We start from the raw sequence: 59431 nt of genomic DNA, 5'->3' as shown, positions 1-59431 counted from the left end.
ACTGAAGGTTGAAGGGGAAGGGGGAGGGGGGAAAAGAGGTGGTGGTGATGGTGGAGGGCACTTGAGGGGAAGAGCACTGGGTGTTGTATGGAAAACAATTTGACAATAAAATATTATGGAAAAATAAATAAATAACATAAAAAATAAAAATAAAAATTATTATTTCTTAAAAAAAAAGTGAAAAGACAACTGACTGAATGGGAGATTTTTTTTTCAAACTATATACCTAATAAGAGGTCAGTATCCAGAATATATATAAATTACAACTCGATGATAAAAAAGACAACTCAAAGAATGGCAAAGGATCCAGATAGACTTTTCTCCAAAGACGATGTACAAATAGCCAATAGGCACATGAAAGGTGTGTAATGGCATTGGCCATCAGAGAAATACAGGGGAAAACCACAATGAGATACCACTTCACTCCCACAAGGATGGGTATGATTAAAAAAAAAAAGACATTGGCAAGTGTTGGAGAGGATGTGGAGAAATTGATATCCTCATGCATTGCTGGGGAGATGTAAAACGTGGTCGAGTCCTTTTTTTTTTTTTTTTTTTACATTTTTAATCTTTATTTTTGAGACAGAGAGAAACAGAGCATGAGTGGGGTAGGGACGGAGAGAGAGGAAGACACAGAATCCAAAGCAAGCTCCAGGCTCTGAGCTGTCAGCACAGTGCCCAACGTGGGGCTCAAACCCACAAACCGCAAGATCATGACCTAAGTTGGTGGCTTAACCGATTGAGCCACCCAAGTGCCCCAAGTTGAGCCCCTTCAAAAACAGTTTGTCAGTCTCCCAAAGTTATACGTACAGTTACAATATGACCCAGAAATTCTGCTCTTAGGTATATGCTCCGGAGAATTTAAAACAAAAGCATGTACATCTGCAGCGGCATTATTCCTAATAGCCAGAACATGGAAACAACCGGAAGTCCATCAACTGAGAAATGCATTAAAAAATACAATGTTTATATAACATTCCATTATGTAAGTAATAAAGTGGTGATACAAGCTAGAATATGGGTAAACATTGAAAACATTGTTAAGTGAAAGAAGCCAATTGCAAAAGGACCCATATTGTATGATTACTTCATATGAAGTGTCCAGAATAACCAAATCCACAGAGACAGAACACAGTTGTCAGGGGCTGGGGGAGAGAGGAATGGGGAGATGACTGCTAATGGATTTGGGGGAATCTCATGAGGGTGTTGGAACATTCTGGAATTAGTTATGATGGTTGTAAAATTTATAAATATACTAAAACTCTTGGATTGTACATTCTAAAATAAATGGTAAATAAAAGTGAGGACACCAAATGCTGGTGAAGTTTCCAAGAAACTCCTACATTGCTGGTGGTTTTAGGAAACGGCACCGCCTTCCGGAAAATATGGGCAGTTTCTCAGAAAACTGAGTATGTAACTACCACATATCACAGCAATTTCACTCCTGGACATTTATCCCAGAGAAATGAAAAAATTATGTTCACACAAAAACCTGTAAATGAATGTTTAGACGAGTTTTGTGATAGCCCAAATCTTGAAATAACCCAGAGGCTGTTAAACAGGTGAGCGGGTAAACCAACTGTGCGGCATGACTCGAGTGAGAGGGAAGGGATTCGGCGGCGCAACAACCCTGACAAACCTCCAGAGAATTAGGCCGAGGGAGAAAAGGCACTCTCCAAAGATTACATATTGTAAGATTCTATGTACGTAACATCCTTGAAATGACAAAATTAAGGAAATGGAGCAGATAATGGTGGTTCCCAGTGGTTCGGGAGGTTGAATGCAGGAGGGAAGTTGGTGTGGCTATAGAAGGGCAAGGGCCTCGTGGCATGATCAATGTTCTGTGTCTCATCCCAACATATTTATCTTGGTCGTGACATTTTACTACAGTGTTGAAAGATACTACCACTGGATGGAATGAGGGAAGAGCTCATTAACTCGATCTCTTCATATTATTTCTTACAACTGCACGTTTATAGTTATCAAAAAATAAAATGTTTAATTAAAAAGTAATAGGTCACAATGAGAGCACCACACACCTGTCAGAATGGTGAAAATGCAGAACACTGACAACTCTAAGTGCCGGTGAGGCTGTGGAGCGGCAGGAACGTCATGCATCGCTGGTGGGAATGCAAAATGGTACAGCCTCTTTGGAAGACAGTTTCATGGTTTCTACAAAACTAAAAATGCTCTTGTCATACAACCCCACAGTTGTGCTCCTTGGTATTTACTCAAAGGAATCGAAAACTTATGTCCATACAATACCTGCTTATGGCTACGTAGAGAAGCTTTGTTCATAATTGCCAAAACTTGGAAGCAACCAAAATATCCTTTACTGGTAAATGGATAAATAGGCTGAGGTACATTCAGACATTGGAATATTATTCAGAGAACTATTAAGCCATAAAAGGCATGGAGAAACCTTAAATGTGTATTGTTACATGCCAGAAGCCAATCTGAAAAATCTACATACTATAGGATTCCAACTATATGACGTTCTAGAAAAGGTAAACTATGGAAACAGTAAAAAGATCAGTGGTTGCAGGGGGTGATGGGAGGGAGGGATGAATAGGCAGAGCACAGGATTTCTAGGGCAGGAAACTACCCTTTATGACGCTATACATTTGACCAAACCTACAGAATGTAGACCACCACGAGTTAAACCTAATGTAAACTAGCCTTTGAGCTATAATGACTTAGCAATGTAGGTTTAGCAATTGTAACAAATAAACCACTTCAGTGTGTGTGGGGGGGGGGGAGTTGATAATGGGAGAAGCTATACATGTGTGATTATATATGGGAAATCCCTGCACTTTCTGCTTAATTTGCCTGAAACTGCTTTAAAAAATAAAGTTCATTTTTTAAGAAGTAAAATTGTTAAACACTAGAATAAAAAAGAGGAATTTTATAAAATCTCAGAGTGGGAAAGACACAAAACATAAAGGCACCCAAAAGAAAAAAATGTATAAATTTGATTCATACATGTTTTCAATTTATACATGGAAACATCAAAATACAAATAGTAAACTGGACAAAATACTTGTAAAAATAGGACACAAAATTCCAATTCCCTTGTTACACACAAAGGTTGTATGTATCACTAAGGAAAAGCAAACCAGTAGAGGAACAAACACGAGAAAGCCATTTTCAGAAATAAACATTTTTTTTTAAATGTCCAATCTCACTCATAATTAACGAAATATACATTAAAGCAACAACTAGGTAACACTTCTCATCTATCAGACTGGTCAAAATATAAAAGGTTGCTAACTTTTGCATATTTAAAAGCATAAAGAAACCTGGCACAACTGAAATTTATGTCTACCTAAAAACCTGCACACAGATGTTTATAGCAATTTTATTCATAATTGCCACAATTTGGGAGTCATCAAGATGTCTTTCCATAGGTGAATATATAAACTGTGGTACATCCATTCAGTGGAGTACTAGCACGGAAAGAAATGAGCTGTCAAACCACAGAAAGACATGGAGGGATTTTAAGTGCATATTGTTAAGTGAAACCAATCTTAAAAGGCTATATTCTTTATGATTCTAACTACATGACATTCCAGAAAACATATATAGAGAGTAAAACTATCAGTCAGCCACAGTTTGGAGGGATGGGGGAGGTAGAGAGAGGGATGAATAGGTGAAACACGGGGCATTTTTAGGGCAAGCTGTTGTGTATGATACTATACTGGTGGGAACAAGGTATTACACATTTGTTAAAACCCACAGAATGTACGACACAAAGAGTGAATCCTAATGTAAATGATGGACCTTAATAATACTGTATCAATATTTGTTCATCAGTTATAATAAATGTACCACACTAATATAAGATGTAAATAATACAGGAAACTATGGTAGACTAGAGGGAGGTATGTAGGAATTCTGTATATTCTCATCAATTTCTCTATAAGGCTACAATTCCTCCAAAAGAATAAAGATCTAATTAAAATTTTTTAATATTCATTTATTTTTGAGACAGAGAGACACAGAGAGACAAAGCACCAGCAGGGGAGGGGCAGTGAGAGAGGGAAACTCAGAATCTGAAGCAGGCTCCAGGCTCTGAGCTGTCAGCACAGAGCCCGATGTGGGGCTCAAACTGACCAATGGTGAGACCATGACCGGAGCCAAAGTCGAACGTTCAACCAACTGAGCCAGCCAGAGGCCCCAAAAAAGATCTAATTTTTAAAAACAGGTCACTATTGGAGGATTCTATGAACTAAATTATTTTGAAAACTGTTAAGCAAAGAAAGATTTTATGTCTTTCCAATATATCCCAGACCCCTCCAGAATCAAATAATAAAGGAGAGGAAATTTCTCATTACAGACATATTCCAGCTAATCAGGAAGGAATGATATGTCCATTTTGCAACACCTGATCAATAATCTATCTAGTTAATGATCAATAAAAACTGCTCTATAAATACAGAAGTAAACACAACCAGATGGAAGAATACTACACTATCATGACTAAAAAAAGAGACACAGTTGAGTCTGATAAAGTCTGACAGACCCAACAATCAATTTACAGAAAAAACAGAAGAAAGGAAAACATACTAAATGGCATTATGGGGATACAGTCAGCAAAATCCATAGGTGTGAAACTATAGGTCAAATGACCAATTTCTTTGATAAATAAATTTCAAGGGGCAAAAATAGAGGTGGAAGAAACTCTTCAGATTAAAAGACTTATGAGTCAAATCAACCAATCTCAACGTGTGAACTTTATTTGGATCTTGATTCATACAAACTCTAAATTAAAACTAATTAGCTTAAAATTTGAACATTGACTGGATATTTGAGGATCCTAAAGAATTATTCAATTTGTATGTGTGATGAAATTACGGTAGTTTTTTAAAAACCTTAAAGAGCTTCATGATGTCATATTTACAAATGAAGTGAAAAAGTATGTGGGATTTAATCCAACAGAAAATAGGAGAGAGGAGAAAGGGTGGGGGTTTGGGCAAAACAACATTAGCATTAGCACATCACTGTTGAAACTGGATGATAGGTACACAGGTTTATGACGTTAACCTGTTGACTTTTCCACGTTTGAAATCTTCCATAGTAACAGTATTTTTAAAAATAAGCAACACACACAAAATAAAACAACAACAATAAACAGTAAAGAGCATTATTGTGAAACCACACCCATGTGGTCTTGTTTATAGACGGCTAATTGGGTGGGAATTCTTTCTGAGCCCTGCTACTCTCTCAGTCTCCACGCCCATGCAATCACGAAACACTATGGATTCTTCCCTCTAAATTAATACTTCTTTCAAACTAGTCCAGGCTAAATTTGGCCTTTGCAGAGTGCACTTCTACTTCTGTCTACCTTCAAAACTGCAGCCAGATTGGTTTAAAACACACACACACACACACACACACACACACACACGCACGCACGCACATTTGATCATACCCATCCTTTGCTTAAAGTCCACAAACGCTTTTCACTGATCATAGGATCAGAGCTGACGTCGTCGACACACACCTCAAAGCCTGGCAGGATCTACTCCAACCCTGTGTACCTGACCAGCTCCATTTTGAGATGTCCTGCCTTTGCTTTCTACACTCCAGCTACTTCTCGAACTTGACACTCATTCCCAACTCGGAGCGTCACACTTGCTGTTCCCTCTGCTTGGAATGCCTCCTTCTCCCTACACAGAGCCTCAACCCTTCATATCTCACCTTAAATGCTACTTTCTCAGGGTAGCTTTCCCATTATTGTGGTCTAGGTGAGGCCAAATTTCTCACAGATTCTTAACAATTTGTTACAACTGAAATTTAAAAGTATTGAAGTCATTTATTTAACGTCTGTCTTTCCTGCTACAGTACAATCTCCAAGAGAGAAGGAAATAGGTCTTACTATATCTTGGAAGCTGAGCATTTTCTCTTGCACATAGTACAAGGTCAATAAATCGCTACTAAGCTATAGACTACTGGCTCAGTGAATGAATAAATAAATGAATTTAAATATAATACCAATCAACTAATGAAAGGGAATTACCTGCACCATAATCATGATATTACACAGTTCACCTCAATTGGGTTAGTCATACTCCTAACAAAAGATTTGCAAAGCTTCAAATGTATAGAAACAAACAAAAGGAGGAAGTGAGAATGACTGTTATAAACCCAAATTACAGTCACTCACTGATATTCCAGAAGTCCTTAAAAACAAAGAAACAAGGATGTATCTTCAAATACCATCCACCTTTAAGAGGAAGCAGATATATGTACAAATAAAAGTTCTGATTCAAGTTCCAACTTTGCTCTTCAGACAGAAAACTCAGATCCTCTGAAAGAGTAATAAAGATCATATATACTAAAATTTTACATTTATATCCAATTATTTAAAACAGGCTACATACAGATTGCACAGTCTCTTGACTCTTTAATAAAATGAGTGAATTTAACTAATCTATTCAAATAAAATAAAAACTTAAACATTTTAAAGATTAGATCTTCATAATTTTTAAAGCTAATTAATGAGGAAAAAAAACTACAAACTCCTGAACCAAAATTTTATTTTAAATTATTAGGCTTTAGTGCATATGAGAAAATTTTTAGAACAAATGACATGTGGAGATGTTGGAACATTGAACTATAATAGAAAATATTTTTATACAACTTGTGAATCACTAATGTGCTTATTTCTCTGTGAAGTGAATGCATAGTTTGTTTCAATCAATTTTTGTTATGGAATATCAAGTAGGTGCAGCATTTTTATATTATTGTTTAATAACTTCCTAACAAGGTTTTGAGTTTCTAGTCGACCTACACATAATGTTTTTTTCAATGTATTGAAGACTGCAGTAGCTTTTTCTCTCATCTCTGGTGGAACATATTTAATATCCAAATATTCAGATAATTTAGACCTAGAATTGTACAGCAGGTTAATTACAGTTTCGATGTCGTCAGTTCCACTACTGCCTCGTCCGAGTGGTATGAGCTGGGATCCATACATTCTTTGTAATTTATGTTCTGCTGCTTCTGCTAAAGCAAGGCTTCTCTTTAGGTACTCCCTAGAGGCTTGAATGTCCTCCCTATATTCCGGCCTGAGGCTCTCAGCAAGAGGTGTCTTTCGCGCCAGTGAATTAATGTATGAAATTTCCTTCAAAATGTCATTATTATTCAAAATCTGCGGATATCTCCCAAGTGTTATTGTTTCAGGGTTTCCCACTGCATATTCGCCCGAGAGCTGAGGGACATCTTCCAGTTCTGTGGCAGTGTCCACAGTTGGAGACGTGACGTCTGGACTTGGGGATGGTTTTGTAACACTTGGCAATACCTTTGGTGCCTCAGTGGATTTTACTTCTGAATCTGGCTCTGGCTCTGGGTCTTTTATAATATAAGGCTCGTCAGCATGTAAAACAACAGAAACATTATTTGGTTTAATTGACCAGAACGCTGTACTTTTAGTAGATTTTTTATTCATTTCCTGTGTGTAGCTTCCGGTGGGGGAAGGTGTGGTTCCTTCACTGATAGAACTGATTACACCATCATTTTCAGCTGAAGTGCCTTCCTGTGTAATTATCTCCTTAAATCTTGATGCATTTGGTCCTGTAGAATGAGCATCACTTGGAGATTCTGATTTTTTCTCATGACCTAGGTCCCTAGTAGGAACACTTAGCATCAGGTTCTGTAAAACTTCTACATAATGATTTAAGTTTTGTTCTTCGTCAGGCGTCACAGTTATACCTGAGGGGAAAAAAGTCAAACAGTCAGGAATACTTAATATTATATATTGACATATTGACAGAATCTACTGACCTAAATTTACTTCATAATGTTATCACTTAAAAGTGGAGATAAAGAACCAGGAAATAAAGCACCTTTGACTCAGTCAACTCTCACTTATATAAACAAATTATTTTTTCAGATTCTTAACAAAACAGATGAACAAGGTTAGTGTAAAAGTTGCATATTAACATAATTCTCTGTATTTTTTTGCTCCTACTCTCCCATATAACTTATATCCTGTAGGCAGCCTATTAAAACCAACTTCTTGATTATAACCTCCAAGACAGTGGTGTGCTGGGTTGGCTCATACTGGCTCACTAGAACCAACTGTTAAATTTTTAGGAATGTGGTAAGTCAAATGTTAAACATAAACATTCTTAAAAGTTATTTTAATTTGCAATGAAATAAATTGTATTAGAAATAAAGGTAATAAATATTCAAAATTCATCCCTTATTTTTATGTCATTTTACTGGTCCTGAGGTTATTTATATATAGCATAACTGTATGGTAGAAATGCTTGTAATGGTGTATTACTCTGTATATTTCTATGGCCCTGTTCGTAATGTCAAATAGCTTGAAATCAACTATGGTTGGAGTATTTACATCACATAAATGGGCAAATGCCGTAAGCCTGGGTTTATGAGTCTCTCCAAAAAACCAGTTGTTGAACATTTACCCAGTATCCCACTGCCCTCAACCCGGCAAAGATCTAACTACACCCTGTGGGTCAGATCCACCTAACTGTTTCTGTAAATAAAGTTTTACTGGAATCCAGTCTTGACCATTTGTTTATGTATTATCCATGGCTGCTTTGGGTTGAAACAACAGAATTGAGTAGTTGCAACAGAGACCATATGGTATACAAAGCTGAAAATACTTACTACCTGGCCCTTTACAGAAAAAGTTTGCCAATTCCTGGTCTAAACCATCAACATTTCACTCTTAACACAAAATGGCAGTTGTTGTTGTTTTTTTTCCTAATTCAAGTTAGTTAATATATGGTGTAGTGTTGGTTTCAGGAGTAGAATCCAGTGATTCATCATTAACGTAATAATGTCCAGTGCTCATCCCAACAAGGGCCCTCCTTAATGCCTATCACCCATTTAGCCCATCCCCCACCCACCTCTCCTCCAGCAACCCTCAGTTTGTTCTCTGTATTTAAAGTCCCTTATGGTTTGCCTCCCTCTCTGTTTTTATCTTATTTTTCCTTTTCTTCCCCTATGTTCATCTGTTGTGTTTCTTAAATTCCACATATGAGTGAAACTGCAGTATCTGTGGTTCTCTGACTGACTTATTTCACTTAGCCTAATACTCTAGGTCCAAAATGGCAGTTCTACTTATACCGGTATTTTGCAACATCTGAGTGGTTGATGAAGCTTCTCATTTCCAACGTGGAAAACAAAAAAGATTATTGAGTAAGATATTCTGAAATTCTGTTCAACTCCCCTTTTCCAAGACAGTTTTTAATTTTAAGTGCTGGTACTTCATACATGTCATTTTGAAATCATTTTGCCACTATCCTGGATATAAACTGACTTAATTGAAGAAAGTAAGTCACTTTTTACCAAACTCTCATGCATAACTTATACCTAAACCCTCCCTCTGCAGGCAAAATGAAATAAACTTTCTGTTCAGAAGGCATTTCTACTCAGCACTTTGGCAAGCAAGCACAAAACAGTCTACACAAATGCTTTATATTTACATGTTTTTCCTCTCTTCCTTAACTCTTCTGTTGCAACTTAGAGAGGCCAGATGGATATTTAGTCAAAATTGAAAGCTTATTTCTCAATTTTAAAAATTTCTTAATGAGAACAGTTTAGGGAGGCAGAGACTGTGAAAAGATACCAGACTTCTAGAGATCTAGACTCTAAAAGTAGATTCCGTGTTTCATCTTATGCTTAGAAAAGCCTTGCATACTTCAAGATCCATATGATGATGATGGGTGAGAAAAAAAAAGAAGGTAGATTTTGATAATAATGATTTATAAAATTATTTGTAATAATTTTTTTAAAGTATGTCCACACCCAGCATGAATTCCAACACAGGGCTTGAACTCACAACCCTGAAATCAAGACCTGAGCTGAGATCAGGAGTCCGTCACTTAACCAAATGAGCCATCCAGGCACCCCAAACCTTGTAATAGTTTTCTTAACATCACTGACACAGTATCACACATTTTTGTCTGTGAATTGTGGATTTTTAAAAATGAACTAGGTTAACATACCTAACTCTTGTGGACTATTGCCTATTTTGTGCCAGTCTCAGCCTACCTATAGTAAGGCTACCAGCTAGAGATGCCTGGTGGCACTCCCCTGGGCCTGGCCGTGGGTGGGGTGGGGGGGCTGTGCCCACAGACAAGCCCCCTTTCCAAACCAATGTAACCACTGGACTGACCCTTGTGGTCCTTATTAGAATTGCAAGACAGCCTTCAGCAACAACCATCAGGAAATTTTGGGAAAAAAGGGTTTATTACTTACGTGATCTTGAAATTACATAGCACACCTGGGGCCACACTGGGGGAGGTGGACAGGGTGGAGCAGAGACAGAGAAAGAGAGAGAGAGACAGAGCACCCTAGAAAGCCCCAGAGGGAGGATGATAGAGGTGGAGAGTGCGAGTGGGCCAGGGGTTCTCCTATTTACTGGGGTCAAATGTGGAGGCCCTAGGGTTCACTCTTTATTGAATTCAAAACATAAGACCATGAATTTGAAGTGCAGGAAGAGAAAAAAAACAAATAGCCGAAAAGGTCAGTTACCAAAATCAATTAAGATCTCCAAAACAAGTGAAACTTAGGGAAGGCGGCCTGGCTCTTCATCTCAGGCACGTGGCTGGCAATGTGTTTATTCAGGACAGCAGGTGCCTCCACAATCAAAGCTGAAGTCCGGCCCTTGCATTACAACAAAGAAAAAACTACACTGTCCCGGACTGACTCTGAGGAGAGGAAATGGGACTGAAGCTGGTCATTAACGAGGACTCTAGACTTCTCCGCATATAATATTTTACTCTCTAAGAACACACAAGCACACACACCCAATCACTTCATATAGTAAACCAGTAAAACTTACATGTTAAAAGGGAAAATAACTTCTGTATATATTCTCATATGTAATGCATTGTCCTGAACCTATAGTTCTCCTGGAGGAAAATATTAAAATGTGTATGTAGCCTACTGCACTGAAAAAAAGTTTTTGATTCTGGTTGTGCTTGTACCACTTTCTAGCATCATGACCTTAGGTAACTGCTTAATTTCTCTGAACATTTACTTCACTATGAGATTAAGGTACTATATCTACCCTTTTATCTCATAGAACCAAATAGATATGTGAAAACGCTTTAAAAGTTCTATATAGATAACTCCTGACATTTCTCAGCTTAAAATATAAATTTAAATCCCTAAAACACAAAACCATTAAAATATGCCTTGGATCCTATCTATAAAAAACACTAGACCTTTCCTACTAAAGAGAGAAACAAGATCAGGATATTAATATCTTCATTACTATTTAACATCATGTTGGAGATTATTAGTAAATAGACAACAGAAAATAATTGGAAGCATGAGAATTGGGAAAAAGGCTAAACTATCTTTATGTGCAGATGATATAATTAGACATCTAGACAACACAAAAGAATCATTTGGAAAGCTCCTACAAGGACTAAGAGAATTTAGTAAAGTAGCAAGTTATAAAATCAATATATGATAATCAATATACAAACATAAACCTGTTAAAAGATTAAGATGAAAAAGAAGATATTATTTTGATAACAAATAATGAAAGAAAATATCTAATCATAAATTTTAAAAACATGCCCAAAATGTATAGGGATAATTCTATTAGGCTGAATACAGGCACCCAGAGATCAGGTCCTAGTCTTTGGAACCTGTAAATGTTACCTTATAAGAAAAAAGGTCTTTGCAGATATGATTAAATTAAGAGTCTTGACGGGATTATCCTAGATTATCTGGGTGAACTCTACATCCAATCACAAATGTTTTTATAAGAGAGAGACAGAGATGTGATACACAGAAGAGGAGGACCCTAATGTGGAGAAAGAGGCAGACCATAGAGTCAAGTGGCCAACACAGAATGCTGGCAGCTACCAGAAGCTAAAAGAGTCAATTAAAATATTATCTCTTAGGGGGCCTGAGTGGCTCAGTCAGTTTTGGCTCAGGTCATGATCTCACAGTTCATGGGTTGGAGCCCCACACTGGGCTCTGTGCTGACAGTTCGGAGCCTGGAGCCTGCTTGGGATTCCGTGTCTCCCTCTCTGCCCCTTTCCCGCTCCCGCTCTGTGTCTCTCTCTCTCTCTCAAAAATAAATAAACATTTAAAAAATACTCTCTCTTAGAGCTTGCAGAGGGAGCAATGTTCTGCCTTACACCTTGATTTTGGCTCAGTGAAACTGATTCTAGACTTATGGCCCCTAAAACTCAGAATAAATTTGTTATTTTGAGAAACCGAGTTCATGGCAATTTGTTATATGCAGCCACAGAAAACTGATATTAGGAATATAATAAAATCTTATGAAAGATATAATGTAAGATTTCACAAATGTTAAGATCTACCAAGTTCTTAGACAAGAAGATTCGACATCCTGAAGATGCTCAGATGTCATGTTCTCTGTTAATGTATATATTCAATATGCTCCTAACAAAGTATCATTAACTGTTTTCTGGGGTCAGAAAAATGATTATAAAGTTCATCTGGAAGGAAAACTGAGTAAGAATAGCCAGAAAACATGGGGACTAGCCCCAGTACATATGAAAATATATTATAAAACCTCTATTAAAAATCTAGTATAGCAATGCACATGAATATACAGATAAATATATATTTATCTATATAAATAACAGATAATACAGAAACAGACCCACTGCATATGGAAAAATAGCGCAAAGTGAGGGAAGGTTTCAAATTATAAACTTATTCTAGCTAATAAATGAAGAAGCCACTTAGAATATGACATTTTGCAATGATTATTAATATCAGTGATTGTTTATACCCCAGAAAGATAAAAAATCAGATATATTTCCTGATGAAAGAGTATACCACTGATGAAGTGGTCTTGCAAAAACAGTCAAAACCTGAATCCAATGGTTTTTCTAGATTTACTAACAATATATTGAAAATACATGGGACAACGCACAAAAGAAGATATAAACTACACCATAGGGGACAGTCAGCTAAGTCTAGCCTGTGGGAAACTACAGGACATATGATCCAATTTCCTAACAATTACATTGTAAGGAGATTAAGGAGGAATATACATGAAAATGGAATTAAAAGACATCAATGAATTACATGTATGAATCTTATTTGAATCCTAATTCAACCAAACCAAATTGAAGGGAGAAAATCAGGAAAGATTGAACATTGACCAGATATCTGATAATATTCAGGAATTATCTTTTTAGGTGTGAAATTCACATTGTTACTGTGTTTAGATACTTATATTTTAGTGCTTCATACTGAAATATTTTCTAATGAAATTATATGATGTATGGAATGTGCTTCTAAAAAATTCAAGTCTGAGAAGTTGGAGAGAGGGACCAGGAAGATGAGGGGGAAAGGAATGTGGTGGACATATCAATGAAACAAGATTAATTATGGGTTAGTAGTTGAAGCTGGTTATAGATAGATGGAGATTTATTATACCATTATTTCTACTTGTGTATATGTTTAAATTTCTCCATAATGGGGGTGCCTGGGTGGCTCAGTCGGTTAAGCATCCAACTACGGCTCAGGTCATTATCTCAAGGTCCGTGGGTTCGAGCCCTGCGTCGGGCTCTGTGCTAACAGCTCAGAGCCTGGAGCCTGCTCAGATTCTGTGTCTCCTCTCTCTCTGCCCCTCCCCCGCTCACTCTCTGCTCTGTCTCTCAAAATAAAATAAAGACATTAAAAAACATAATGAAAATTTTTTATATATGTTTTGGAAATTTTTCAATTCTGGGCCACTATTCATATGCGAATCTAAAATCTGCAGCCAATAAAGGCCTAAATGCTTTTAAATTTTCTTTATATTTTTTATTTATTTTTGAGAGACAGAGAGAGACAACATGAGCAGGGGAGGGTCAGAGAGAGAGGGAGACACAGAAGCAGGCTCCAGGCTCTGAGCTAGCTGTCAGCACAGAGCCCAACGCAGGGCTCGAACCCACGAACGGTGAGATCACGACCTGAGCCGAAGCCAGACACTTAACAGACTGAGCCACCAGGTGCCCTCTAAATGCTTTTAAAAAGATATTGCCATTAGATGGCAGGCTGCTAAATATTCCATTTTTAATCAGTTAGCTTGTCCCTTCTCAAAGCAGTAAGCAGGATGCCCAGGTTACTATTAGGTGAAATAGACTGTCAAAGGACTGGAAAAGGACTGTTTACTGTTACTGGATTCCTAAAAGACACTGAAGTCCTCATTATCCCTTCATACTGTAGCTTAGGCAATATTAAGAAGCCTGCTCCTGGCTGCTGAATCATACAGCACCTCCCTTCTACCTGTTCTTCCCTTCTTCATGTACCCTTTGTCTCCATATTGTTCTTTTGTTAAAACCATCCTCTCCCCACACACTTCCTGCCTCGTAAGTTTGTCCCCCTAAAACGTCTACATACTTCGCATTTGACTTCATGCTTCTACTCATCAGGACTGCTCCTGCAAATCAATTTGATCTCTATACAATTGTTTGCCGGCAAGGTAGTAAAAGATAGTCAAGCCTCCAATCTCCCTACAAATGGTCCTGGCCACTATGAAAACCTCATTCTTCAGAAGTTACTAGAAAGATGAATAAAATTCAAATTCTTCCAAAGACCAGATTACTCTGCTAGAAGTTGAGTTTTTATACATTGGATACGGAGTTTTTATACGTTTACACTGGCGTGCTTTATAATATCCCTCTGTATCTTTACCAGTTAATGTTCCAACCAAACATAGCAATGTCTCCAAATGTGGACAAAAGTAAGAACCTCTTCCACCTTGAGAAATCATAACACTGTTTTCCAGTGCCTCTAGTAAGCGGCATGGCTCCTTGCCAAACAGGCTTACGGCTTATCATGAACCGCAGATGTCACAGCTGTGCTTGAGACTATCTGCACTAATCTTTTTGAAATAGGACAGAGAGAATTAGTCACATGCCAGGAATAGTAGGAAAGTAAACAAAATGGTAAAACAACTGTAGGATCAAAAGTGGCCCAAAATCTGAAGGGCAAAATTGGAAGAGAGTGATTGAAAAGACCATAAGAGTTCTGACTGAATGAGGGATTACAATGTGCCAGGCACTACACGGAGGGCTTTGAATGTGAGGAGTATTTTCACAAAGAAGAAAAGGAAGAAAGGATAAAGGACAAGTAATTTGCCTAAGATTATATTCAATTCGTAGGTGGTAAGAATGGCATTCAAACAGAGGCCGCCTTATTTCAAAGCAGGTACACATAACAGGTACACAATGTTGTCATAAAAAGATGACACAAAGATGCTGGCAGAGTAAAAGTATAATAATAAAATTATCCTGAAGGAATATAACTCTTCTAAAATACATGTAATATGAAAATACAATCAATCCATACATAAGTTAAATATACAGAATACTGCTCTACTGTCAACTGGACGAAAATACATCCCATTCATATATTAAGATGTATTTGGAAACTTTTTAACACTGATCCCCAAATTTTTTATTTTTAAATTATTTTGTTTTACTTTTATTTAAATTCCAGCTAGTTAACAGGGTGCCTGGGTGGCTCAGTTGGCTGAGCATCAGACTCACGCTTTCAGCTCAGGTCACAATCTCATGGTCATGGGATCAAGCCCAGCATCAGGCCCCTGAGTTGGGCATGGAGCCTGCTTGGGATTCTCTCTCTCCTCCTCCCTCTGCCCCTTCCCTCCTCGAGCATATGCTCTCTCCCTCTCTTGTTCTTTCAATTAATTAGTTAGTTAACATACAGTATAATTAGTTTCAGGTGTACAATATGGTGATTCAACACTTCCATACAATCAATACCTGAGGCTCATCGTAACAAGTATACTCTTTAGTCTCCATCACCTATTTCACCCATCCCCCCAACCACCTCCCTTCTGGTAACCATCAATTTGTTCTGTAGAGTTAAGAGTCTGTTTCTTGGTTTCTCATTCTTATTTTTTTCCCCATTTGCTTGTTTTGTTTCCTAAATTCCACATATGAGCAAAATCATATGATATCTGTATTTCTCTGATAGATTTCTCTTCGTACAATACCATTAGCTCCATCCACATCACTGTAAATGGCAGTATTCCCTGGGATGCCTGGGTGGCTCAGGGCTAAGCAGCCGACTTCAGCTCAGGTCATGATCTCACAGTTCATGGATTTGAGCCCCGCGTCAGGCTCTGTGCTGACAGCTGAGCCTGGAGCCTGCTTCGGATTCTGGGTCTCCCTCTCTCTCAGCCCCTCCACCACTCACACTCTCTCTCTCAAAAATAAATAAACATGAAAAAAAATTTTTTAATGTTCCTTTTTGTGGCTAAATAATATTCCATTGTGTATGTATACCACATCTTTTTTATCCATTCATCAATCGATGGATAGTTGGACTATCTCCATAGTTTAGCTAATATAGATAATGCTGCTATAAACATTGAGGCACATTGAATTAGTATTTTTGTATTCTTTGGGTAAATAACTAGTAGTGCAATCGATGGACTGTATTTTTAACATTTTGAAGAACTTCCACACTATTTTCCATAGTGGCTGTCCCAGTTGCATTCCCACCAATAGTGCAAGAAAGTTTTCCTTTTTCCACATCCTCACCAACACTTGTTTTCCTGTGTTAATTTTAGCCATTCTAACAGGCATGAGGAGATAGCTCATTGTAGTTTTGATTTGCATTTTCCCGGATGACAAGTGATGATGAGCATCTTTTCATGTGTCTATTGGCCATCTGTATGTCTTCTTTGGAAAAATGGCTAGAATTGATCCAAATTCGATATGTTTTGTTACTACAAAGTATATGGAGGGACTGACAGTCAATGATGCATAAAAGGATCCAATCACTTCACACAGAAGCAAAAATAATGAGTTTTTGAGTTTATTTGGAGGAAAATAATAAAATCATGATTTAAAATGAGCAATGAACTATAAAACTTCAATCAACAAACAATACATTCAAAACATATATTTCCTTCTCATAGAATGGCCACTTAAAGAAGGAAGAGAAGAGTTTAAAGAACAAAAAGCCCATTAGCATGAAAAGTTGCTAAAGTTCACTGTTTATAAAAGAAATGTGGGTTAAAAACTATCCTTATTTTGCCAGTCGAGGAGATAAACAATTTTAAAAACAATAAAACCTAGGGTTGGCATGTGTATAGTTACTTCTTTAGTAACAAAATTAACTTCCTTACTTGGTTTTTGAAACCCAGATCCTTCAGTAGTCTCTAGCACACTGATCTTTTCTTTATAGAATTTAAGATAATCTTAACTCTATGTATTTGTTTAATGTTTGTGAACTACTACATATTGTAAGCTCTTTGAAAGCTGTGATTATGTCTGCTTTGTTCTCTATATCCCCTGCTGTACCCAGAGCCTAGAGCCATAGCAGACAGTCAAAAAGCAATTGTTAAATGAATGGTTGAATAAATGAACCAAATGCTGGAAAATATGTAACTTAATTGTACCTCCAGTAATATATCTTAAAGAAATAATAACAGGTTAAAACAATTCTATAGAGGAATGCTGTAGCGGAAATCTAAACATCACATTATGTTTAAAATAAATCTGCTGATCAAAAGACTGTCTTTTGTTTTGGTTTTGGGTTCATTGGTTTGTTTGTTTGGTTTTGGTTTTTAGCCAACAGTCCAATTATTATTAGGGAGAAAATCTGGACATTAAAAACAAGTTCTCTTATTTTAGGCGAAGGAGGCACTTTTTTACAACAATCTAAAAGATATAAAAGATACATCTTTAATTTTTTCAAAATTTGAAGTCTTAAATTTTTCAATAATATAAATATTGTAGTTAAATAGCTACAATTTTCAGAAAGCCCCTGCACTTCCTTGAACTGGCCCTTACTATATGGCCTAATATAAATTTAGACCACATAAATTTAACTAAATCTCTTTAAATTCTATTAATCTCCTTTTATTAAATTTTATTGATCTCTAAGGTAATACTGCATTAACATAATTTTAAGTAAATTACAATCTTAGAGATTAAAACTCCCTAAGGGTTACTAGGATTAAAATTTCTTCATAATTTATCTTTTACATGTTTTAAAATATACAATTCAATGGTGTTTAGTATATTCACAATTGTGCAACCATAACCATTAAAACATTTTCATCATACCCCAAATAAACCCATTCCCCAATTCCATCAGCCCTAGGCAACCACAAACCTGCTTTCTGTCTCTACAGATTTGCCTATTCTTGGTATTTAATGTAAATGAAATCATATAATATGCATTCTTTCATGACTGGCCTCCTTCAGTTAGCATGGTATTTTCAAGACTCTTCCATATTGTAGCACACGTCAATATTCCATTCCTTTTTATGGCCAAATAATATTCCATTGTATGGATATACCACAAATTGTTTATGAATTCATCAGTTGCTGCTCATTTGGCTTGTTTCTACTTTTTAGTGATAATGGGTAATGCTGCTATCTATGTTCATGTACAAACTTTTGTGTGGATGTATGTTTTCATTTCTCTTGTACATAGGTCTAGGAGTGGAATTACTAGTCATATAGTGATACTATGTTTAACGTTTGAGGAACTGCCACAGCAGCTGCATTCCCACCAATATATAAGGGTTCCAATTCATCCAGATCATCCCAATACTTGTTATTGTCTGTCCTTTTGATTATAGCCATCCTTGTGGGTGTTAAGTCATATCCCATTGTAGTTTTGACTTATATTTCTCTAATGGCTAATGATATTGGACATCTTTTCACATGCCTGTTGGCCATCTATGTACCTTCTTTGGAGAAATCTGTATTCTGATACTTCCCCCACTTTTTAATTGGGTTGTCTTTTTATTATTGAGTTGTAAGAATTCTTTATATATTCTGGAGCCAAGTCCTTTACCATATATATAATTTGAAAATATCTTCTCCTACTCTGTTAGTATTTTCATTTTCTTAAGGTTATTTTTTGCAGTACAAAAGTTTTTAATTTTGATGTAGTTCAATTTATCTATTTTGTTGTTGCTACTTGTGCTTTTGATATCGTATCTAAAAAACCATCGCCAAATCCAAGGGCACAAAGACTTACACCTGTATTTTCATCTAAGAGTTCTATAGTTTGTTTTTACATTTAGATCTGTGATCTAGCTTGAATTAACTTTTGTATATAGCTTGAGGCAAGGGTCCAACTTCATTCCTTTGGCTATTTGTCCCAGCACCATTTGCTAAAAAGACTATTCTTTTCCCCTCTGAATTGTCTTGGTATCCTTGTTGAAAAGCAATTGACCATTAATGTAAGAGGTCCTTTCTGGAGTCTGAATTCAATCACATTCCCTGTATGTCTATTCATATGTCAGCACTACACTGTCTTGATTACTGCAGTTCTAACTGTACATTTTGAAATCAGGAAGTGTGAATCCTTGAATTTGTTCTTTTTCGGGATTGCTATGGTTAGTCTGGGTCCTTTACAATTCCATATGAATTTTAGTACTTGCTTGTTCATTTCTGCCAAAAAAAAAAAAGCAAGCTAGGATTATGAAAGGGATGGTGTCCAATCTTTAGATCAACTTTTATTTTTTTTTAATGTTTATTTATTTTTGAGAGAGAGAGAGAAAGGGAAGGGCAGAGAGAGAGGGAGACACAGAATCTGAAACAGGCTCCAGGCTCTAAGCTGTTAGCACAAAGCCCAATGTGGGGTTCAAACTCAGGAACAGTGAGATCATGACCTGAGCTGAAGTCAGATGCTTTACTGACGGAGTCACCCAGGCGCCCCTCCATCTGATAGATATTTTATTAGAATTCAAGATTATCCATATTTATATAACTAGAATAATAATATATACTATTATATTTGATTAACATTTAAAATTTTATTGAAATATGCCTTTTATATATTAAGTCATTATTTAATGAAGCCAAAAAGTCAAGAATCTAAAAAATTAACTATTTTTCATCTGAAAAGTAAGCAGTACAAATTATTGCTCATTTCATCTCCTATGACTAAATGATACCAATGAAATTTTCAGAGCAAGATTATTTTTGACCAGGAAAGCAGGATGCCTAGTGTCTCAGTTCTTGGCTTCTAACGTTGTCTTTGGGGATGTTTTAATCCACTCCATTTTTTTTTAAGAACCACAAAGGGCAAGGAGAGAAGTTAAAGTAGCCACCAGCAACAACTACCAAACCCATCAATAAGCAAAAGAATGTAAAGAAAAAACATAATTCTCTATTTTTTTATTATTTTTTAATGTTTATTTATTTTTGAAAGAGAGAAGTGTGCATGTGAGCTGGGAAGGGGCAAAGAAAGAGGGAGAGAGAGAATCCCAAGCAGGCTCCACACTGTCAGCAGGGAGTCCAATGTGAAGCTCGAACTCACAAATCATGAGATCATGACCTGAGCTGAAATCCAGAGTCAAATGCCTAAGCAACTGAGCCGAGGTGCCCCATAATTCTATATATTTTAAGCACATTTAAAAGGTCACTTGACTTTGTCATCAAGTTCTCTTTATCCTGTTGTGGTATAGCTATCAAGATTAGTTGAGAGAGCACCTTAGTGTGTGCATGGATCATCTTAACACATTTCATTACCTTCTAAAACAATACGGTAGTGTATCTTCTAATATGTGAGTCGTGTTGGTGGATAGCCTCTGGGGGGTGGGGGTAGCAAAAGAATCATGAGTCTGTCCATAAATACTTCACAGGAAGAAAGTTAAGATCTTATAAGCATTGATGCATATTAGGTTTGTGTAAGGAAAACATTTTTGCCTGTCTTGGGCACACAAATAAAATTAAATGTAAACAGTATTTTTTAATATTTCAATAAACTTCACCTGAAATATTAGGCCTTTAAAAAGTAGTTCTCACACTTCTGAGTTTCATTATGACTCTTAGATGTTATAAATAGTCTTAAATTATCATTTTGGTTTTTTGTGCTCAAATGGTCACAACTTAGCCAGCTGGAGCCACTGTAAGCTGTCTCTTGTATCCTCTTGAGGGAATCTCTGAATTTTTAAAGTATCCTTGCTTGTTCTCTGGTACTACTGCCTGTCCCCCTCCCATCTTCTACCCCACCCACTTCCTTACCCCTCTAATCTAGACTTTATTTCCCTAAGGATAAAAATCAGTTATCCTTTCAAGGAATCCTGGGTATTTTTTATGGAAAAAAATATTAGAGATAAAAATCTGAGGGTTAGAGGTGCATATCAACACCAACATTAAGAAGTGACATTGTTATTAGGTCATTTTACTCAACAGAACGAAAAAATATATATGAATAGACATTAATTTTTGCTGATCTTTTCCAACTGAGTTTTAACATTAAGGCACAGCTACCTGAATTTTAACCCCCTTATCTAAATTATAATTGCATTCCTTTTTATAATATAATAGGCCATACAACCATTACTTTAGCAGGAAATCTTGATTAAAACTGACATAATTATTGGTTCTGTCAATAACAATTTATTAATATTAAAACTTACCATAAAAATACTAACTTAATAATAAGGTTGAACATTACAATTGCTTTTGTATAATTTGACTACATTGTACTCTAACTAATGATTGGTCAATTATCTTGTTTGGGGTTATATGTAATTTAAAAAATTTTTGTTGTTAAATATACCATAGTCTGATATATTCTCTGTTCTAATTGCTTAATTTTAAGGTTTTAACTGACAATTCTTTCTTAGTAGCAGCATTACAGTACTAGAGTTTAAAAGAATCCTGCTCTTTTTTAGTACACTTTATGAGACGCATGAAAAATATAAATAGTTTGAGCTGTCATATTCAAGAATCTTATTTGGTTAACCTAATGACTCATGTAGTTATATGAATAATCTTTCTATATCAGTTCTTTCTGGAGAAAACCAGTTGTGTAAGTGTAAGAAATTTAGAAAATTCCAGCCACTTAAATTCCTATGCAAGATTTTAAATAATTGCATGCATTAAAATATATGACTTGTAAACTAGTCTAGGCTGCTAATATCTTATCACTTAGCTCTGGCACTGCTACACAGTGGCATTAACTAGGAAAATTCATTCAGCCTGTGATTTGTGTAGCTCATTGTATGTATACTATATATTTAAAATGTCATACTTATAACTCTGTATTGCATTAAAGTTACTGGGCATTAACACAAAGATAAAATAAAAAAATAATTTTAAAAAAACAGTTTATAAATATTTAATTTTATCAATAAATGTTATTTTCATTTTAGCGTAACTAATTGAACACATTCTATAAACCAAGCTATATTTCCTAGTTTCATTATGTCATAAATTTTATTACTTTAAACTAAGACAAAATTAATATAAAATTTCTTAAATTTAAGGTTATGGATATGACAGTATAATTCATAAGATTTTTTTCTTCTACCAAAGAGTTAGGAGTAGTTTGGTTCCCCTGTCTCATCAGAGAAACTATGGTTTCTGTGACCAGATATATTATCAATTTTTAAACATTAAAAAATGTGATATTTTTAGCTCTAGTCAGTCATTTTAAACCACAAATCATGGTTTTAACATATAAATTAAGCGGCTTCTTTTCTTTTTTAAAGAAACTGAATAACAAACCACCTTAAGAAAACCTAGTATCCTATTATCTATGAAAATAGATTGCATAGATATATGCAGTATATAAATTAATTGAATTTTTTAAAATATTTGTAAGTCTTGGGGCGCCTGGGTGGCTCAGTCGGTTAACCTTCCGATTTTGGCTCAGGTGATGATCTCGCGGTTTTTGAGTTTGAGTCCTGCATCAGGCTTTGTGCTGACAGCTAGCTCAGAGCCTGGAGCCTGTCTTCAGATTCCTATCTCCCTTTCTTTCTGACCCTCCCCTGCTCGCATTGTCTCTCTAAAGTAAAAAAATTTAAGAAAACATTAAAAAAATATTAATACATCTTAAAGATGTACTATCAAGCATCAATTAAAATATCTAATTGTATACATAAAACTTAAATTGTTAACTGGTATAAAAAACCAAATAATTTCTTCTACAATGTCTATTTAAGAGAATGGATATATATGACTGTGTTTTTTCTAAACATCCAAAAGGCTACACCTTTATTTATTTCCAGAGAGATTTCCTAATTGGTAAAGCTAACATGGTATTATGCATTAACTGTTTTAACTAACAATATTTTCCCAGAAAAAAACTTACATTCAAAAATAGAAAAAAAAGAAAAAAGATTCTATGCTCCTAAGAAGTGACAGCATGCCAAAAATTACAATAAAATGTAATGATAGTAATAAAATGCTAATATGAAAAATCCTATATAGTAACATACCTAGTTCCTTTGAGACTAAAGTTTTAAGAAAGGAAAAACATGGAAACAACAGAAGACATGATATTCTACATGGAAAACCCAAAAGAGTCCACCAAAAAAGTGCTAAAGCTGATCAGAAAAGCCACAGGATATAAAATCAATGTACAGAAATCGGTCACATTTTCATATACCAATGAAGCAACAGAAAGAGATATCAAGGAATCGATCTCATTTACAAGTGTACCTAAAACCACAAAACACCTAGAAATAAACCTAACCAAAGAGGTAAAAGATCTGTATGCTAAAAATTATAGAAAGCTTATGAAATAAACTGAAGAAGACACAAACAAATGGAGAAACTTTCTAAGCTCACGGATTGGAAGAACAAATATTGTTAATAATGTCAATACTACCCAAAGCAATCTACATATTCAATGCAATCCTTATCAAAATAGTGCCAGCATTCTTCACAGAGCTAGAGCAAACAATCCTAAAATATGAATGAAACCATAAAAGACCCTGAGTAGCCAAAGTAATGTTGAAAAAGAAAACCAAAGCTGGAGACATCACAATCTCTATATTACAAAGCTTTATTACAAAGCTGTCATCATCAAGACAGTATGGTACCGGCACCAAAAAAAACCCCAGACACATTAATCAATGGAATAGAACAGAGAACTCAGAAATGAACCCACAAATATATGGCCAACTAATCTTTGACAAAGCAGGACAGAGTATCCAATGGATAAAGACAGTCTCTTTAGTAAACGGTGCTGGGAGAACTGGACAGCAACCTGCAAAAGAATGAAACTGGACCACTTCCTTACACCATACACAAAAATAAATTCAAACTGGACGAAAGACCTAAATGTGAGACAGGAAACCATCAAAATCCTATAGAAGAAAACAGGTAACAATCTCTTTGACCTCAGCTGCAGCAACTTCTTACTTGAGGCAAGGGAAACAAAAGCAAAAATGAACTATTCAGACTTCATCAAGATAAAAAGCTTCTGCACAGCAAAGAAAACAATCAACAAATCTAAAAGGCAGCCAACAGAATGGGAGAAGATATTTGCAAATGGCATATCAGATAAAGAGTTAGTATCTAAAATCTATAAAGAACTTACCAAACTCAACACCCAAAAAACAAACAATCCAGTGAAGAAATGGGCAGAGGACATGAATAAACACTTCTCCAAAGAAGATATCCAGATGGCTAATGGACACATAAAAAGATGCTCAACATCACTCATCATCAGGGAGATACAAATCAAAACCACAATGAATACTACCTCACACTGGCCAGAGTGGCTAAAATTAACAACACAGGAAACAAGAGATGTTGATGAGGTTGTGGAGAAAAGGGAACCCTATTGCACTGCTCATGGGAATGCACACTGGTGCAACCACTCAGGAAAACAGTATGAAGTTCCTCAAAAAATTAAAAATAGAACTACTCTATGACCCAGCAATTGCACTACTAGTTATTTATCCAAAGGACACAAAAATGCTGATTTGAAGGATACATACATCCCAATGTTTACAGCAGCACTATCAACAATAGTCAAATTATGGAACAAGCCCAAATGTCCATCAACTGATAAATGCAGTAAGAGGTGGGGTGTGTGTGTGTGTGTGTGTGTGTGTGTGTGTGTGTGTACACACACAATGGACTACTACTTGGTGGTGAAAAAGAATATCTTGTCATTTGCAACCATGTGGATGGAACTGGAGGGTATTATGCTAAGTAAAATAAGTCACTCAGAGAAAGACAGATACCACATGATTTCACTCATATCTAGAATCTGAGAAACTTAACAGATGAACATAGGTGAAGGGAAGGAAAATAAGACAAAAACAGAGAGGGAGGCAAACCATAAGGGACTTTTAAATACACAGAATGAACTGAGGGTTGACAGGGGAGTAGGTGGTTGATTAAATGGGTGATGGGCATTAAGGAGGGCACTTTTCAGGATGCACACTGGGTGTCATATGTAAGAGATGAATCACTGGGTTCTACTCCTGAAGCCAAGACTATACTGTATGTTAACTAACTTGAGAACAAAAGAATAAAATAAAATAATAAATAAAATAAAATAAAATATTTTTAAAAAAGGAAAAACTTGTCACTCTGAATAAATGTCCTTAACTTTGGAGAAAATTTCTTTGTATTTTCTATCCATGTCATTAAGTGGGCTCACAAACAGACTTCCCTTATTCTACAGAAGTGCTGCAAATAAGAATTAATACCTGAAATCTGTCATCACGTAAGAACTGTCAGTTAACACACCAACACCTTCAAATAAAAATTAACTTAAATAACGAAGATGAAGTACTTCCAACTCAAATCAAAGTCTAAGAACTGTGCCTCGTTAGTGGGGTACACTCAAAGAATGGTCACAAAGGAAAACATTTTATCTTATTATTCATCCAGCTGTTTTCCTATAATTTGTTATTTCAAATTTTAATTTTTGCTGACAGGTAAAATGAACAAGTAATTATAAAGAAATATAACTTTAGGGTTGGGGGCAGAGGAAATAAAGAGTCTGGTAAAAGGGTACAAACTTTCAGTTATAAAATGAATAAGGCCTGAGGATCTAATGTACAACATGTATGACATGTTATATATTATGGTTGATGATACACACAAAAAGGTAATTCTGTGAGGTGATGCACTGATTAACTCAATAGTGGGAATCCTTTCACAGTGCAGATATATATCAAATCATCACATGGTATGATGGCATCCCTCATATATGATATTAAATATATTCATTTTCTCAGTTATACCTCAATAAAGCTGAGGGGGGGGGATTTAACTCTGGGCTTTGCACTTCTTGGTATTTATATTCTTAGTTAGTGTCTTCCCATAATGAATATGGGCTTGCCCAACATGACTGTCTTGGCCTATAGACACATTAACAAGCCTGACAGCATAATAAGCTTAATAAGAACTTCCACACCGGAAGCCTGTAAAAGTCCCTCTTAGAAGATGCCACGGTAGAAAGAGATTTGGGCAAGACAACTGAAAGATAAGAAGTCATGTAGAGAAAGGCTTGGAAGATACGCGGCCATGTTGGATGTTCTCATCCCACTTGAGCTTCCAGCGGAATACAGCTGAATGAGTGACCTCAACCCCACCTTATGAGGCAGAACTGCCCTGCTGAGCCCAGTCAACCAAATCATGAGAAATAATAAACTGGGAAGGGGGCAGTATTTTATGCTGCAACATATAACCAAAACAGCATTATACATACACACACATTTTTAAGTAATCCCCACACCCAAACATGGGGCTTGAACTTACAACCCTGAGATCAAGAGTCAAAAGTTCTACCAACTGAGCCAGCCAGGCACCCCAAATTACATTTTTTAAAAGGGATACCGATTTAGTTCAGGTAAAGGGTTAAAAATCAGAAAGTTATCCCAGGAGTAATGGGATAAAATTTAATTGGAACCAAAACAAACTGATGACTTTGAAATATATCTCTTCTAGTTCTGTTCAATCAAACAATGTAAATAACAGTATCACCCCATCACATCACATAAGTCCCGATGTGTATCCCAGTTACTTTGGTCTCTGACACTTTGTTCTATGTCTCCTCAGAAGGTCAGCTGATCTCATTGAGAGAAGGAAGATAAAAAGTGGTCTTGGGACAACCAGCTAAAGAGAGGAAACAAGAAGTCTTTAAAAACCACATGAGATCCTACCAAAACAGCACAAAAACAGCTGAAAAGAAGAGAAAGATGGGACTTTTTTTCTGATAAAACATTAAAGGACAGCCTAATACAACTACTGCAATGTCTCCCCTCTGGAGATTCCATAGTAGATAACGTGCTCTTCATTATCTAGAGCATTAATCCAGTGTGTCACAAGATTGCACTATAGGTTTTTAGAGACCCTCCCAGAGCCATAGCCTTGGGCCTTGAAACAGTGTAAAGTGAACTTGCAGCACCAGAACCAAGTGAATTTTATCTTTTGATTGTTCTTGAAATATATGAAGAGTCTGCTTTTCTTTTTGAATTTATTTCTCAAAGCATTTCAACATTTATTATTCCTGTGTGCTGCTTTACTACTTCCCTGGTCTTCTGAAGTCTGTTAGGACAAAGGCATTCCTAGGGACAAAGATAGATGCCAAAAATTTACATACTGAGCCGCCTTTAAATACACTAATCTAGTGAAGCAAGTTAAGAGGTTTTCTTAACTTGAAACAATCCTATATCATTAACTCTACTTTTGACGACTGATCCAAAGAGATAACAATTTGATTATGAGATATAAAAAACAGCCCAAGGGGTGCCTGCATGGTTCAGTTGGTTAAGAGTCTGACTCTTGATTTCGGCTCAGGTCATGAGATCAAGGCTTGTGTGGGGCTTCCTGCTGATAGCATGGAGCCTGTTTGGGATTTTCTCTTCCTCTCTCTCTCTCCCCCTCCCCCGCTTACATTTGTGTGCACACGTGCCCACTCTCTCTTAAAATAAATAAATAAGCTTAAAAAAAAAAAAGAGCCCAAAAGCTAGTATTTCACATTCTTGTGTTTGTGACTTCAGGCTCATGAATATTTGGTGACTTAAAATTATAAAAGGCAAATCATGTAATTTATTTTAATAATATTTAAATATATAACTATTATGTAAATGATACTTTAGAAGTTATAATTTTCTTTTAAAGAAACCAGAATTCTCATTAAGAGAATTATACACCACCAATACATTAAAGAGGTATGATTTTTAAATTTGGAAATATTTAAAACTAAAACTATGGGAAAATCAGATATAAGAAAATTAATTGAGTGTATGTAAATTTAATTGAGTGTATATAGTAAAAAGGTGTTTATCCCACACCATCAGCATGTGTACGCACGTAGAGGAATGCAGACTGCTGTATACCCAAGCCTCACTCATGTCAAACTGAACTTAGATTAAACTGATACTAGATGAACTTGGGTTGAATATATTAGAAAGGTATGAACAGTTAAAAGTTACTGAGGTTTTCAACAAATGTAATTACTTAATACCCATGATGTTTGTAGATGACCTCAAACCCCTCTTAGTATTCTAGAAAAAAAGGTCAAACTGCACTTTTCATTAAAAATCTATGTGCCTTTTCTTTGGCACAACAGCATTTTTTAATGACTCGCCAAAAGATGTTGGAATAGTGGCCATATAAAAGAAAAAATACAAATCTGACTTAAATCAAACACGAGGATAAGCCTGGTTTCTTTTGGTAAACTTACTCCAAAAAATAAACAAAATTAAAATTACTTACAGAAAAAGAATGAGAGAGGCAGAGAAAGTAGCCATGTTAACATTGCCCTACATATCCCTTAATCCAATCCTGTGGAAAAGAAGTAAATTGGATTTTCCAAGATTATCTTCCATGATCAGTATATATTTTCCTTATGTCTCCTGTCATCTGTATCTTCAACACAAGATCACTCCTTTTTCTGAGAAGTCTCTTTTTCTTTCCTACAAACTTTAAGAAAGCTTAGGAAAGAGGGCACACACACAGGAACAGGCCATGAAACGATGCACTGAGTTAGGTAAGGATCCAGCCACCACAGCATGTACTGCCGGACAATATTAAGGTCACTTCAATTAAAGTCTCCACACATGTCAGTCAGTTGTGACTTGCTGACCTGTAGCTACCAAAATGCAATAACTGAGGGTAACAATAACGACCATCACACATCGAGAAAAGATATCACCTTCAGTATATTGTACCTTTACAGCAAAGAAGAAACTTTTATAAAATATCTGTTTAAAACAGCTAACAATCATAAATGCTAGTATTTAAAGAGGTAACTTTAGTATAGGACACTTTCTCCAGGCCGGTTCTCACTACTGTTCATGATTTACGTGGTGGTGTATTTTCACTTCTTAAATCTAATGTTTACCTAAGGCCTTTTAACAAACAATGCTGAAATACAGTTCTTCATAACTGGCATGCTCCTTAGTACTTTTTTCCACACCTACCTGCTAGACTATATTTATTCGGGTAAATCACCCCCAACATCACCAAATGTTACAATGAACTCCAGTTAAACTAGATGGACACACCTCACAGCTGTATCTGGAATATCAGAGATCAGACACCACACCACACTTAAATATCTCAAGGTGTTCACATCAATATAGGAGTCTTAGCACGTCTGAGCTTGATCTTATTAGTTTTCAGCTGTTGGGGAGGATCAGGAACAAGTCTTGAGTTAGAATTCTGCCTAACTAAGGCTGTGAATCCTGGGCACTGGAGGACCCACTGTGGGAGGGCCCATGGGGGTCACTGAATGTCCTAGTGAGCCACAGCGATCCACCTGCTCAACACGTTTGCCCACAGGGCTCAAACTTTCGCAAAGGGCCAGAAGTAAATAGTTTAGGCTTTGCACGCCGTACAGTCTCTGGGGCAACTTAGTTCTGCTGTTACAATGCGGTGAAACAGCCATGGGCAGTTCATAAAGGAATGCACATGGCCGTGTTCCAATAAAACTTTATTTATCAGCAATGCATTTGGAATATCATAGTTTCCCATGAGGCAGGAGAGATTACATTTCACAGTCACCTTTTAAAATATAAAAGCCATCCTTGCCCAGCCGGCCTTACAAAAAGAGGTCGCCTGGGCTCATGGGCCCCGAAGTTGGCAGACCCCCTGCTTTCTGTCTCACGCGGCTACTCTGACCAAAGGGGACGAGGCTAATGTCAAGGGCCGTGTCCGCCAAGGGTGAGGAGGTCACACCCGCGCGCCCAGTGTACCCAGCCCGGCGCGTCTCTGGTCACGCCGGGGCCCCCGCCACAGCGCGGCCCGCGGGGTGCAGGTCGCGGGGGAGGAAGGCGCGGATAGGAGAGGGACACACCTCCAAAACGGAGGCCAGGACCCCGGGCAGTGAGGTGTGGGAGGAGTGCAGGGCCGGGTCTCCGGCGGACCCTGGAACGGGGAGCTTCCCCCAGGAGTGTCCCCTGGGTCGCTGCCGCCGAAGGTCGGTCACTCACTCGGAAAGGTAGGCACGGACGAAGGCCATAGCAACAGCACAACTAGAAGGACTAAGGACTTCATGGGCATCGTCCGCAGCACTCCGCCATGCGACGGGAATGTCCTAGGCCACCAGGCCAGGTACCTCAGGGCCAAAAACAGAGCGCGTCAGCGGCGACAGACCCCTCTTAGGGCCGTGGGCGCCCTGCAACGGTTCTCCCCAGCGCGCAGGCGCAGCGAGGGGTCTGGGGAGAGGAGCGCGAACGCCCGAGACCCGCCCCTTCCTGGAGCCGCGCGCAGGAGGCGGGGCCGCAGCGTTCGGCCGCGCCCCGGTGCGCATGCTCTCCTTAGGCTTCGAAGCTCCGTGGCGGGCCCCAGCTCCGAACGTCTCGACGCCCTAGTGACTTCTGGAGCTGTGAGCGCTGGGATGCGGCAGAGCTCGGCGGCGGGACGGTGAAAACTGGGCGTGTGGCGGGACCTGGAAGGAGCTGTCCGATGGAAAACATAGACAAGTAGCCTGGCAGTCGCAGCCGCGTGGAAGTGCTGTAGTGGGGGAAGCACTGGGCACTGTGGAGCATAGAGGACCCCCCTCCCAAAAGGGCGGGGAGGAGGTTCCCCACGTGGAAGAAAGCTGGACGCTTCCGCTGCCAGAGAACCAGAACTAGTTCGGTCTAATTGCAGAGATTGGGAGGGGTAGATGTTGGAGGTGAGAGAGGAGAGCTAGGTAGTCATTAAAGTCCCTTTAAGAAGGGCTTGGATTTGTTTTGTTCAAAGGACCCCGCCCTCCCTTTATTTTTTTTTAAAAGACATGCTATGGCGAATAGATCGGTGGTTGGCTGGTGTTAGGAATGGGGAGAGCGTGACTCTAAAAGAGTATGGGAGAATGATTTGCAGTTATCGAGAGTTGTGGTGGCCCCAGAATCTATACATATGTGTTAAAATTCACAGGACTGGCCGCCACCAAGAATAAGTTTTTACCATATGGTAATTTAAAAAATCCATAAGCACGCTATATCTCTGCTTCAAGGAGCAGAGGGCCTGGGTTTCATTCTGAAGCAATGGGGAGATACTGCGAGGTTTAGAGCTGGGAAAGGGGTAATTAGATTTGCATTTCAGAAAGCTTCTCTCCTTGTAGTATCAAGAATGGTTTGGCGGGAAACAAGCAGGACTGAGAGACAGGGAGCCAAGTTAGACGGCTGTTCCAGAAATCCAGGCACGGATTGATAGAGACCTGGACTCCTCCTGGCAGAGGACATGGGGCCTGTGGACGGACTTGAGAGACATTTAGAGTTAGAATCAACAAGACTGGGAAATTGTCTGAATGTGGGGACTGAGGGGGGAGATCATGCTCGTGTTTCTGGCTGGAGCACCTTGCATGTGGAGTTGGGAGGGGGGCATTGGAGGAAGAGAAGTTTAGTTTCAACATTGTTCTGTTGAGATGGGCTTGAGCTACTCCTGGCAGGGCCTGTCCAGTGAGCAGATGGATGCAGGGCTCCAGAGAAAGCTGAGATGATGAGGGAGGTGTAGGAGGCGTCAGAATCTAGAAGTGGGGAAGTGTGAGACTGCCGGAGGAGAGCTTTCAGAGTTGAAGGCCATTGGGCCTAAGTCAGATCCCTGGGAAGCAGGGTGGGCTAGAAAGAGGAGGAGGGACCTGCAGAGGAGACTGAAAGTGGGGAGAGGAAAACCAGGAGAGAATGGAAGCTTGGAGAAGGGGAGTCGAAGGGGGTCACATGCTCTGAGCAGTCAAACAGAAGAAGAACTTCCATTTAGCAACAGGATCCTTGGCAGAAGCAGTTTCAGTGGAGTGGTTTATGCAGAAGCCAGACCACATGAGTTGAGGAATGAGAGCCAAGGAGATGGGGACAGCTAGCACAGACAACTTTTTTAAGGTTGGTGCAGGAATTTTGAATGTGCTCTACCTGGACCTTAGCAGCCTTCTAGAATCGAATGACTACAACTATTTGGAAAGCAATATGGAATATGTGACAAAAGCCTTAATAATAAATACTATTTTATAAATTATATAACAAATTCAGAGCGGGTTATGTCCTAAGATAGCCGTAATGGATCATCCTTTATTATATAGTAAAAAGTATATAAGAGAATGTTACGTTTTGTTCCTAAATGCATCCTTTATAGTATAATAAAAAATATATAAGAGAATGGTATGTTTTGTTTCTAAATGAACATTCTAAAACACTGTTAGAATACTGGGCAACTACTAAAGTATATTTAATTTGGGGGAAATGTTCCCATTGTAGTGGGTTGTATTTCAGGTATTAAGTGAGGTCCCACCATCCCTGGGCTTCCTTGCTTTTCATGCCGCCTTAATGCACGTGCCTCAGGGAAAGACAGCTGGAATCTTGAACAGACAAGTCAAAAGAAGGGCTGGGTTTTGTTTTCCAATTTATGATGTGGTTGAAAGTTAAACCACCTTCCTAGGAGCGGGGGCTTAGGTGAAAAGTTTTGTTTTTGTTCATGTGTTTTGTTTGTGTCTTTAGGGGACATGCTTGACTTTGAATATCAAACGCCAAGGGAACTGAGGACAGGAGAGCATTAACTATAGATTAGGGGGTGGATTCAGGGTGATGTATAGTCTGTTTCCCCAACACAGAGTGCAGTTTGCCGACAGAACCCCCTGACAGGTTTTGGTGGTTGCAGAGATTTGTTCTCCCAAATTTGAGGGAGAGGCTTTAAGTGAGAACTTCAAATATGACATCAGTTTGTTAGACCCAGTGTTGGGTTGTTTTTTGCTGTTTTGTATGTTCATATAAGTCCAGTAACACCTCCGTGGCTTTCATCTTCTGGGTCATCCAGATGGACAGGTTGAGGGCACCTGCTGGCTCAGGTAGAAGAGCGTGCGACTCTTGGTCTTGGGGTTGTGGGTTTGAGCCACACGTTGGCTATAGAGATGACTTAAATAAATAAGCTTAAAACAACAACAACAAAAAACCAAGCCAACTCAAATGGACGTGGTGAAGTAGCCAAAGTATATCCTTACTGTGAAATTTTAATTACCAAGAATGACTTTTAACTCTGTGTACTTTGTGATCTATGTACTATCATAGAAAAATATCCAAAATAGGGTATTGAGTATTTTTTTAAAGTACAGAGAAATACATATTTATAAGAAATCATAGCACAGGTAAATATTTACATGAATACTCCAGAAATCCTTCTGGAAGAAAACACAGCAAGCTGATAGCAGTGCTTGCTTCTGGGAAAAGGAATGAGATTGGGTGGGAAGAGGAGATTTTGAAGGGAGAATTTTTCTTCTTACTCTAATTTTTTCCTTATCCTTTGAATTTTTCCAAACAAGAGTATATATAGTATACATTTCTCATGTAATTAAAAATGAAAAGTTTTTACGAAATCTAGAAGCTTGGAAGAGACACAGTGGCAAAAGTAATGGATATCTTATACCTCATACTTTCTCCTACTGATTCACTGAAATATTTTAAAGTGACAAGTTCACTAACAACAAAAAAATAGTATTTGGCCTATATCTCTGCCTCACCTCTAGACTCAGAGGTTTTATATTACAGCCATTTTTTCATTGAATTGTTGCACTTCATTTTTACAAGGCCACCCTCTTGACTGATGTCTTTGAGGTCAGAGAAGCAGATCTAAATTATCTCTGAATTGCACCCTGCCCAGCCCAGCCAACGTCTTGCATTCACAGGTTGCTCAGTAAATGCATGTTTGAATTCAAAGGCAATTAGAAGGCTGGGATTTTTATGAAGGCTTTTACAGAATCCTAAGAGAGACTAAGAATGGTTACTCAGCTGCAGAGACAACTTCCAGCACAAATTTCAGCCTCAAGGAGTTCCGGCTCTCAAGTGTCTGTGACACCCTTATTTAAGCCCAGGCGAAACAAGCCCCACTGGTCTCATTATCTGCCCTTGTCTCCCCTTACCCTTCTAAGGAATTCTGGACAATAAATTCCTAATTGTGGAATTGCTGTCTAATGGACTGCACCAGCTTCCAAACCCCTCAATGGTATAATGACTTACTAATCCTGGGTGTCCTCGTCTTTGAAGACCAACTATGTTAAATATGGTACCTTGTTCTTTTAATCTGTTTCACTTTGTTTTTCAGTGAGGCGAAGAGTTCTGCCTACTCTCTCTCCCTGCCCCCACCTAGAACTTGCCCTATACTTTTGGTGTGTATCTAAAGCCTGCTTTTACCTGCTCTGTATTCTTTCTCCTGTTGCCCCACTGGATTTGAAGTAACAGACTATGGTTAGCTAGAGTTATATTTGTCTCCCTGGAGAACGAAGCATATTTGGGAAGCCCTGCCCCCTTTACCATAGGTCATTTCCCCCCAATCCTCGCTGCTGCCCTCACTGTTCTGGAACCAATGCACAGGGCAGCTTTGACCATAGCCCTTGCCTTATGTAATGTCAATGCCATTTTCAGATCCGAGATCTCAAATGTCACCTCCTAATAGCACTTGGCACAGTGTCTGGAAAAAATAGATTGAAATTCAAAGTTTACTAAATGAATGAATGCACCCATCTCCCTACCCTGCCATCTACTACTCTCCCATTCTAAAAATCCTAACACTTGCTAGCACAGGAGCACCCGCGGCTTTGTCAGAGAAGGACTTCGGCCACCGGGGGGCGGCAGAGCCTCGCCAGAGGCCCGCATGGTACTTGCGGTTACTTCTGAGCATCTCTCCAGCTGGGAGTCTGGGAAGCGGGTTCTGATTTTGTGCCGGAGCATGTTTTGCTGTTGTGTGTTTCATCTCATTCTCATGCCTTGCACTTGGAACACACCAAATAGAATTTAATAATAGTAAAAATGATTCTGTAATAATAGCCTTTAATCTCCGAGGGAGATTTTCTTCAGTGCAGGCTGTTGAGAGGCATATTGCACATCCAGGCTTCCTCTAACTGCTGAGGCTACTCCATCTGCACTGACATCACAGACAGACCTTGCCCGAAACCAATTTGTAAAATGAGACCTAGGAGCACACGTAAGAAGTAGGCTGACCCTTAGGACTGCCCTCTTTCACTAGGCTTCTACACCACTTGAGGTAGGCAAATGCATTTTTTACTCACGATACAGGATTCTGAATTTGCTCCATGGGATGTTTTTATTTTGTTTTAATATATGAATGGCAAATTTTGGAATGGGGATGCGAAGAGCTAGGAAGGAGTTGGAAGCACGTGAACCTAGGAAATGTTTTTACTTCTTCCCAGGGAAACCCTCCCTCTCTCCTTTTGGCTCCACAAAGTCAGTGTGCAAAATCCCATGAAAGTCTTAGAGCAGAGCTGGTGACTTACAGAGATGTCAGAACAATGATTTATTGCCCCATGGATCTATCTAGTTAGAAGGATCCTGGAATTCTAAGAGTTCTCAATACAAATTAAATTTTAATTCACTTAACTTTTGAAAAATGTTACATGCCCCCACGTACTAGATTCTGAAGGACAGGGACTGTATCTTTTTGTGTTTGTGTCCCAGGGACTTTCACAGAATGTACTCTATAAGTATTTGTTGAATAACTTGAAATTTCCTTGCCAATACCACCAAATAAAATAGAAAACGACCTTGGGTAAGAGGGACCTTAATCGCTCAGGATCTCATTCTCCTTTTCCTTCAAATAATAACCCTTTGTATTTGAATTGTTGCTTTAGTCTAAACCATACAGACTCTATATTTCCTTTTATACTCAAGCATAACAGAAGGGTAGATTAAATATGTATTAGCATTTCAGTTTTATAGATGAGAAAATTGAGACTCAGGCTGAAAGATTTGGCCAGGTTACTTCTCCACATCCTCATGCACAAAACTACAAAACACACGTCTTTTCCCTCTAAGTACATCATGCTTTTCACTGTACTTCTCCAGATTATAAGAGATAAATTACAGGGGCAACTGGGTGGCTCAGTCGGTTGAGTGCCTGACTTCGGCTCAGGTCATGATCTCAAGCCCCACATTGGGCTCACTGAGTCACCACAAGCCTTCTTCAGATCCTCTGCCTCCCTCTCTCTCTGCCCCTCCCCTGCACATGCTCTTTCCCTCTCTCAAGCATAAACAAACATTAAAAAAAATTTTTTTTAAGATAATTGTACTAGTTAGTCTCTTCAAACTGCTTTTATGGCCCCACCAATGATTCTCAGTCCTCACAGCATATTAGAGTTAGTACAGAACTTTTTATTTATTTATTTAAAAATTATTATTAAGCTTATTTATTTACTTTGATGGGGAGAGGCAGAGAGAAAGGGAAAGACAGAATCCCTCACAGGCTCCATACTGTCAGTGCAGAGCCCAACGTGGGGCTCAAACTCATGAACTGTGAGATCATGACCTGAGCCGAGATCAAGAGTTGGACCCTCAAAAACTGAGCCATCCAGGTGCCCCAGTACAGAGCTTCTTAAAAATAACCAGTGATCAAGACTCTGTGGTATTGGCAGCAGATGGATAGACACGTAGATCAATGGAGCAGAATAGAAAATCTTACAAAATGCAAAAGTAGGGGTGCCTGGGTGCGTTGGCTGAATGTTCAACTCTTGATTTCAGCTCAGGTCATGATCCCAGGGTCATGTGATTGAGGCCCACAACAGGCTCCATGCTGAGGAGGGACCCTGCTTAAGATTTTGTCTCTCTCTCTCTCTCTCTCTCTCTCTCTCTCTCTCTCTCTCCTTCTGCCCCTCTCCCCTGCTTGCCCATGCTCTCTCTCTCTCAAAATAAATAAATAAATAAATAAATAAATAAATAAATAAATAAATAAATAAATAAAATGCAAAAGCAATTCATGGGAAAAGGCTAACCTTTTTGAGAAATGGAGCTTGAGCAATTGGACATCCATAGGTTAAAAAAATATAACTAAACTTAAACTTCACACCTTCCACAAAAACTAATTCAAAAAAGATCAATGTAAAATTTTAGGGAAAAATTTGAAAAAAAAATCTTTAGGCTCTAGAGCTGGGCAAAAAGTTCTTACATTTGACACCAAAGCATGATCTATACCCCCCAAAATTGAAAAATTGTACTTTATCAAAATTAATAAAGACCTTGTTTAAAGGATGAAAAGACAAGTTACAGCTTAGAAAAAATATCTGTGACCAACAAATCTGATGGAGGACTAGTATCTAGAATATAAAAGGAGTTCTCAAAACTCAGTAGATAAGAAAAAATTCAATTAGAAATGGGCAAGATACACATCATTGAAGAGAGTCTACATGTGGCAAATAACACACATGAAAAGATGTTAAATATCATTAGCCATTAGGGACTTGCAAATTAAAATCACCATGAGATACCACTTCACACATATTAGAATGACTAAAAATAGTGACAATACCAAATGCTGCCAAGAATGCAGGGAAAGGGGCTGGCTGGCTCAGTTGGTAGAGCCCATTATTCTTGATCTTGGGGTCATGAGTTTGAGTCCCATGTTGGGTATAGAGAGTACTTAAACAAACTTTAAAAAAGAATGCAGAGAAACTGGATTATTCATAATTGCTGGTGGGATGTAAAATGGTATAACCATTATGGATGACAGTTTGGCATTTTCTTATAAAACTAGACAAAACAACTATATGACTCAGCAGTTGCAATGTTGGGCAGTTATCCAAGAGGATTGAAAACTTATGTTTATACAAAAACCTGGACATGAGTCATCATAGCAGTTTTATTCATAAAAACCAAAAAAGTTGGAAACAACTTGGCTGTTATGCAACTGGTGAGATTTTTGTGTTGCCTAATATATGATCTCTCCTGGAGGATGTTTCCTGTGACCTTCAGTAGAATGTATATCCTGCTATTATTGGTTGAAATGTCCTATATAGGTCTCTTAGGTCTAGTTGGTTTATAGTGTTGTTCTATTTCCTTATCATTCCATTTCCTTACTGGCCTTCAGATGTCCTGTTCCTCATGGACAGTGAGATATTGCAGTCTCCAACTCTCAATCCAGAACTGTTTTCCACCTCTGTTCTGTCACTGTTTGCTTCATATACTTGGGGGCTCTGTTGTTTGGTATGCATAATTGTTATAACTTCTTGATGAATTGACCCTTCTACCAGTAAATTATGTCCTTGTTTGTCTCATAAGAGTTTTTGAATTAAGGTCTATTTTCTCCTGATTTTAGTATAGTCATACAGTTCTGTTTGGGTTACTATTTGCATGGGAATATCTTTCTACAAACTCTCACTTTCAACTTATGCATGTCTTTAGATCTAAAGTGACTCTCTTGTAGGTAGAGAGTTTCCCAGGCAAACAAAAACTAAAGGAGTTTGTGACCACTACAGCAGCCTGGCAAGAATTACTGAAGCAGTCTCTTTTAGAGGGAAGGAAAGACCAAAAGTGACAAAGACTTGAAAGGAACAGAGAAAATCTCCAAAAACAACAAGAAAACAAATAATAAAGTGGCACTTAATACATATCTATCAGTAATTACTCTGGATGTAAATGAACTAAATACTCCAATCAGAAGACATAGGGTATCAGGATAGATTAAAAAAGAGAGAGAGAGACCCATCTATATTCTGCCTACAAGAGATTCATTTTAGACCTAAAGACACCTGTAGATTGAAAGTGAGGAGATGGGAAAACATATATCAGCAAATGGATGTCAGAAGAAAACCAGAGTAATAATTCTTATATCAGACAACCTAGATCTTAAACTAAAGACTGGAACAGAGATTTTAAAAAAAGACACCATAATGTAATAAAGGGGACTATCCAATGATATCTAACAATTGTAAATATTTATGCCCTCAACTTGGAACACTCAAACAAATAAAACAATAACAAACGTAAAGGAACTAGGAACTACTATTATAACATAATAATAGTAGGAGATTTTAACACCCCACTTACATCAATGGATAGATCACCCAAAATCAGAAAATCAATGAGAAAACAGTGACTTTGAATGACTCCCTGGAGCAGATGGACTTAACAGATATATTAAAAACATTTCATCCTAAAGCAGCAGAATACACATTCTTTTCAAGTATATATGAGACATTCTCCAGAACAGATCATATACCAGGCCACAAACCAGACCTCAACAACTACAAAAAGATTGAGATCATACCATGCATATTTTCTGACCACAATCTTATGAAGCCTAAAGTCACCCACAAGAAAAAATTTGGAAAGAACACAAATATATGGAGGTGAAAGGACATGCTACTAAAGAATGACTGGGTCAGCCAGGAACATAAAGAAGAAACAAACACACACACATACACACAAGTACATGGAAACAAAAGAAAATGAGAACACAGCAGTCCAGAACTTTTGGGATGCATCAAAAACAGTCATAAGAGGGAAGTATATAGAAATACAGGCTTACCTCAAGAAGCAAGAAAAATCTCAAATAAATAATCTAACTTTACACCTAAAGGAGCTGGAAAAAGAACAACAGACAAAGCCTAAAGCTAGCAGAAGAAGAGCACCAATAAAAAAGCAGAAAAAAATCATACAGAAACAAAAAATCAATGAAACCAGGAGTTGCTTCTTTGAAAAAATTAATAAAATTGATAACCCTCTAGCCAGACTTATTAAAAAGAAAAGAGAAAGGATCCCAATAAATAAAATCACAAACAAGAGAGGAGAAATAACAACAAACACCACAGAAATATAAACAATTATAAGAGAATTTTATGAGAAATCATATGATATCAAATTGGACAATCTGGAAGAAATGGATAAGTTCGTACAAACATATACACTCCCAAAAATGAAGCAGGAAGAAATTGAAAACATGAACAGACTGATAACCAGCAAAGAAATTGAATCAGTAATCAAAAGTCTCCCAACAAACAAAAGCCCAGGGCCAGATGGCTTCCCAGGAGAATTCTACCAAACATTTAAAGTTAATACCTATTCTTCTCAAAGTATTTCAAAAATAGAAAGGGATGGAAAACTTCTAAACTCATTCTATGAGGCCAACATTACCCTGATTCCAAATCTGGACAAAGACCGTGCTATAAAGGAGAACTACAGGTAAATATCCCTGATGAACACAAATGAAAAAGTTCTCAACAAAATACTAGCAGATCAAATCCAACAGTACATAAAAGAATCATTTGCCACGATCAAGTAGGATTTATTCCTGGCTGCAAGAGTGGTTCGATATTTGCAAATCAATCAACAGGATACACCATATAAATAAAAGAAATAAGAACCATAGGATCCTCGCAAAAGATACAGAAAAAAGCCTTTGACAAAGTACAACATCCATTCATGATCCAAAAAAAAGCCCTCAACAAAGGGATAGAGGGGACATACCTCAGTATAATAAAGGTCATATGTTAAAAAGCCACAGCTAATATCATCCTCAATGGGGAAAAACTGAGAGCTTTGCCTCTATCATCAGGAATAAGACAGGGATGTCCACTGTCACTACTATTAATTAGCATACGACTGGGTGTCCTAGCCTCCGCAATTAGATATGAAAAGAAATAAACGCCATCCAAATCAGCAAAAAAGAAGTCGAACTTTCACTATTTTCAGATGGCATTATACAATATGTTGAAAACCCAAAAGACTCCACCAAAAATTGCTAGAACTGATACATAAATCAAGTAAAGTCATAGGATACAAAATCAATGTACAGAAATCCATTGCATTTCTATACACCAATAATGAAGCAGCAGAAAGAGAAATCAAGGAATTGATATCATTTACAATTACACCTAAAACTATAAGATCCCTAGGAATAAACCTAACCAAAGAGGTGAATGGCTTGTGTTCTGAAAACTATAAAACACTTAAGAAAGAAATTGACGATACAAAGAAATGCAAAAACATTCCATGCCCATGGATTCGAAGAACAAATATTATTAAAATGTCAATATTACCCAAAACAATCTACACATTTAATGCAATCCCTATCAAAAGACCAATAGCCTTTTCCACAAGCTAGAACAAACAGTCCTAGAATTTGTATGGAACCACAGAAGATCCTGAATAGCCAAAGCAATCTTGGAAAAGAAAAAGCAAAGCTTGAGTCATCACAATTCCAGATTTCAAGTTATATTACAAAGCTGTAGTAATCAAGACAGTGTGGTACTGGCATTAAAATAGACACATAGATCAATGGAATAGACTAGAAAGCCCAGAAATGACCACACAACTATATAGTCAACTAATCTTCAACAAAGCAGGAAAGATTATCTAATGGAAAAAAAACAATCTCTTCAACAAGTGGTGTTTGGGAAACTGGACAGCAACATGCAAACGAATGAAACTGTACCACTTTCTTACTCCATACATAAAAATAAATTCAAAATGGATTCAAGACCTAAATGTGAGACCCGAAATCCAAAAAACTCCTAGTAAAGAGGACTGACAGTAGTTTTTTTGACATCAGCTGTAGCAACCTCTTTCTAGATATGTCTCCTGAGGCAAGGGAAACAAAAGCAAAACTAAACTATTGGGCCTACATCAAATTTAAAAGTGTTTTCATGCTCTGTCTCTCTCTCTCTCTCTCTCTCTCTCTCTCTCTCTCTCTCTCAAAAATAAAAACGTTTTAAAAAATTTAAGAGCTCACTTGCTGAGCACTGGGCAGTATACGGAATATATGTTGAATCACCATGTCGTACACCTGAAACTAATATGACACTGCATGTTAACTACACTGGAATTAAAATTTTTAAGAGTGAAGACAAAATTTTACTTTACATTTTACATTACATTCAAATGAGTGGTTTCTAGAGAGAGCCAGATGTAGGCTTGGGAAAACCCGAGGAAGTGAGAGATAACTTGAGGAAGAAGGAAAGGGATTCTGCATCCTTCAAAGTTAAAATAGAGCAATATGAATAGGTACCAATATAGAGCTTTGATTCTTAAAATAATATATTATCTTCATTTCATAAGTGACTTCAATCTGTTACCTGACTAAAACCTTGCCAAAAATACAGGATAGAGCAGCTCTCATTTTTTCCCTCCATCCTTGTACCTGGGATGATGTGAAGAGGCCCAATTTTACTTGCAGGATCATTGGTATCTTTTTACATAACAATCACCTCTGCCTCTTGTCTCCTCCTATGCGGTTATTGCAAGGGAGAGGGACAAGGATTTTCAGAGTCAGCGCCTGATTGGCAACATGTTCCCTGATTCTTAAAACAAAGAAAAAGGAAATTCTGCCTTAAAAAAAAAAAGCAAAGAGTAATGTAAGCACTTCCTAAAAAATGTAAATGAGACATCCCCACTTTCAAGCACTAACCATTCTTAAGTCTGCTGTGAATATAGTGTTTCCTGAATTATTTATGGGCATACATATGAATGTGTATTCAGATTGTTTTTTTGAATTTATTTTACAAAATAAACTCTCCTCTGCTCTGAAACTTGCTATCTTCTCCCCCGTATACTCCAGACTTAATCCCAAGACTATGCATAGAAATCTATATCCTTTTTCTGGATGACTGCAAGTATTCTTCAGTATGGATCTATAATAAAGATTTTAACACTCTTGTTAAACATCTAGGTGGTCAACTTTCCACGATCACAAATATTATAACTATTCAACAGTCCATTTTCCTTGTTTGTATATGTTTGCAAATTTGTGCCAATATTTCTGTGAACAAAATTCTGAGAAATGACTCTTCTTGATCGGATACATTGTCTTTAGAATTTTGTATTTAGGACCAAATTGCCCTCTAAAAAGTTTGTGCCACTTTACCTTTCCACAATCACAGGGAAGCGCGCGCAAACCAAACCCTTGTGGTGGAGGTTTCTCATTTGGCTCTCCACTTCACAAAGCCGATCCATTTCCAATCATTCATAAATTATGATTGGCTTTATTTTGACTGAGCTTGCAGTTTAAATCTTACTGGTGCTGTGAAAGGCCAAGTTTGAAGTGGCCAGTTAATGAGATTTCTGTAACCCATTTATTCTTTTAACATGTGGGTGATTATCTTTCAGGTCCTGAAGACTTTTATTGTTTTTTAAATAACAACAGGCAACACTGTTGATCAAATGTGATCACAAAGGACTTTATTTCAGGGCTTGAGTTGTGCCACAAATCATTAGTCATGGATTCCCCAGATCATGCCATTGGTTGGAGGGCGACTCATAAAGCATGAAAAACACCATCGCTCTCTTTTACTACTGTCTGTTTCAGCACAAAACCTCCACAATGCAATAGCTTGGGGTTGTCGGCAACGTTGTGTATTGATTGTTTTAGTTATTGAGCCCACCCACAGCACAGTTTTAGCAGGACCGTTCACTCTCCCAACCTTTTATTTCATTACATGCTCAAAAGTCTGCATCCTTCACCTGTCTTAGATACTTCACATTTCAGCCTTGGAACCCCAAATCTAGAGTTTTCTGAATTCATACCACATAGACAGGGCAGCAGTCTCCAGGTGATTTTGAGAAAGCTAAATCTTTGCCAGGTCCTAAAAAAATCATCACATGTCTACATTCATCTTGTTTTTAGTTTGTAAAACACTCTAGTGTTGTTTATATAAGGGATATTACATAATTGCATTTGTTGTTGTCATCAGATAAATCCTCTGTGTGAGTTAGAGAGAGGTCAGTTTGGGGAGGAGTGGGCAATGGTAGACATGCTTTGAGGCTGAATGCCCCTCGTACAAGTGCCTCTTTCAGGCTCAAGGGGGAATGGGTAGCTTCTGTTCCCCTCCAGATAAGATTTCCAGACTCAGCCAGTGAGAAACCAGCCATCCGGTAAGATCAGAGTGTGCTGTACTCTGAAGAGTGTAGGCAAGACGGCCAACAATTCTGGATGCCTGGAGGAGACCGTCCCACTTTTTTTTTTTAATGTTTATTTATTTTTGAGAGAGAGAGAGCACAAGCAGGGGAGGGGCAGAGAGAGAGGGAGACACAGAATCGGAAGCAGGCTCCAGGCTCTGAGCTGTCAGCACAGAGCCCAACGCGGGGCTTAAACCAATAACCCGTGAGATCATGACCTGAGCTGAAGTCGGACACTCAACCAACTGAGCCACCCAGGCGCCCCGAAAACCTGGTTTTAGATATTCATAATTTCTTATTTATTTCTAAATGTCAGAATTTTCAGTCAGACTTGAGAACACATTAAAACAAGTCCTTGGGACTCCCAATTATCACTGGTGATCTGGATATCCATTTGGCTATAATTTTGGGACCAGAAGGGCATATAAACATCATTTCTACATTGTTCCTTCATTTTTATTGGTCTGTGACTATAGGAATAGCCTCATTTACTTACTTAAAAAATTTTTTTTATGATTTTTATTTATTGTTCTGAGACACAGAAGCAGTACGAGCAGGGGAGGGTCAGAGAGAGAGAGAGGGAGACACAGAATCCGAATCAGGCTCCAGGCTCTGAGATAGCTGTCAGCACAGGGCCCGACGTGAGGCTCAAACCCATGAAACGTGAGATCATGACCTGAGCCAAAGCTGGATGCTTAACCAGCTGAGCCACCCAGGTGCCCCAGGAATAGCCTCACTTAGATGGCACCTTTTCACACTGGTGGGAGTGCAAACTGGTGCAGCCGCCCTGGAAAACACTATGGAGAATCCTCAGAAAATTAAAAATAGAACTATGCTACGACCTAGCAATTGCACTGCTAGGTATTTATCCAAAGGATACAAAACTGCTGATACAGGGGACATGCGCTATCAACAATAGTAACAATAGTAACACTATCAACAATAGTAGCAATAATAACACTATCAACAGTAGCCAAATTATGGAAAGAGCCCAAATCTGCATGGACTGATGAATGGATAAAGAAGATACAGTATATATACACAATGGAATACTACTCACGATGAAAAAGAATGAAATCTTGTGTTTTGTTACAATGTGGATGGAACTAGAGTGTCTTATGCTAAGCCAAATAAGTCAGGCAGAGAAAGACAAATATATGATTTCAGTCATATATAGAATTTAAGGAACACAACAGATGAACATAGGGAAAGGGAAGGAAAAATAAGATAAATACAGAGAGGGAGGCAAACCGCAAGAGTCTCTTAAATATAGAGAACAACTGGGGGTTGCTAGAAGCGAGGTCGGGGAGGGGAGAGATGAGCTAGATGGGTAATGGGCATTAGGGAGGGCACTTGTTGGGATGAGCCCTGGCTGTCATACGTAAGTGATGAATCACTGGGTTCTACACTGCACTACACTGTATGCTAACTAACTTGAATTTAAATGAATAAATTTAAAAAGAAAAGAAAAGGGAAAAAAAGGTGGTACATCTAAATCCTAAATGTAAGGCCCCCTGTAAATGCTGGGCTTGGGCCATGACAGGTTCTAGGGAGGTGGGGAGGGGGTAGTCAGGGCCTATCTCACAAGGCAAAATGCAAGCGACTGGGTGGAATGCATTACCCAGGGCAAGATAAGCCTGTCCCTGGTGCAAGCAACAGGGGAACGTTAGAGAGAATTTTAAAATTATAATAAAACTGACTGAAAGTTGATCTGCTTTTTATTATCACTACTCTGACAATTCTGATAAAAAAAATCATTAAAAGAAAAATAAAACTCCTCCCTGAGAAAAGTATTTCGTTGGTCTACATTCTAAAGAATAGCATTGAATACCGTCGAGTTTTAAGAATACACATGTAAGCAGGGCCGGCGCCTTGATTTTGGCTCAGGGCATGATCTCATGGTTCGTGGGTTTGAGCCCCCATCAAGCCCAGCACTGATAGCGTGGAGCCTGCTTGGGATGCTCTCTCTCTGCCTGTCCCCCATTCACTCTCAAAAAAAAAAAAAAAAGATTATACACGTAAGCCTTGAAATTGCACTTTTGTTTATTACTTACAGTTTGGTTAGCACCTGCTCTACATGGAGGCTAATTTGGAGAACTCCCAATTATACTGTTGGCCCCAACACACTCAGCTGGGCACTTTTGTTTTGAGGTTAAGTTCAAACTGTTCAGAAGTATTCAAGGTCCCCTTGGCACAGTGCGTGTCTCTAGCTGTGATATGACCTAGCCCTGCCCCTAGGTAGTAGGTTTGACATAAGCAGTGACGGCACACAGTTGTAAAGATGAGAAAGCGGAGCCTGCGTTAATTCAGTTCTGTTATTCTTCGTGACATCTTGGAGTTTCTATGTGTATTTACAACTGCAAACAGTGAAATCGTGTGGCAATCATGAGATAATTTTCGGTTGGTAGGTGCAAATTTACTTCATGACTGAAATATCGTTAAAATTTATATCAGTTCCTTAAAAATTTTTTTTAATGTTTATTCATTTTTTGAGAGAGAGAGAAAGAAACAGAGCACAAGAGGGGGAAGGACAGAGAGTGAGGGAAACACAGACTCCAAAGCAGGCTCCAGGCTCTGAGCTGTCAGCATGGAGCCTGATGCGGGGCTTGAATCCACGAACCACGAGATCATGACCTGAGCTGAAGTCAGACACTTAACTAACTGAGCCGCCCAGGCGCCCCAGTTCCTTTCAAACAGCTGTAAAACTAAAAACAAATCAAGAAAAGTATTATTACTGAAAAAAATTATTTTGTCATATAGAGGATAAGGGGTTACTAAATATGTTAGTATTTGCATGTATCTGCTCTAACATTAATATTTTTTTCTCTTTTGTAAATGTCTTTTGTTTATAAGTCAAGTGACTTGCTCAGGATCACACAGTTAGAACTAACTCACAGAAGCTGAAACCCTGTCCTTCTGACTGTGACATCAGTCCTTTCCACAACTGCATGATTACCATTTACCACCTGTTCTTGCTCATGTTTCAAATGTAATTCAAGGCCTTAAGGATTTGGGTCTAGAAGTTCAGCGTCACAAGAATCTGTTGTTTAGAAAGGACATTTTGGGGGGCGCCTGGGTGGCGTGGTTGGTTAAACACTCAGCTTCGGCTCAGGTCATGATCTCGCAGTTCATGAGTTAGAGCCTCGCGTTGGCTCACTGCTGTCAGTGCAGAACCCACTTTGGATTCTCTGTTCCCCCTTCTCTGACCCTCCCCCACTCGTGCTCGCTCTCACTCTCTCAAAAATAAACATTTAAGAACCTTTTTAAAGGATATTTTTGTTCTTCATGTACAAACATTTATTTTGGACAAAAGTAGCTGTGGAAAGATTTTCTTCCCTCCTCTCCCCCGCCAAGTACAAATTAATGTCTATGAGACCTTCTCAAGAGCTTCTTCCTACACTGTGGGCTCCTCCATAATGCTTTGATGAGCATTTCGGGGAGAGCTTATGGGGGGCTAGACCAGAAGCAGGAATATACAGGGGTTACTGCTCCACCCTGTGCACCTGAACGAGGTGACACCCACACAGGCCATCATCCCAAGAGTTAGCTGCGGTGGCCGGGGAGAGCCCCGTAGCAGACGTTTGAAGATTCTATACTGATATTGCGCATGGTCGATCCCAACTTGGTCCAATGTACAGACAGACCCTAGGCATTGTCACGGAATGGTCTATCGTGCTGCTAATGACAGTAACCTGTGTACATGGCCAGTGAAGTCACAGGTTGTTCCAGATCTTTCTGCTTCCTTCCCAGGCTAGCTCTACCCTTTGGCAATGAGACACACCCATATTGCAAAGCACATGTTACACTCTCTGCTTTCATGGACACACACTTATGGGTCTTTTTCTTCCCCGTGGGAAGGAAACATAAAATATAATGTCAATACAAGCGCTTTATATTTATTACAAAACATGGTAGACTTGACTTCAGATTTAAATTTAGCTTTAATGTATGTGACACGTTATGCTCTAGCTAGCAGTGGGCCGTCACCAAACAGTTTCTGAATATTTTCTGCTCTTACCTTTGAAAAGGTTGTTCGATTTAACTTGAACAATTCGGCTTGTTCATTCACTAATTTGTAGAATAATGAACTCAAAATAGCAGCCGTGTGCAAAGTGAAATAATTTAATGTAGTAACAGTTCAATTGGGAACACAACTCTGCCGTCTTCACTAGATTCGTTTTCTACTCAGTCGTAGCATCTGTTTTCTCCTGGCTACTTGTTCAATGCTCAGCTCTAGGCGCAGGACTGTCAGTGTAAGATTTGTATAAACTTGGCAGGTACCCCCACTGCTTGAATGTTTGCATTATGCCACTTGGCTTTTGCAGCAGACCTACATTAGTTCCTGTTCTCGTTAACTGAAGGAAATCCGAAGAGGAATTTTGCTCTTGTGAATAAGGGCAAACACAAAAATAGCACGTTCAATATTAAAAAAAAACATTAAGAAAAATGGGGGCGCCTGGGTGGCTCAGTCAATTAAGCGTCCGACTGCAGCTCAGGTCATGATCTCACGGTTGGTGAGTTCGAGCCCCGCGTCAGGCTCTGTGCTGACAGCTCAGAGCCTGGAGCCTGTTTCCGATTCTGTGTCTCCCTCTCTCTCTGCCCCTTCCCACTCATGCTCTGTCTCTGTCTCAAAAATAAATAGAACATTTAAAAAAAATTTTTTTAAATTATTTTAAAAATGGCACATTCAGTGTTTTGCAGTGAGCGGTTACAGAGGCAGCAGGCTCCGAGCAGGGAGAGTGGTGCCGACCAGCCCCTTCCCTGGGAACTGCCCTCAGGATCAGCAGCAAGCCATCAGAGCTTTGAACTGTATTTTTGAGCATTTGTGCTTTATCTCAATTTATTTTGTGCATCTGTTAACAAGATGTACCTAAAAGAGGTTATTTTGGGGGGTCTGGGAACACTCAAAATATTTCGGTGTAAATTAACGGTAATTGCTCCTTCACTTTATGCCATTTCAGCTGACGAAAGGCATAAGCATGCTCTACTTTTGGATAATGGGGGCAACTTGTATTCCTTCTTTGGCATCATTTCATATATTTAAACCCAGTGATGTATCTTGAAGCAGACAATGTTTTCATTTGGGTTTTAAACATATTAAAAGGCATATTCCAGCAGCATCTCAGAATCCAGCTTTGCTGGGTTCTCACTGGATTTCGTGGCTTCTCTGTGAAATGTCTGGCCAACCCACTCTGCTGCTGTCCAGTGCATGGTCCTCTCCTCCCCTTCCTCCCAAGATGACATGTATCTTGTCATTACTTCTCCACAGTTCAGTAGTTCAACAGACATGTGGGTGTTAATTACTTTCTCTGTTTGTGAATGGAATTTTTAAAATATTTTTGAACCTCTCTTTAGGGGTACATTTTAAAAGTAGAATCAGTCAGGATTTCATGTGTAGTAATTTAAGGAATTCGGTTTCCTAGCTCTAGAAATCAGAATGTATTGCTGTTAGTGAAAATTAAATATTAGCTTGTAAAATATGAAATAGGCAAATAGTCACTAACATAAAATGTAAATGAGTTGATCTCTTTTGTTTGTTAATCAGTAAGATAAGGGAGGAAAAAGACAGCATTCGTTTTTACCTCAAAGAAAATGACAAAATTGAGCAAAAATATATCGAGACCAAAGCAATTCAGGTTTTGGCCAAATTACTCTTTCTAGATTGACAATAAAGCAGGAATATCAGGTCTTGATAACCTTTTAAATTCACATACTCATAATTACATGAATATAAGAATTATTCAATATAGTGTTCAAGCCACAGGGCTGTTATTTGGGGAAAAATAAATTAGATCCTATTTTTATTCCTTATACCAAAAAATGTCTAGATAAAGAGTTAAATATATAAACATCAAGCAATAAATAGAAGAAAAGGTAGAAGGTAGAGTGGTATATCTATCAGGCTCTATTGGTTAGGAGAATATCTCTCTAAATGAGTAATTTCCTAAGTTTAAGAGCAATGCTAGAAACTCAAAGGAAAAGAGTGGCAGGTTTAGTAACATTAAAATTATATGAGACTATAAACATAATTTTTTAAAAAAAATTTTAATGTTTTATTTATTTTTGAGAGAGAGAGACAATGTGAGCAGAGGATGGTCAGAGAGAGGGGGAGACACATAATCAGAAGACAGGCTCCCGGCTCTGAGCTGTCAGCACAGAGCCCCATGCGGGGCTGGAAACGACGAACCTTGAGATCAAGACCTGAGCAGAAGTCAGACGCTCAACCGACTGAGCCACCCAGGCGCCCTAATAAACATAATTAAAATACCAACTAGAAGTTGGAAAAAATTGCAACAAATTTAATAAAGGGAAATCTCTTTACGAACTAAAAGCCTCCTATGTAGAAGCAAGAAAACTATCAAGGAGCAGACAGAACAATGGGCAAAAAGTATGAATACACAATTCTGAAAAAAGAAAACAATAGTTAATCAATAAGCAAAAAATACACCTAGCCTCAATTGTATTCAAATTAATGCAATAACAAATACTATCTTGCCTAATTCAAATAGTGTACCTAATTTAAAATGGATAATTATAAGCAATTCTGGTCAAAGTGCAGTAAGATGAATTCTTGCTCCCTATGGTGAGTGTGTAAATACTTAGCTTTCTGGAACTAGTTCAATCACATGTACCAATAATCTGAAAGGGAACACTGTTCTTTGGCATAAGGATAACTCTGGGCTGACTGTATTCTTTTTTTTTTTTTTAACTCTACTCATTTATTTTGAGAGAGAATAAGTAGGGAAGGGGCAGAGAGAGCGGGACACAGAGGAGCTGAAGCGGGCTCTGCGCTGACAGCAGGGAGCCCAAGGTGGGGCTGAAATTCACAAATGGCGAGATCATGACCTGAGTAGAAGCCAGACGCTTAATCGCTTAATCGATTGAGCCTCCCAGGCGCCCCCAGGCTGATTGTATTCTTATGATATGGTTTAACATGTTGGATCTACCGGTTGCTTAGATTCAGACTCCATGTTTTTATTAGGCAAAGGTGCTGCAAGTGTAGTGCTGGGTATTCACTCTCCATCACCTCAGAGGCGCATCAGAACCGCTTCTCCCCCACTTAGTAATAAGTAACAGAGTAAACCTTCATATCCAGGGCACAACTCTATTTTTTATGTATGTAAAATAATCAAGCTCAGATAAGAATCATCTTAGAAAAAAAAAGAATCATCTTAGAAACTACCAAGGTAAGCTCCATTTATAAAATTAGGAGGGGAGGGGAATGTTTTTCTAATGTATGTTGTAAAATGTGTTTTTAATGTTAAGTGTGTAGTTGGTGATATATACTTTTTAAAAAACTTTTTTAAATGTTTATTTATTTTTTGAGACAGAGCATGAGCAGGGGAGGAGCAGAGAGAGAGGGAGATACAGAATCTGAAATAGGCTCCAGGCTCTGAGCCGTCAGCACAGAGCCCGATGTAGGGCTTGAACCCACAAACTGCAAGATCATGACCTGAGCCAAAGTCAGATGCTTAACCGACTGAGCCACCCAGGCACCCCTGATATATACTTTTTGAATACTGCAACTTACAAACTAGTTGATTCAAATTTGATACAATTAGAATGCCATCCAGACAGGCCTTCGCTCACTTTTCTATGCCACAGGAGAGCCCCATGATCAAAATGAGTGAGCCCAGGATGCTTCTAAAATCAGAACTGGAATGCATCGGACTTTGGTCTGATGATTAGTCCAGGAATTTTCCAACACCAAATTCTACCACTGAGTCTAAGGAGGAACTCCGTCCAGGTGTTCAGTTTATCCTCATTTACTCTCAGTAATGGGAGTAAAATTTTTGGCTCCTATGTCACCCTCTTCAATCTTTGTACTACTTGAAATAAGCCAATTGTCTATGGTTGGAAGAGCTGTATGGGGGAACGCCTGGGTGGCTCAGGCGGTTAAGCATCCGACTTCAGCTCAGGACTCACCGTTCCTGAGTTCGAGCCTTGCCTCAGGCTCCGTGGTGACAGCCCAGAGCCTGGAGGCTGCTTCAGATTCTGTATCTCTCTCTCTCTCTTCCTCTCTGCGCCTCCCCCACTCATGATGTCTCTCTCTCTCTCTCAAAAAGAAACATTTAAAAAATTTTTTAAAAAGCTGAATGGGACACATCCATATATAAGTCAATAGGGTTTTCATGGGTCCTTCTCTGGGACCCACATCACACTATAAGCCGCATGGTCTTCTAAGTAATTTTTAAAGTACACTTGGGGCTCGCTTCGGCAGCACATATACTAAAATTGGAACAATACAGAGAAGATGAGCATGGCCCCTGCGCAAGGATGACACGCAAATCCGTGAAGCGTTCCATATTAAAAAAAATAAAGATAAAGATAAAGTATACTTGAAGATATATGTTTACCATCAAAGAGAGTACAATTATGAAACAATGACTTTGGGGCTATGTGCTACACAGATTCCACACACCATATTAAATTATGGCATTTGTGAGGATCAGCAAATCTCCGTGGCTAGGTGGCAGATGATGGATGAAATTCGAGGTTAGCCAAATACTTTTATGGTACATCATGGCCAAAACATACTAGGAAAGCTAGGTTGTCTGATACAATCCTATTGTGAACTGTTGAGCTTGTAATTTGTCTTTAGAATCCACCGCAACGGCCCTCCATGGCCCTATCCATGTACAAAAGTGTCCAGGAAATCTTAAAAAAATTTTTTTAAACTTTGTTTATTTCTGAGAGAGAGAGAAACAGAGTACAAGCAGGGGAGGGCCAGAGACAGAGAGCAAGAGAAACAGAATCCAAAGCAGGCTCCAGGCTCTGAGCTGTCAGCACAGAGCCCCATGCAGGGCTCGGACCCACAAACCATGAGATCATGACCCAAGCCGAAGTTGGATGTTTGACCAACTAAGCCACTCAGGTGCCCCCAAGAAGTTTTTCTAAGGAGTGATGAGGAGAGATTTGACTTCCTAGAGAGCAAAGATACTATAAAGATAATAAAATTAAAATCATGGGGTACTTTAGAGCAGTCAGATGGTGGTTGTCAGGGGCTGGGTAGAGAAAGGAATGTGGAATTATTCTTTAGGGGTATGGAGTTTCAGGTTTGCAAGATGGAAAACGTTCTGGAGATGGTAGTGGTGGTTGCACAGCAATAGGAACACACTGCATGGCACTGGACTGTATCTTTACCATGGTAAATTTAAAGTTACCTATATTTCACACATTTAAAAAATCATTTTATTTAAGTAAACTCTACCATGGGGCTCAGACTCATGACTCCAAGATCAAGAGTCTCATGCTCTACTGAATGAGTCAGCCAGGTGCCCCTACACAGTTAAATTTTTGTTTAAATGTTAACAACGGGGCAACTGGGTGGCTCAGTTGGTTAAGCGTCGGACTTTGGCTCAGGTCATGATCTCCCTGCTTGGGGGCTCGAGTTGCACATAAGGCTCCGTGCTGACAGCTCCGAGCCTGGAGTCTGTTTCGAATGCTGGGTCTCCCCCTCTCTGCCCCTCCCCTCCCTACTTGTGCTCTGTCTCTATCTCTCTGTCCCTCCCCTGCTTTCCTCTCTCTCTCTCTCTCTCTCTCAAAAATAAACACTTTTTTAAAATTACAAAACTATAGTTACAACAAAAATCATGTCATACTGTCAAAAGAAAATTACAGTAATGGAAACATGTACTCAGGCCGGGTACATAGTAGCCTTCCCAGGACTTCTCATGTGGAGGCTTGCCCTGGGCTCCGCGCAGCCCCATCTGCCACACACATCTGCACACCGCTGAAGGTTCTGGGTTGGAAAGACCAGGGACAGATTACCTTTACCGCAGCCTAGTCCAGTTTGAGAAGTCTTCGGTTTCTCTGGGCTCCAAAGATGTCCTATAAAGTACCTTATGTCTGTCAGGATTATGGGGGGCACAGGCGACGCATGGAGCCTGCTTGCGGTTCTCGCTGTCTCCCTTTGCCCCCTCCCCCACTCGCATGTTCTCTCTCTCTCTCTCTCCCTCTCTCTCTCTCTCTCTCTCTCAGTTAAAAAAAAAGACTGAGGAACGAAACGACGTAGCTGATAGGTCAGAGGCACGCTGTTGAAAGTGTCCTCCAGTCCCTGCCCTGTGAAAGCAAACTGCCGCTGGGGTCACTGGGTATCGGGACGGGGAAAGCAAGCACTGGCCAAACTGCCAATGACGTATCAGGGGCTACAAAAGAGACAACATTGGTACAAGAGATATAGCTAAAGTCACCGTCATTCTGTTCTCCGTGTTCCTCCAAGTTCTGCCTCAGCCACCTTGTCAGGTGAGTTGCAGAGGTGATAAAAATCACCACTCCTGCATCTTACGCGTTTTGATGTGGGTGTTTTGATGTGGGCACTAATCGCTCCCTTACCAGGGAGGAATTTTACTCTTCGATATGGTAAGAAGGGGAGGTCTGAGTTTGCCCACCAGAATAGCCCTCACTCCGGGCATTCAGGATCCAGAGGGAAGATTCTGACAATTTCTAAGTGTATCAATTTCTTTTTTTTTTTAATTTTTTTATGTCTTTATTTTGAGAGACAGAGACAGAGAGTGAGCCGGGGAGGGGCAGAGAGAGAGGGAGATACAGATTCTGAAACAGGCTCAAGGCTCTGAGCTGTCAGCACAGAGCCTGATGCGGGGCTCAAACTCGTGAACTGCGAGATCATGACCTGAGCCAAAGTCAGATGCTTAACTGACTGTGCCACCCAGGCGCCCCCACATTTATCAATTTCAATTCTGCACTCAGGAACTTGGAAAGTAAGTACTAGATAGGGTCAAAACACCTTACCCCAGAGGTTAAGTCCATGATTTAAGTAAAACAGAAGTTTACCAGCTTCTCTCACTCTCTGCTTTCCCTCTACCTACACGTGAGGGCAATTCTGTGGGGTAATTTCTAAAAGTAGGTTTGCTGGGTCTAAGGGCAAACACTGATTTCCATCCCATGATGACGGATTGACTTACCGCTCAGCTTGGTGAGTGGGTATCTCCTCATCTTCAGTTCTGTCATCGGTAGTGATGCAGAGAGCTCCCTCTAGTCTTCCCTCCTCCACCCCAAACATCCCTGAAGGTCCTTCCTGCTCATGTCGCACTGAGCATCCTAGGAGGCAGACTCCTATCTAAGCACCATTACTCCCCTGCCCACTAGACCCCCCACCCTCACGGATGGACCACCATGGCTGTCGAGCTCTTGGTATTTCTCTTTTCTCAGTGTATAGTCACTTAGAGACCGCCAGTCTCTTTGGGGAAGGCTTGGAATGAAATTCTCAGTTCACCCTTGTAGTGCCATTGCTGGTCCCCAATTCCCCTCCATTCAGGATGGATCTGTGCATTGATTCAGATCTTGGAATCAGCAGTAGGGTTATGACTCTCTAGAGTGACGGCTCAAGACAGGGCTCCATTTACCAAACAGACGGGGGTTCGTTGTTTGTTGTTGTTGTTGCTATCGTACAAATTAAGGAGAAGCTTAATGGGGTGCCTGTTTTATGGCTGCTCAGATAGGAAGAGTTAAAGAACTAAGTATACCATGGAATACTAGTTAAAAATAACGAGGTCTATCTAAATAGACTGACATATAAAGTTCCCTAAATATACTGGAGTAAAAATAAGAGTTGAAGAAATGTTCAGACTCATTTATATAAAACATACAGGGGCTTAAAAAAAACCCTATGTATTATAAACGTACCTGCTTGTACATAAATGCATAGATAAAGTCCTGGGTGGATCCACACCAGACTGGCAATAGTAGTTCTATCCTGGGCGAGAGATGGGGTTAGAGGGGAGTAGGAAGTGGTAAAGGGAGGCTTTGATTCTCTTACTCTTACCCTGGAATTTCTTGCCGACGTGTTTTCAGGGATATCTCATACAGCATTAAGAAATAATAGGGGCACCTGGGTGGCTCAATCCGTTAAGCATCTGACTTTGGCTCCGGTTATGATTTCCAGTTCATGGATTTGAGGCCCGTGTGGGGTTTTGTGCTGACGGCTCAGAACTTGGAGCATGCTTCAGATTCTGTCTGTCTGTCTGACTCTCTCTCTCTGCCCCTCCCCAACTTGTGCGCACGCTCTATTTCTCTCTCTCTCTCTCAAAAATAAATGAATATTAAAAATGAATAAATAATAATACTTTTAATCCAGAAGACTGAGGAGAGAGGGTGGTGAGAATGTGCCTCTCATCACTCCCTCGGGCCACAGGAGGCTTCTTTCCCCTCCGCTGCAAACAGTCCAGGCAGTGGTTCTGCTCCATCTCTGGATCCTGCTGATAACACTGGACCTAATCACACCATAGAATTTAACAACACACTTTTGTTTTTCTTGCAATGTGTTTGTCTTGTTTTCATAGTGGAGGGTTCTCATACTTTTGTGTCCTACACGGCACCTAGCAACATGATCAGTATGTGCGCAGTAAACACATTAAGTAAATAAAGCCTCGTGCAATTCATTTTCTGTAGCAGAAGGGCTTCCCTTCCCCATCCCTATGCCAAATCTCAGAAAATCTAATTCATTCTTCAAACTTTGTTCAAATGACATGTCTTCTGGGAAAACTCTTCATACATTTCTCCAATTGCAATTTGTTGTGCTTTTCCTTTCTTCTCATAACATGTTTATTTTTTTTAATGTTTTATTTTATATTTGAGAGAGAGAGCATGAGCAGGGGAGGGGCAGAGAGAGAGGGAGACACAGAATCCGAAGCAGGCTCCAGGCTCTGAGCTGTCAGCACAGAGCTTGACACAGGGCTCAAACTCACAAGCAGTGAGATCATGACCTGAGCCGAAGTTGAACACTTAACCAACCGAGTCTCATGGGTGCCCCCTGGGGTTGTTGTTTTTTTTGACAACACTAATGTCCATCTTCCTTTTGTGGGGGAAGTTTTAGGTTCACAGCAAAATTTAGAAGATGGTACAGAGCCCCCAGATTCCATTTCACTTATATATAAGTGTATTCATAATCAAATACATTATTCCTATTATTATTTTGTGACGGTTTTTTGGTTGGTTGTGCTTCTCTGTTTTGTTTTTGTTTTTGTTTTGGAGAGAGAGGGGCGGGGCAGGGCCAAGGGAGAGAGAGGATTTAAGCTGGCTCCATGCACGCTCAGCACAGAGCCGGATGCGGGGCTCGATCCCACAGCCCTGGGATCATGACCCAAGCTGAAATCAAGAGTCAAATGCTCAACTGCTCAACCAACTGAGCCACTCAGCTGCTCCTGCTATTGTTATTTTGAACAAAACTTTATCAATTAGATCAATTAAGAACAACAGGGGCGCCTGGCTGGCTCAGCTGGTGGGAGCATGCAATTCTCCAGTTGTGAGTCCAAGCCCCGCGTTGGGTGTAGACATCACTTAAAAATAAAATCTTAAAAGAAGAATGAGAACAACAAAAGTTTTCGTTTTGCCTTTACTTAATCCTTTGATGTACTTCTTTTCTTAATGTAGATCCAGCTTTCTGACCTATATTATTTTCATTCTCTCTAAATAACTTTTCAAACATTTCTTGCTGGTGTGTCTACGGCAACAAACTCCATCAATTTTTGTTTGACGAAAGCTCAAACAAACTCCTTTTCTTCAGAAGCATAATTTCACAGGGCACAGAATCCCCAGTTGGTGGTTTTCTTCTCTCAACACTGTAAACATTTCACTCCATTCTCTTCTTGCTAGCAAGGTTTCTGAAGAGAAGTTGGATGTAATTTGTATCTTTTCCCCCCTGGCTTCTCTCAGGATATTTTTTTTTAATCTTTGATTTTCTATAATTTGAAAGTCATATGCCTGAGAGAAGGATTTTCTCTTTCCCCTTCTTCTCCTCTTCCTTCTTCTCTTGTCATTTATCCTGCTTGGTGCTCTCTGAGCATCTTGGATCTGTGATTTGGTGCCCGACATTAATTCGGAGGAAATCCTTAGTCATTATTGTGTCACAAATATTTCTTTTGTTTCTTTCTCTCCTGCCTGTCCTTCTGGCGTTCCCATTGATTACATGTACGTTGCTCTTTCCGTAGTTGCCCCATAACTCTTGGATATTCTGTTTTCCCATCTTTATTCTCTTTGCTCTTCACTTGGGAGGTTTCTACTGAGATATTCTTTAGCTCAAGAGGTCCCTTACTCAGACATGTTCAGTCTAAAGCTCATCAGACGCATTCTCCATTTCTATTATAGTGTGTGTTTTTTAATCTCTAGCATTTCTTTTGGATTATTCCTGAGGATTCCCATTTCTCTGTTTACATTGTCCATCTGTTCTTGCATACTGTCTACTTTATCCATTAGATCCCTTAGCATTTTAATCATAGTTGTTTAAATTCCCAGTTTCATGATTCCAGCATGCCTGATTCTGATGCTTGCTCAGTCTCCTCAAACTTTTTGCCTTTTGGTGTGTTTTGCTCTCTCTCTCTCTCTCTCAAAAAAAAATTTAAAAAAACCGAATATACACAATGGAAAATAAATACTACGCATTTTGATTCCCATTGCTGACTGTTTAAAATGTACATGAACTAACTCATCTTTAACAGCCATTTTTTCCATGCTTCTTTTTTTTCTTGAACTCAGAATTTTACATTAAAAATATCTTTATATTTCAAAGGGTTTTTTTTGTTCATTATCCTATTATCCTTACCTGTAACTAAAATATGGGAAAATTGATTTTTGTTTTTTAATTTCATGTGACCATAAGGTCTAAATGTTGAAATAAATTCTAGTTGTTATCATTGCAATTATTATTGATATAAAATTAACTGAAACAGCATAATTATACATTTTTATATTTATTAAACATACAATCTTAAATTACATTAAATATCTTTTACTTAAATTATGTATGTATTTCTTAAGGTGCCTGCTCAGTCGGTTGGGCAGCCAACTTTTGCTCAGGTCATGATCTCACAGCTTGTGGGTTCAAGTCCCTCATCAGGCTCTGTGCTGACAGCTCAGAGCCTGGCACCTCCTTCTGATTCTGTGTCTCCTCTCTCTCTCTCTGTACCTCCCCCGCTCACACTCTATCTCTCTCTCAAAAAAATTAATAAACACACAAATAATTATATATGTATTTTAAATGAAAAGGCTAGAACTAGGGCACCTGGGGGGCTCAGTTGGTTAAGCCTCCGACTTCAGCTCAGGTCATGGTCTCATCGTTCGTGAGTTCAAGCCCTGCGTCAAGCTCTGTGCCAACAGCTCAGAGCCTGGAGCCTGCTTCAGATTCTGAGTGTGTGTGTCTCTCTCTGTCCCTGCCCCACTCATGCTCTGTCTCTCTCTCTCTCTCAAAGATAAACATTAAAAAATTGTTTTTAAAAAGAAATGGCTGGCACTTTTGTTTTTCAGTTAGTTTACAAATCTGTGGTAAATACTACGGATGAGTTGAATGAGCTGGGTGGGATTCAGCATAAATTCAATTTCTGTTTCTACTTCTGTGTATGTAAATAATAGGAAAGCATGTTTACATAGATCAGTGGTAGAAAAAGACGGAACTCACTGGATTATTTGTTTTGTGTGTGTGAAGTTTGGTGAGTTCCTTGTACATTTTCGATATTAGCCCTTTATCTGATATGTCATTTGCAACTATCTTTTCCCATTCTGTCGGTTGCCTATTAGTTTTCTTGATTGTTTCCTTTGCCTTGCAGAAGCTTTTTATCTTGATGAAGTCCCAAGGGTTCAGTTTTGCTTTAATTTCCCTTGCCTTTGAGGATGTGT

The 59431-nt window shown here is 38.8% G+C and overlaps 1 protein-coding gene and 1 non-coding gene across 2 annotated transcripts; one reads left to right on the top strand and one right to left on the bottom strand.

The window, feature by feature from the left end:
- Positions 1–6522: 6522 nt before the first annotated feature.
- SPESP1 (sperm equatorial segment protein 1) lies at positions 6523–30340 on the bottom strand. Its single transcript, XM_029951731.1, has 2 exons — positions 30149–30340; positions 6523–7713 (listed from the first exon to the last, which is right to left on the bottom strand). The coding sequence occupies exons 1-2, from the start codon at positions 30216–30218 to the stop codon at positions 6710–6712; spliced, it is 1074 nt and encodes a 357-aa protein (XP_029807591.1). The 5' UTR covers positions 30219–30340; the 3' UTR covers positions 6523–6709.
- Positions 30341–52006: 21666 nt separating this feature from the next.
- On the top strand, positions 52007–52113 carry LOC115303088. Its single transcript, XR_003913803.1, has one exon. It is a non-coding gene; the product is annotated as a U6 spliceosomal RNA (small nuclear RNA).
- The last annotated feature ends 7318 nt before the right edge of the window (positions 52114–59431 follow it).

This window comes from Suricata suricatta, chromosome 9, assembly GCF_006229205.1.
Source record: "Suricata suricatta isolate VVHF042 chromosome 9, meerkat_22Aug2017_6uvM2_HiC, whole genome shotgun sequence".
Taxonomy (NCBI): Eukaryota; Metazoa; Chordata; class Mammalia; order Carnivora; family Herpestidae; genus Suricata; species Suricata suricatta.
This window is presented reverse-complemented; position numbering and strand designations above follow the sequence as displayed.

Bases quoted from the DNA above. Each gene is read 5' to 3' on its own strand.
- SPESP1 (XM_029951731.1), bottom strand. From the start codon at position 30,218: ATGCCCATGAAGTCCTTAGTCCTTCTAGTTGTGCTGTTGCTATGGCCT. The intron at 7,714-30,148 runs GTGAGTGACCGA...TTTTCCCCTCAG, and splicing joins GTCCGTGCCTACCTTTCCGA to GTATAACTGTGACGCCTGAC.